Source organism: Pristis pectinata, chromosome 21, assembly GCF_009764475.1.
Source record: "Pristis pectinata isolate sPriPec2 chromosome 21, sPriPec2.1.pri, whole genome shotgun sequence".
Lineage (NCBI taxonomy): Eukaryota > Metazoa > Chordata > Chondrichthyes > Rhinopristiformes > Pristidae > Pristis > Pristis pectinata.
The window spans coordinates 12,592,638-12,661,529 of NC_067425.1; the positions used below are offsets into that span (position 1 = coordinate 12,592,638).

Genomic DNA, 68,892 nt, shown 5'->3' on the forward strand with positions numbered 1-68,892 from the left:
TATATATCATTACTGAGGTGCATCAATGCACACGATTCACAAGTTGTGTTCTAACCAAGGCCTTGTATTGCTGCAGCAAAATGTCTTCCTTTTCTATTCCAGCCCTCTACAAACACAGTTTAATATCCATTAACTTTTTAGTTATTTTTTATGACTGACCAGCCTCGGATCTGGATCCTTAAAATTCTTTTTCATCTGCTGTTCCTAGCACTGCAGCATTTAAATAATGCAGAGATCTGTCCGCTTTAGTCCAAAATGAATGATTTTACACTATCAGATTTTAAATACACTTAATCTACTAACTTTCTTATAACTTTATGCTTCCAATCTAAGTTCATATTGTCGTCTGCTTTAATCACTGCACCACTATTTTTTTCACTGGCAAACTCTGTTTTGATATCTAAGCCTTTAACAAGTACAATGATCCCTAGCAGAAATCATCTTGGTATTCCACGAGGCATTTTCCAACACGAGTAGCTTCTCTCAAGTCTGTCTCCTATCCAGTTCAATTTATGTTCAATTGACCTTAATTTTAACAGCTAGTTCCTATTACAAAATTCTTAAAAATGCTTTCTGAAACTTCATGTAAATTGCTCCCACAGATATTTTTGTTAGACTATTGTGTCAAATTTTCTATTATAATTCCAATGTCCACACTCATAACAGAAACTGCAGCTGTCAATCTGGCAAAGTGGTTCCAAATTTGGCTTAGTGGTCGGAGGCAGAGGGTGGTCGTGGAGGGTTGATTCCTACTGGAAGTTTGTGACTGGTGATGTACTAAAAGGGTCGGTGCTGGGTCCTTTAATGTTTGTGATATAGTAATGATTTGGACGCATATGTAGGAGGTATAATTAGTAAATTTGCAGGTGACAGGAATATTGGAGGTCGTAGGTAGCGAGGAGAGTTGTCTAAGTCTACAGCATGATATAGATCAGCTGGAAAGTTAGGCAGAGCTGTGGCAAATGGAATTTAATCCTGACAAGTGTGACGTGATGCATTTTTGGAGGGAAAAGAAGGGTAGGATATATGCAGTAAATGGTAGAGCTCTAGGGAGTGATGATGAGCAAAGTGCCCCTGGGGTACGTCCATAAATCCCTGAAAGTGGCAGCATGCTGGAGAGGGTGGTGAAGAAGGCATATGGGTGGGTTGCCTTCATTGGCCATACCCTAGAATATAAGAGCTGGGATGTTCTGTTACAACTTTATGAGACATTCATTGGGACACACTTGAAGTATTGTGTGCAGTTCTGGTAACCACGCTGTAGGAAGGACCTGCTTGCACTGGAGAGGACGCAGAGGAGATTCACCAGGATGTCACCTGGATTGGAGCATTTCAGTTGTAAGAAGAGGTCAGGTTTGTTTTCCTCGGAGCAGAGGAAGCTGAGTGGTGACCTGGTGGAGGTACACATGACCCCTGTGTTACAGGAGGGTTACATTCCTAAAATCAGCTCACATCGTAACTTTCCGTAATGCAAAGCTGCATCATCTGTGTGTACGTCAAGAAACGCAAGCAAAACTGTGTTGATTTTTTTTCATATAAATTCAGTGAGAGAAAATTTTATTTACTCAAATTGTTGGGTTGTGATTTGTGAATTCTGTAGAGTGAATTTCTTCTTCCCAAATGGCCATACGCAGGGGTCACCCATATATAAAGTTATAGGGGAGGTAGATAGGGTGGACAGCAAGACTTTTTTCCCATGCTGGGGTTGTCTAAGACAAAAGGTCACAAGTTTAAGGTAGGAGGTTTAGAGGGGAGCTGAGGGGGGAATTTTTTGACACAGTGAGTGGTTTTGGATTTTAATTTGCTTTTGGACCTATGGAAATCCACATCATTATTTCTCCTATCATTGTAGAACTCCTAAGAGTAATGTCACAGGAGATCTGCTATCTATAGGTTTTCCCCTAAAATTAGAAGGCTTAAGCTAATTTATAGACATGAGTTTGATTTCTGGAGTTCCGCAACTCTTTCAACTTTGGAACATATTTCTATTAACGCTTCTTCATAAAGTTGTTTAATGTTGATGTTGCAGATGCTAATCAATATTTAAAAAATTGAAGGTCACAGTTTATTTTATTAAAAATGTACATGATATGGATTAAAACCATCTCACAAAATGAATAAAGTTTGTTGCAGTTAGATTGAAAGTCCCCTCTGTTTGGCACTGCCAAGGATTTGAAGTTAGGATTCTTCTTACAGCAGAATCAGAGCAACCACATAATTTCTGCTGCTACACCCATTTTTAGAAGGATTTGAAGTTTTAAGAGAGGCAGACTAGAGAGGTGATGAGTATTTTCATTACAAAGCAAAACCTAAATTCAAACCAGCTGAAGGTTGTGCTTATTATGTCCCAGTTTGATATTTGCATGGAATGGACGAATCATTGGGCACTGACTGCTGATGTTTCTGATGCTTATGCTCCCAATGGGAATGCGTCAGGCCTTGAAGAAATAATGCAGGGTATGCTACACTTACACCAGAAGCCCCTGCTATTGTGTTTCAGAGGCTCATGCCAAGCAAGTTCATTATTGTCAGCACTTTGCAAACTATGCTATCCCACAGAAATGTAATTATACATAAGCAAAGGGAACATTGGAATCTTAATAACAGAGGATATTGGATTTCAGAAGTACAACTCAACTAAATATATTATAACCATTGCATACATAAATTTTATATGTAACAAACAATTCATTTTATTGAATTTCTTCATAAAGGCAGCCTGTTTAAACCTTCCCTATGTCACTAATTCTACATCTTTTGAAGTCAACATTAAAGCAAAGGTTGTCTTTACCTCAATGTCTTTCTTTTCTGTACTGAAGACCCAGTAGCGTTTGAATCACCCCATCTTTACTGAGCTCATTGGCTCCTTATTAAACAACACTTCAATGTTAAAGTTCTCATGCTTGTTTACAAATTCCCAGTTGTCTCATCTCTTCTCTTTTTGCTGTAATGTCCTCCAGAATCATAATTCTCTAAGATATCTGTGCTCCACTACTCCAGGTTTTTGTTTATCCTGAAATTAATTGCTTCACCTTGGGCCATGTCTTCAGTTGCCAAAAGACTACGTGATTTTTATGGGGCACACAGCAGTTAGTGCTGCTGCATCACAGCTCCAGGGACCTGGATTTGATCCTGATCTCCAGTGCTGCCTGTGTGGAGTTTACATGTTGTCCCTGTGACCATATGATTTTCCTTCAGGTGCACTGGTTTCCTGCCACACCCCAAACACCACATGCTAGTAGTTCAATTGACTACTATAAATTACCTTATAGTGCAGGTAAGTGGGAAAAGGATCAAAGGGGAAATTGATCCTGCATGTGAGATGCAAGATGACAGAAAAATAGGGAGGGTGGGGGGAGAAATAAACGGAGAAGGGACCGATGGATTTCTCTGTTGGGAGCTGGCATGGACCTGATGGGCTGAATGGTCTCCTTCTGTGTTGCAATAACTCATTGTTTAGGAATCCTCTCTCCAAATAGGCTTTTGGTCCTTGCATGTGCCTTGGCATCAATTTTTGTTTAAGAATGCTTTTGTGAAGTGCCTTGTGCTGCTTTTCCTCAGTCAGATAAAAGTTGTTATTGTTGTTGAAGTTTTTTTAGTTCATTCAGGCAATGTGATCACAAGCTTGTTTTTTTTTTCCTTTCCTCTATATTTTCCTAGGAGATGTTACTTTGTCTGAAGTAGCTTCCCCAGTACTTCTCCAAATGTGATTCTTCATTCATGACCTTAAATGCTACATGCAATGAGCTGTTTTATTGAGGCATCCTCACAACTAAGCCCTGTCTCCATAATTCCACCATTTTCAATATTAATCACTGGAAAGGAATTAGGAACAGGTTTACTGAAGGATTTTCTCCTTGCTCTGTGTGTGCTGAACCCAATTGTAGCAACCCGATAATCCTGTTGGGAAAATCCATTAATTCAAAAGAAATGGAGCATGAACATTCTGATAAACAAGATTCAGTCCCACAGGAGGTGGTGTGCTTAGCAACTGTGGCATCTGTGGCCAAACATGACGATGCCAAACAAATTCTTTTTAAGTTAAGCTATAGGCTAACTGAGAGTGGTTCCTCATTCTCCTCATCTACCTCTTCACTCAGAAGCTGTGGATGCTCAACTATTAAGTTTATTCAGGATTGAGGTTGAAATGTTAGGATATACGGAAAATGGGGCTTGAGCAGGAAGATAGAAGATCATCAGCAATGATCCAGTAAAATGGTGGAGTGGGTTTGAAAGGCTGCGTGACCTACCCTTGATCCCATTTCTTATGTACCTCTTCATTTTGCTGCTTAGCCAATGGGATTGCTTAAAAGCTGTCCTTCCAAAGCTGTGGTATGGTGTAAATTACAGCCTGCACTGGGCTGAGGAACAACTCAAGTGATTCAAAGCACGACTTTATCCTTCCAGCCAATTACTGGTGTATTGTAAATGTCAATGTTACAAGAAAAATTATGAAGTTCTTGAAAAAACAATTGCCATTCACATCTTTTTTACATTGAATTTACAACAAGCAAAAGCTTTAATGTGTTTGAACAACGCTGATTCATTTTCAGGGGACCTTGAGAAGCTGTTCAGGAAACACAAAAGAGCAACAGGCTATTACATATGATAATTGTTTCCTGGTCTTCTAGATCCATCATACATGTTACATGTAATAATAAGTTATCATCTGTCGCAGGATTCAGCTACATTCTGTCTGCAAGGGCGGCCTGAGGTCAATTCCCTTCCTGATATGAGAAGCAAAGAATAGGAAATGATGTAAATCTGAAATAATAACAGAAAATGAAATAAAAACTCAGCAGCTCAGGCAGCATCTGTGGTTAGAGAATTAGAGTTAATGTATCAGGCTGAAGACTGGACTTATGAAAGATCTTGCATTCGCCTTTCCTATGTTTCAGTCTTGGCCAGTGACAGAGGACCTGGCTTTCACGACAATGGTGAGTCATAATTATTTAACATCTTTAATATAGTAAAGTATGTCTTCTTTGTAGTGTAATCAAATAAAATTTAACAATGAACCATGTACATTAAAGCACACAAAACAAAGTAGGTTTAAAGTGATGTCCTAAAGATGGAAGAAAAGTTGGAGAGTTGTAATTAAGGGAATTATACATCTGAAGAGATGGCTTCTAATGGCAGAATAATTAAAATTGGGGAAGCTCAGGAGGTCAGAATTAGAGGAATGCACTTGAGGTGCAGTGTTGCAGGGCTGGGATTAAAGTGATAGAGTGGGCATGCAAAGAATGTGTGTTGGAGTAGTATTAGCATTGAGAACATGGGGGATGATCTCGGCAGCAGATAAACTGAGGCACAGGCAGAGTCAGACAAAGTTTTGGGGTGAAATGTGTGTCCTCAGGGATGGCACGGATGTGTGTTTGGCCTCTTGTTACAAGCTCAGGCCATCGGCAGGGGTAATCAAGTTGATGGCTGGGGTGCAGATCTTGTGACAGGCAGAGAAAGCAGCTGGTGGGCTGAAACCCCATTCCAGAATGCATAATCTAGTTGGGAGGTGGCAGAACTGAAACCCCCTTAGATTGATACTAAAGATCCTATGGTTTATTTGTAGAAGGGCTTGGCCAACATTTGTTCCTCAATAAGAATCATTTCCATTTTAACTGTGGCTACATGAGGAAAAGTTCTTTATTGGCTCTGTCAAACTTTAGAGCTTTTTGACTTTGGGCCAAAATAAACCAGAAAATCTTCCATGCACATAAACAACAGAAAACACTGGAAGTGCTCAGAAGGCCAGGCAGTATTCATGCAGAGAGAAACAGAATGAATGGGCAGCAGAGAGGCACAGCCAGTAGAGCTGATGCCTCACAACACCAGATACCTAGGTTCAATCCTGACCTTGGGAGCTGTCTGTGTGGAGTTCGTACATTCTCCCTATAACTGCATGGGTTTCCTCAAGTGCTTCAGTTTCCTCCCACATGCAGATTGATAGGTTAATTGATCATTGATAAGATCAGATACGATTACTTTATTAGTCACATGTACATTGAAACACACAGTGAAATGAATCTTTTGGGTAGAGTGTTCTGGGGGTAGCCCGCAAGTGTCGCCACGCTTCCAGCACCAACATAGCATGCCCACAACTTGCTAACCTGTACGTCTTTTGGAATGTGGGAGGAAACCGGAGCACCCGGAGGAAACCCACACAGACATGGAGAGAACGTACAAACTTCTTACAGATAGTGGCCGGAATTGTATGTCGTATATTGTACATTGTATATTGTCCTTGGTTTGCAGATGAGTTGTAGATCTGGGCGGAGTTGAAAATAACATGAGGAGAATAAAATGGAGATTAATGTAGGATTGGTGTAAATGCATGGTTGATGGCTGGTGTGGACTTGGTGGGCTGAAGGGCCTGTTTCTGTGCTCTATGGCTCTGTGGGGATTGTGCTGACGTTTAACCAGTGGCTCTGCAGAAAACTGATGGCTGGCTGCTTTGCATGCAGTGCATTCCACACTTCTGAACCTGCGCATTACAGGGCTGAATTACGGAATGCAGCTGGAGGTCGGATACAGGTGCAGCGGTGTTACCAGAGGTGCTCCATAACTTACTGAGTGGAGGAGCTAGAAATTCATTGGATCTGGTCCCTCAGCTTGACACCAGGCTTAGCTAGTACATCCAGCACAGCCTCATGGCCTCATTCATTTGAATAGGGTATTGTCCTTAATTAAAAGGTAAATTCAGCAAAGTTTTTTTATTGTTCATTTTTTTTCATTAATTAACGTGTTTTAAATACATTATTGCTATAATATTTAATTTTAAATGATTTTTAAAATTATTTATAAGATATCTTTATTAAAAGTCACATGTACATTGAAACACACAGTGAAATGCATCTCTTGTGTAGAGAGTTCTGGGGGCAGCCCACAAGCGTCGCCGTGCTTCCAGCGCCAACATAGCATGCCCACAACTTCCTAACCCGTACGTCTTTGGAAAATGGGAGGAAACCAGAGTACCCGGAGGAAACCCACGCAGACATGGGGAAAACGTACAAACTCCTTACAGACAGCGTCCGGAATTGAACCCAGGTCGCTGGCGCTGTAAAGCGTTATGCTAACTGCTACATTACCGTGTCTGCCCATTTATATCAACTTTAACTGTTTTTAAATGTCTCCAATTACTAGAGGTGTTTGAGATCAGTGAAACAAGCCTTGGACAGCAGAGGTCTGGTTGCCAGCTGCAGGCTGTACTCACAGTGCAGCTGTGGAGCTGATGCGCTGGGGTCATTGGGAGCCCCATGGTTGCAAAATGTTGGTGTGGCAGCAGGGCTAATGTGGTAGGGAAAATACACGGGGGTTGGATTAAGGATGGCCTAGCCCAAAGTTTCAGGCCAACTAACTTTCATCAGAACTTCATTCGGATTCTGATAAAAGTCAATGAACTCAAAAGTTAACTTTGTTTTTCTACACAGATGCTGCCTGACCAACTGAGTATTCCTTGCATTTCTTTCTGATTTCCAGCTTCCGCAATGCTTTGCTTCAATTTGCAATGTTTTAATTATCACGTGTTAAAATCAATAGATTCAGATTTCCTATGCAGTTACTGGATGACAGACAACATAAATTTGTCTTCCATCTTGCCCCATGCAACCAATCCCATCTTCCAAACCAAGTACCAACTGTTGAGCTAGGACTGGCTGAGTCCATGGTCTTGGGGTGAGATCAGGGCTATGGCTGACTCTGGGTCAGTGCTGGGCAAAGATTGGATCCTGCATGTAGAATGAAGCTGGGAGGAAAGAAATGGTGAGGTGGTCAGTGCTGGGAATGCAGAGCCAGTTCTCAAGGAGTGAAGATTGATGTATAACCTATACTTTGAGGAACACATTCCACTGAGTAATTGAATCATCGTATGAAGAACACTATGCATCACCTATAATTTTTAGTCAACCCCTAAACTGAAAATTGCCTTGTGGTAATAACATTTAGAAATAACCTCATCCAAATACTCCTCCAAACATATGCAAAGGGATCATTTTTGGTGTTCTGTGCATTAACAACATTGGTCACTTGACTTGTATCTTGAATTGGGCTCATTTGGACTAAATTGGGCCAACTGAGAACTCTTCAGATTCACTGTCTTCCACCTCTTGCTTCCCATCTTATACCTCTATCTTGTGTGACGAGCAATGATAGAATTCTGAAAGAGCAGCAAGCTCTAATTAAGTAGTGATTGCAGTAGAACTGCTAATCCGACCATTTTACTGCTCATCATCTGCAAGCAATTATTGAAGGTGCTGTTCACAAATCTTTTCCTGCAACATGATGTTGCAAATTGTGGTAAAAATGCATCCTTTCTACTGACATGTAACAAATAAATACTGCCTCTTTTCCTTCACTCAGCTCCTATTACAGTTCTATAAAGCTGCTTACTCCCTACAATAAATCATTCACCTGCCTTGTCCCAGTAGTACCTCTGACTTGGTTTTCTGGGAACTTTCAATCTATTACGGGAAATGAGATGTATAAGAAGCCTATAAAGCTTCAGTGGGTGTGCTGGGAACCAGTGGCAGACCACAAATATCGAAGTTGTAGACTGACACATTGAAGTCACTGTCCCAGCAGCTCAAGCATACAAATAGGACATACTGATCCTTACTGATCAAAACATCCTGGTCTGCAATGTGACCAGATGTAAAAAGCTCGATATGAAGTGAACAATGACTTTCCCTGACTATCATCTTCTTTTAAAAAAAACATAAGTTAAAAACCAATTTGCTAATACTGCTTCATCACAACTGCCAATGCTACAGTGGCTGAGGGAATTGCTTCTGCTACTTCGCTAAGGCTGCAAATTTCATGGAGTGGGCAGGTTGGAAGAGCAGCAGATAGATGTCCCATACCACTTGTGGCCTGACCTTGACCTGATGTGATCATTATCATGCCTGTCACTGTGATTGACAGTGTGGAGGGAGACAGGGCCAAAACACAGGGGGCTGTGCTGGTTAAAGGTAGGATACTGAGTGCATATTCAAGTTGGATTTGAACTTGCTTTTCCACATCAATTATTAAGCTGAAAAATGCAGATGTAACATATGTACTATCAGTCTATGGACAATAAGTATTGCTTTAATACCATCACCCCTTTAAGGGTTATGTCACGTGACTAACTGCACACTGTTGTAAGTTCCAAAGACAATCTGTTTATTAGAAAGCAACTTAAGAATATGGGCTGGGAATGTAAGTTCCTTTGTTCATAAATTACCTTTGTTGATATATAAAAAGAAAATGCTGGAAATACTGAGCAGGTTAGGCAGCGGCTGTTGAGAGAGACAGAGTGAATGCTTCAGGTTGGTGACCTTTCAGCAGAAGGAATTTGAAACTTTAGTATTTGACATGTCTGTGAAAGGTTGGCGACCAAAAGAGATGAATGGAGCAAAAGCTGGTGGTGACAGTTGCTTCAGGAACAGTATCCGTCTTTCATGCAGCACATTAACCCTTAACTTTGGATTCAACAACTTCAGATAACCAGCCTTTTGTGTCAGAATAGCTCTGTACATCTCCAGAGACCCAGGTTCAATTCTGCCGTTGTCTGTAAGGAATTCATACGTTCTCCCTGTGTCTGCGTCGGTTTCCTCCAGGTGCTCTGGGTTTCCTCCCACATTCTAAAGCTGTACAGGTTAGGAGCTGTGGGCATTCTATGTTGGTGACAGAAAAGTGGTGACACTTGTGGGCAGCTCCCCAGCACATTCACAGTAATGCAAAAACGCACATTTCACTGTGTGTTTCAATGTACATGTGACTAATAAATAAATATCTAACATTAACCTACTTTTTCTCCCTACACATTTTTACACCCAGTGAGTGCTTGAAATGTGGAACGCACTGCCTGAGGGAGTGGTGGAGGCAGATACTCTTACGACATATAGGAAGTATTTAGATGAGCTCTTGAAACACCATGGCATAGGAGACAAGAGCTGGAAAATGGGACCAGTATGGACAGGTGCTTGATGACTGGCACTTCTACCTCGATGACGTATGTTGCCCGACCTGCTGGCTATTTCCGGTATTTTCTTTTAATCTAGGTTTTGCAGCAGCTGCAGTATTTCATATCACACAGTTCCAGATTTGTTTTTTCATCCCCTATTCACATCTCTTTCAGACAGACCAGCAGAGTCCAAACCATCACCGCCCCTTCTCAGCTGGCACCACCACCTTTGGTGCCACTCACACACTAATATAATGTACTGTGCACTGATATAAACTACCTGGGTATGTATGCCCATGACAATAAACTTGAACAGTCTCTTGTGCCTCCACCCAATTACAGACATTCCATTTGTTCTTGCCACCCTTCTCTGCCACTCAAAACCTGTTCAATTTCCAGCGTTTCTTTGTTCTGAAAGAACAGCAAGCCTTTAATTAAGCAGAACCATCAACCTGAAGCATTCTGACTGGTTGCATCACAGCCTGATGTGGAGACTCCAATGCACGGGATCGCAAGAGGCTGCAGAGGGTTGTAGACTCAGCCAGCTCGATCATCGGCACAACCCTCCCCACCATCAAGGACATCTTCAAGAGGCGGTGCCTCAAAAAGGCAGTAACCATCATTAAGGACCCTCACCATCCGGGACATGCCCTCTTCTCGTTACTACTACCAGGGAGGAGGTACAAGAACCTGAAGACTCATACACAATGATTTAGGAACAGCTTCTTCCCCTCTGCCATCAGACTTCTGAACGGCCCATGAACCGATGAACATTACCTTGTTATTCCTTTTTTTGCACTATTTGTCTTTGTAATTTATAGTAGTTTTTATTCTTTGCACTGTACTTCTGCTACAAAACAACAAATTTCACATCATACAAGTTAGTGGTAATAAATCTGATTCTGATCACTCTATTCTCTCTCCACACATGCTGCCTGACTGAGGAGTATTTCCAGCAATTTTGTTTTAATCTCAGATTTACAGCATCTCCAGTTTTTAAAAAAATTTCAACTACTTTTGCTGATAGGTTGGATTACCAACCATTTTCAGTGTCTTCAAGACTGAATAAAGGAGATACAGAGGCATGGTTTCAGAAATGCCAGTTGGTGAAATTATGAAATCCTGAATCAGAATCCCAAACACCTGATATGATCTGTTCTGGCAAAGGATCCCCGACCTGAAACTTTAACCCTTTTTCTCTTCTCATTGATGCTGCCTGACCTGCAGTGTGTTTCTATTATACCTGACATAATCTCTCCCATTTAAAATGGCTTATGGCAGTGTGTCAAGAGGCAGTGGGTTGTGTAATTAAATTGAGTACGTCCGCAATGGAATCAGTAATGCTTCCACAGCCAATGGGTTTCCAGGGAAGTAACTCATCTGAAAAATGGTAGTGCGGAAGGAAAACTTTCTACTATATATTGTGCAAACTATAGCAAATAAACCAGAGTAGACTAAAGATGCTATAATACAGGGTGAGATTCAAAGGACCAGTTGAAAACAATGTACCTGATGCCAAATGAGATCAACAAATGAGAGGAACACTCACCAGATGTACTTATGGCAAGATGTTGCTGTCAGTGGGATTGTGATGGAGGAGACTGGCACATTATCTTTAAGGTATAACTCTTTGAGTAGAGCTATGTCAGGCTGTTGCTTGACTAGTCCATGGGACAGGTCTCTCAAATTAGGCAGCAGTCTCCAGATGTATGTGAGAGGACTTTGCAAGGTTGATTTGTTTGTGTCCTCATGTGGTGCTTAGATCAATGGCAAGGTTCATCCATTATTGGAATGGCCGTATAGAAGCTTGCTCAGAGATGAGTTTTAAAGGAACAGAGAGAGAGGAGCTTTAGTGAAGGAATTCCAAAGCTTAGGGCCCTGAAGGTGAAGATGGTGTACTTACATGTGGGGAACAATGAGACACCAGAATTGGAGGACAACAGCTATCTCATAGGGTTGCAGTGCTGGGGGAGATCCACAGAAAAGGGGTGATACCATGGAAGTATTTGAAAACAAGGATGAACATCTTAAAATCAAGGCATTGCTCAACTGAGAATCAATGCACATGTCAGCAGACACAGGATGAATGGGACTTGGCTCTAGCTGGGACACATACTTCACAATTTTAGATGACAAATTTATTGAGGGCAGACTATGGGAAGCTGGGTGAGATTGCAGTGTAACAGAAAAGCATGCTTTCGTGCTTCGTTGGCAGATTACGTGAAGCAGAGTGATCAGGCAATGTTATGGAGGTGGACATGGGGTCCTTTGTCGTGATATGAATATGTTGTCGGAAACTCGACTTAAGATCAATCATAACTTCAAACAGAGAGATGGGGTTGGTGGTTCAGGAACAGTGTTGGTGATGGGGATTGAAAATGGATTTGATCTTCCAAACATTGCTTTAATTTTGTTTGTGGCTTTAGCATCAGCTCTTTCTTTGTAAAGTTCTCAGCTCTATTTGGTTTCCCATCCCTTCCCCTTAAATGTTTAGTTCAACTCATTGATGCAGAACCACACTCTGTGACTACCTGCTAGAAATGTTAGCGTAGCGGTTAGCATAACGCTATTACAGCGCCAGCGACCCAGGTTCAATTCCAGCCACTGTCTGTAAGGAATTTGTACATTCTCCCCGTGTCTGTGTGGGTTTCCTCCGGGTGCTCCGGTTTCCTCCCACATTCCAAAGACGTACGGGTTAGGAAGTCGTGGGCACGTTATGTTGGTACTGGAAGTGTGGCGACACTTGCGGGCTTCCCCCAGAACATTCTACCCAAAAGATTCATTTCACTGTGTATTTTGATGTACATGTGACAAATAAAGATATCTTATCGCTTTACCAAAGTTGCTGCTAATCCAACAGGTGGACTGGAATGGAATGCTGTGGTTACAATCAGTTCTTATTAAATGGTGGAGCAGCTCTCAGAAGCCACTCGTACTCCTAATTCAGATGTTCTGTTGAGACACAATTATCAATGCCAAACTCCTGATTACCTTGCTCCCATTGGAATATCATCCAGACCTTCCAGTTGGAAAGATTATCCTTAATTCATCTACTGCATGCCATTCACAAGGTCAGGCAGCAATTGCATGATAACTTGTCCAGTCTTTCCTTCCTGAAGCACCGCATCTCCTTCTTCCCCTGCCGTTACTTTTGGCCAAAGCTTTGTGTCTCAGCAATAATAACCAGTTACTCACTGTCATGTTCTCAACTGACAAAAGCTAGCAAGATACCATTTCAAGAAAGGGACACAGAAATATACAGGAAATAAATTCTTTCAAAACTGATACCAGAAGAAACTGACTGTGGCTTTCTAGCATCATCATGTGACTCAGGGGTCTTGTGCCTGGAGATTTTGTTTTGGGGTTGTAAGCCAGAAGATCACATTTACAAACAATAAGCATGAGAAGATAATTTCACAACTGCATTACTGCTTTCTGACTCCTGCAGGTTCAAGCACTCAACAGTTGAGGAGAGGAGCTGTCTATTTGACTTAGTAAATCTCACTCCTTTATTGTTGGACTCTCACGCATATTGCCTTTGAGCACTTATTGGGGCTGGATTCAGAGATTTATCACTTCTGCCTTCAGCATTATGACCCTTATTTGTCCCCAGCCCACTTCACTAAACTCACAAGAATCCATTCACATTTGTTTTGTTAGCTCTGTAATTCATTTGAGTTCCTAGCGATTTAACTAGTACTCTGTGATGAGTGTATCTCTCCGGCATCAAGTGTAATCTTTCAACTCTAATCACTTCTCTTAAAAGTCAAAAGACATTTTAGTATTGACAAGAAAATGGAATTATGTGCAGTGACTCTGATTGTGTAGTTTTGTTTGAACTGGGCTATGAAAAGAGATGACATTCCAAGAAAGGATTAGTCTTCACCTTTCGTTCTACAAAATTACAGATCCAGCTAATTTTGTCTGATCTCAGACTGTGATCTGTCTAACCTCTGGAAATGCTTGTCAAAATCTGAGGAGACAAGATGTCAACTGGGTTTAATTATATACCAGACAAAAGAAGTTTGCCTCTGGTCTTGCCTCAATGTGTAGTGAATGGAAGATACACAGCATGAGAGGCCCAGACTCTCACACTCTACATGCCACTGCTTTGTGTGGTAACAATTGGCGTCACAGTGACTGACACTTACTGTTATTGTTTTAAGATCCCAGTTGGAGTATGGATCAGGAATGCCAGCAAGTGTTTTTACAAATGAACATGAACATTTTATTACTGCCATTATTTTAAGGTTCTTAATATCATGTCAAAGAGTGAAATTTATGCTTGGAACAGTAGCACTAAATGTGTGATGTAGTAGTTGAAAATCAAAAAATTGCAGATGCTGGAGTAATGCTGCTATATAGTTGTGCCTGTGCCTTATACTCTGCTTCCAAAATTTGAATATCAAGCAAACCAAGTTTCTGCAATGGAATAATGACATGCATTGGCTGTTATGTAATGGATTTAGTGCTATTAATCAGAGGATAATTTTCTCACCAAATACCAGAAACAGCTCCTTCAGGAATGGCAACTTGTCCTTAAGATGAATGTGAACCTTCTTTTGGATGAGGCATTTTCTCAAGGCTTCACATCGATGATGTAAAAGGTTCTATGGCACTACTTCTAGGAAGAGCAGGGGAGTTAACTGCAGTGACTTGGCCAGTCTGCAGCACTTCACAGCTTTGTGAAAAGCAAGGCTCTCATTCTTCCATTTCCTGCACAACTGGATGCTGTTAGGCTCCTCAGATGACTCATTTCCTGTTCTTTCCAAAGACTGGTTAAGACCACATTCACAGTGCCATATTGCTCATCTCTGCACCAGTTTCATCTACTCTGCTGCCCTGATCTCACCCATGGTTTGTTGTCTCCATCTCCCATCCTCTACTTATTTAAAACTCTACCTTCCATATACTTTTCCACACTCAACCACCAGCACCTGTATCCATGCTGATGTATGTTAGCTCCTCCAATGCCTCAAATATAAAATTATAGCTCTTGTAAATAGATCTGATCTCTGCATGAGCTTGCCTTTCTTCACTTTGCAGATCTCTTTATCATACCATTGATGACAAAACCTATGGCTGCCTGGTGATGATACTCTGAACTCCCTTGCATCTTCCTCTTTCAAAAAACAAGTAAAGTTCATCTCCACTCTTTTGTTGGATTAACATTCAGTTTGGCTTTTGCCTCTGAAATGCATAATTTCAAACTATTTCCAGGGTATTAGTCTTTGGTGCACTTGATCTTAATGATTTCTGGAACCAGCTGCCAGAGGAAGTGGTTGAGGCAGGAACAATAGCAACATTTTGGACAGGTACATGGGTAGTTTAGAGCGATATGGGTCAAATGGGATGACCTTACATTGGGCATCTTGGTCATCATGGATGAGTTGGGCTGAAGGGCCTGTTTCCATGCTGGATGAATCTGGATATTCTGGGGCTTCGAGGTGATGTTCAAGCAAACTCAGTGAGTTGTTGTAACTCACTGAGTCTGTGAGACCTGCACCCTTGGAGGGATAGAGGAAAAGATTGGGGTGGAGTGGAAACATTTCACTGAATACTTACAGAAATTCACTTATCTTTGACAAATATATAGTTTTGCCTGTTGTTGGTAAGATAGTGCTTCCAAAAGGCTCTATGCATCATGTCACACAAAACATTGGATAATAAATCAATGCTTTTACTAATCAAATAATGCTCTCGATATTCTGCAAAGAGCTCCAGTTTCTTTATGTTGCTATCATTTATAAGAGATCAAAACAACAGCTCTGGTCCAACATGACTGCATTTAGAATGCACTCATAAAAAAACACCCCAGATCAATGGCTTCATATAGTTGAGGCTGCAATATGAATTTCAAAGCTACAAACGAGAAAAATACATTATTTTTAACAATAAAATCAATGGTCGCAAGAAGGCTTCAAGCATCTAAGAGAGTTCAAGTTATTGATTTCTTAAACTGTTGGTTCTCCCTTGTGAAGGATGCAAAATCTCTTCTGCTGAAAACTGCAGCGTGGAGTCGCACACTGTGATCTAAACCACTATTTTGTGGGTTTTAAACCCACACAAGATTTTGAGTGACATTTCTAGGGAGTGCTGCACTGTCGGCAGTGTTGTTCTATTTTTAGTCATATTGAGGATGGAAAAAATTTATAGATTAGAACGCTACTCTCGCCCACCAGTGAGAATAAAGCTCAAAATAATCTTCAACCTTGCACAATCCAATTCCTGTGCACTCATCGTGCGTCACATGCTCAGAATCTAGTAACTGCCTGATCATTGTTTTGAATCCATTCATAGCTCTTCTGCTCAATAGCCCTGACAGTCTTCATTTCCTTCAATGATACATCGCCGAATCCTCATTTCCTGCTTCTTGTGGTCCTATCTCTCAATTTCGACCACATCCCTGATGCTCTTTTATCGACGGACAGATCAGGAAGCACTTCGAAAGGCAGCGGACCACTAAATTGCCACGCCCCACTCACTGCAAGACTCGGGACGCAAATGTAACGTATTTTGATGCGCTCTTGAAAATAAGTGCATCAAGGGGATATATTCAAGGGGATAGATTGCAAATCTAACCTCTGTTTGCAATCTATGCCCTTGAACCTAAAAATCTATAAGCAACATACAATCTACTGGAGAAACTTCGTGGGTCGAACAGCATCGGGGGGGGGGGGGGGGGGGGGAGAGGAATTGTCGACGTTTCGGATCGACAGTCCTGATGCAGGATTTCGACCCGAAACATGAACAATTCCTGTCCCTCCCACAGATGCTGCTCGACCCACTGAGCTCCTCCACCAGATTGATTGTTGCACAAAATCGATAAGCTCCTCCATCAACCCCTCATCTGCTTATCTGTATTTAAAATGTACAGAAAGAAGCTTTACATTAACTCTCGCCCTCTTTAAATGTTGCATTGAGAACAGTGCATTGATAACGAAGCGTGGTTACGACCCAATGATTGAGCTGCCCACTACTCCCCCCGCCCCCACCTCACCCCCAGCGCTCTGAGCTGCGGCAACGCGAAACCAGTCAGGGACGATGTTTGAGCCTCGCCGGCGCCCCTACCGGAAGTTGTTGGAGCTCCTTGGAGACGGCGATGGAGAAGTACCAGAAGATGAAGGTGGTGGGGCGGGGAGCGTTCGGGTGAGGCGGAGCCCCGTGGATCCTTGGTATTGTCCCCCATAACCCCCCCCCCCCCGCCCCCGGCGAGTCCTTGCTCTGCCTGGCCCGGGGCACCCGGCCCCTGACTCCCAGGAGCTGGGGGCTCAGTTGGCGCTGCAGGTCCATCTTCATTTCGCGCCTCAGGGGGTGCATCAGATGAGAAGGATGTTCATTCACCTTCCACCTGCCAAGCTACCCTGCAGCTGGTAAAGTTCTTTGAAGCAAGAACTGCAGCGGGCAATCTGTGCATAGGGGGATCCCACAGAGAGTCACGCGAAAGTGACCAAATGATCTGTTTTAGTGGCGTTGGCCCGAGGGGCAGGTATTGGCCAGGACACTGGCGACCACTGCCCTCTCCTACCGTCCCCATTGCTTGAAGTTGCTTCTTTATGACTCATGACTGGCCGGGTTTCATGCAGGGGTGTGTGTTGGAATTTGATTGCACTTCAATACTTTAAGGGGAAATGTGCAGAACTAAGTAATCTCGCATCCTTCACGTCACAATATGCAAAAGTTGTTGTCTACTGCTTGTTTCCCAATCATTTGTGGACATTCCTGGTTAAATGCTTAATTAGAAAGACATCACCTTTTACAATGCAATAGTCCCTTGCTCATTTTATTTATTCATATTTTGGAATGTGCACATTACTGGAAAGGCTGTCATCTCTTGCCCATCCCTAATTGCCTTTTTGAATGTGTGGTGGGCCACTTTCTTGGGCTAACACAGTCTTTTCAATACATATCTTCATGTCCGCAGTGTTGTTGAGAGGAAAGTTCCAGGGTTTAGACAGATTTTGATTGATGAAGGAATAGTGGAATATTTCTAAGTCAGAATGATGTACAGTTTGGAGGGGGACATGCAGCTGGTAGTATTTTCATGTATCTGCTGCCCTTGTCCTTCCTTGGTGATAGAGATTGTGATTTTTGGGAGGTGTTTTGGAATAGTCTAAGTGAGTAACTGCAGCACATTTTCTGAAGTGTTTGCAGTGCAGCCAAGATGGGCTGTTGTGGGGGAAGTAAATGTTCAGAGTGGTGCATGAGGTTTTAATCAAGTGGGTGCTTGGTCCTGCATTTGTCAAGCTTTTTAAGTATTGATGGGGTTGCACTCAGTGAGGCAAATGGAGAATATTCCATCATGCTCCTGACTTGCGACTTCTGCATGATGGAAGGGCTTCAGGGTGTTAGGAGGTGATTCACTTACTGCAGCATAGCAAGCCTCTGATGTGCTCTTGTAATCTCATTGTTCAGGAGGTTGGTTCATTTGAGGTCTTGGCCAATGATGACCCCAGGGTGTTGGTGGTGAGGGATTCAGCAATGTGAATGCAATTGAATATTAAATGTGGTTAGGCTCCCTCTTGTTGAATTGGTCATTCTTTGGGACTTCACTGGTGTAAATGTTACTAGCTACTTGTCATTCCCATACCTGGAAGTTGTTTAGTTATTGGGCATTTAGACATAGACTGCATATGCTAAGGAGTTTTGAATGAAACTGAACGTTGTGCAATCACCAGCGGGCATCCCCAACTCTGACCTAATAACAGTAGGTCACTGATTAATCAGCTGAAGAAGGTTTGGCCTTGAACATTGCTCTGAGGAGCTCTGCAATGATGTCTTGGGGCTGTCTTTGAACCTTCAACAACCATAACCATTTTCCTCTGTGCAAGATACAGCTCCAATGATTGAAGTGTCTTTCCTTTGACAATAGTTTTACCAGGTCCCAAATGTTGCCTTGATGTCAAGCAAGTCGCCCTCACTGAGGTCTGGAATTCAACTTTTTGTACCATGTTTGAACCAAGGCAGTGATGAGGTCAGGAGGCAAGAGGTCCTGGCAAAACTGGAACTGGTCATTGGGTTATTGGCGGGTAAGTAGTTGCTAGGTAGCAGTGTCGATGATGTTTTCCATTACTTTGCTGATGATTGAGATTGAATTTGTCCTACATTTAGTAGATAGGAAATATCTGGGCAATTTTTCCACATTATCAAGTAGCTGCCAGATTTGGAATTGTACCTGAATAGCTTGGCTGGAGGTGCAGCTACATTTGGGGTGCAGGTTGAGAAGGTAAGCATAACGGTGTCCTTGAATTTGAAGCTCCACCATTCCTCAAGGGAGATGAAAGAGCTCCATAACCACTCAAAGGCAGGTCTGACCTAAAGAACAAATGGTGGATGGAGAGAGTTTGAGAGGCTCAGCATTCGGCTGACAGCTATGATGTGTGGGTTCTTCTGCACTGTAAAAGCCATCCACAGCACAAGTACCTAAAGTTCCACCCCAATGAGAATCAAGAACGTGGTGAACTCAAGTCAGAGAGATGGTCAATGCCCGCTGGAAGAAACACTGAAGAAACACTCTGTCATTGATTACAGTGATCTATTCGGGCCAGCCTTGCTGCCACCCCTGACTGATAAGGAGCTGAAAAAGCCATATCCCAACTCAAACATAACAAGATCCTGGCATCAGACTGCAATCCCACCAAAATCTTTAAACTTGGCCGTGAAGACCTTCAGTTGTGAATTCACAATCTCATCATATACATCTGGGAAGAGGAGGATATACTTGGGGACTTCAGCAGCTTCAATAGAGGAGATGAGTCTGACTGTGGTAACTGTAGAGTGAACTCCCGGGTATCTGCTGCAGGGAAAGTCAACACCAGGGTCTGTCTGAGCCACCTCATTCTAATGGTTGAAGACTGGCTCTCCAAATCAGATTGTGGATTCCATTCATCTAGAGATAGAGTGGACGCGATCTTTGCCTTGAAGAAAAGTGCAGGGAGCAGCACCAGCTATTGAACATGGCTCTTTTTGACCTTACTAGAGCTTTGACTCCATCAGTCATGATGGACTGTGAAATACCCTCCTCAAGTTCGGTTGCCCACAGAAACTTATCTCTATTTTACATTTGCTCCACAATGATCTGCAAACCATGATACTAACCAAGAGCTCTACAACAGAGCTAATCTCAGAAATGACCAGATTCAAACAAGGCTGCATCATCACCCCTACGCTTTTTCCAAATCTTTTTCATCACTACATTGTACCTTGCCTCCAAGAAACTTGCTGTGGGAATGGACTTAATCTTAAGAACTAATGGGAAACTGTTCAACTTGTGTAGTTACTCTCCAGAACTCAAGGTCAGTACTCAAGCTGCAGTATGCAGGCCTTGCAATTCTGTTGCAAAGTTGGATATATCATAATGGAGGTGCTGGACTAGGCTTGGGTCACTGGCTTAAAATTGATAAAACTCAGTTCATGACTTCCCATCACAGCAGAAAGAGTGGTTTGGAGTAGGAACGTGACACTGGAGTGTCATGATGGGTGGCACAGCGGTGCAGCAGATAGTGTTTCTGCCTCACAGCTCCAGCGATGGGTTTGACCCTGACCTCCGATGCTGTTTGTGTGGAGTTTGCACGTTCTATTTGTGATAGCGTGGGTTTTTCTGGGTGCTTTGGTTTCCTCCCACATTCTAAATACATGCTGGTTGGTAGGTTAATTGACTGTTGTAAATATCCTCTAGCGTAGGTAGCTGGTGGAGAAATCAGAGTGGAGTTGATGGGTATGTGAGGGAGAATAGATTGTTGGGAAATAAATAGGGGAATGGGACTGATAGATGCCTCTGAGAGTGCACCTCCAACACAGCTTGACACCTGGCAGAGATACAATGGGCTGTGTGGCCTCCTTTTACATCATAAGAAAATAAAAACAAAATATGAGAGTGCCACTGGGTCATTATCAGCCCAGTCGTGCAACCTGAGGACCTATTTCCAAACTGCCAGTTTGCAACAACATTAATAGTAGAGTTTGAAGAAAAATATTCTTCAAAAATAAATTAGATCTTGCTAAACTAGAACTTGCTCCCCTAACTTAATCCCTTGAGACCGCGGCAGGGTCTCGCATGATGTAAAACTGTCGTGTGGTAGGGCCGTGAATGTTAGGTCTGCCATGCTTCCTGTTTTGGGAAAAAGTGGCATGTGTCCTACTTTATTTTTTTTATTAACTTAGCCTCAAAGAGCTTTGTAGCCAATAGAATACTTTTTAAAGAGAAAGGCAGGCTGATCATACATGGGGCAAATATATCACCACCAGTGTAAATGGAAATCAACTTGGCCTTCTTCCTGTCTTATTGATACATTGTAGCGGCTGCTACCGCGATGCGAGAATAAAGACACAAGTCTGCAAGCTGTGGAACAAGACTGATTTATTTACCCGCCTTGCACGGGCCTTTTAAGCGGCGCGGTTCCCGCCCTCCGAAAACGGAAATGATGTATGCGCTACATCATCAAAACTTTTCGCGCGCACGGGTTCTCTCCTGTCGCTTGGGGAAGATGAAGGCCCAGCGCCATCTTGGGCCTCGCCGCTCCAACAACGTGTGCCCCGACCGCCGAGCCAGTTCGCTTACGCGGACGGTGAGTTGCCACAACATGTCGATTATTCTTTTTCAGAAGATGGGGGCAAGCTGCCTGTTTCCAGTGCTTATGACCTTGTAAAAAGTTTTGGATTTTTTGGTTTTGTAATGAATACAATGAGACTTGGTTTCCAATGAATAGTCATGGAACCCACTATTTTGATTCTTGATAAATGCACTTATCCAATGTCCTTCCCACTACCTTTTCACAGTTGGAATTTTATAATGTAAGGTTGATATTTGTCAGTCCTGAAGTCTTGGTCATTCCAAATGTTAACTTTTTCCAGATGTTGTCTGATGTGCTGCTACTTCCAGAAGTTTATTTTTTTTTGATCTTTTGGTTACATATAACAATTAGTTATTAATCATGGTAATTTTTCCTTTTTAAGAAAAAAAGTCTCAAGAGTACAGGGAGCTGGTGTGGAGGTAGTGGTTAAGTGAGGTATGACTTTGCAGCTGAATATTGCTGGCTGGCCTTGGTCAATAACAATTAAGTTAGTGTTATACTTTTTTTTTGTTTAATATTTTTTATCATTTCACTGTATTTTGTATTGCATTAGAGATTAATGGGAGCAGAACTCCTGAGGTGTTAGTATGTCAAATCACTTCAGTGTAGTTTTGTAGCTATAGGCTCGTAAAAATTGGAAATGCAGTTTCTAAGAGATAATATGCCAGTAATCAACAGTATTTTGATATCTGCTTTCATGAGGTGCTTATTCATAGTGACACAGAGATTACTTCCTGGCTTGAAGGCGTGCATTTTGCATCCATAGCATCTCCCAGAACACACCATAGTCATGAATTAGTTTTAAAGTGCAGTCATTATGTGACATGGGCAGATGCAGCAGTCAATAGCAAGGTTACATAAACTGAGAGAAAGTTGATGGCAGTAGAAAATTAGAACATTCTGGAACTAATCAACAAGTTGGGCAGCATCTAATCAGCGAGGAACCAAGTTAAGGTTTCAGGTTGTTGACCTTTCATCAGAACTTGGGAAAAGTTAAAGATAAGACAAGTTTTTAGATACAGCAGAAGAGGAGAAAGAATGGAGAGAACTAAAACAGAAAGCCTGTGATGGAGTGGAGAGATTAAATGACAAACTATATGATTATGGAAGGTTAAAGAAGGACAAGTAAGGGAACAACAGATCAGCTCGCAGAGTAATTATCTGAAACTACTGAAGAGAAAAAAATCAAATATGAGAAATCTGGGAAAAGAAGTACTGCTTAACTGATTTTGTCATACTCCAATATTGAATTTGCTATAAAGTGCATGGCTGGATGATGAGGTGCTGTTCCTTGAACTTGCATTGAGGGTTGTTGGAAAGAAAGGTCAGGGCAAGAATGAGATGATGAATTAAAGTGACAGGTGACTTGAAACTCAGAGTCACATTTCCAGTCTGAACGGAGGTGTTCAGCAAAGCAGAGCTAATTTGCAGTTGGTTTTACCATTGAAAGACGTGCAAGTAAATTGCTGCTTCATGCGGAAGAAATACTTGGGACACTGAACAGTGGGAAGGGAGAAAGTAAAAGGTCAGGTGTTGCAGTTCCTGCGGATGCATGGGAAGATGCCATGGGAGAGGGTGTGAGTATTTGTGAAGTTGGAAGAGTGAACTAGGGTGAACTGGTAGGGACAAACTATTTGGAATGCTTAAAGGGAAGGGAAGGGAAGATTTATCTGATGGCAACATCACATTGAAGATATCCAAAATTATGCAGAAGGATATGTTGAATTTGAAGTTTTTTTGGGTGGAAAGTGGTGGGACAGAAGCTTTGTGGGAGCAATGGATAGGACCATTAAGATGGGCAAAGGTGTGTGGAAGACAGGCACTAAGGTTTGTACAATGAAAAAATATGAGTTTGAGTGATTCAACTGGATCTTGTGATCAAGCAGACACCAGGATGATCAACAGCAGACAAAAGGTATGAAGGAACTGTGGCAGAATGAGGTATATTAGCTTTTCTTTATTCATTCAGATGTGGGTATACCCGGCAGCATGTTATTCTAATTATCCTTTAAATGTTGGTGGAGGTTTCATTCTTGACCCAGTGCAATCCTTGTAATGAAGGTACTCTCCAGTGCTCTTGGATGGGAAGTTTCCGAATATTAATCCAGCTACAAGGAAGAAGTAAAAGTATATTGCCTAGTTAGCAGGGTGTGCAACTTGGAAGCCATTATGTGTGGTATTGTACCCTTATGATTGTTGATCTTTACCTTGTAGGCAGTCAAGGTTGCTTGTTTTGCAGGCACTGCTTAAGACAATTGGGCATTAGTGATGGTACATTGTACATCCATAATAATTGCCGTTGTAAGGTTCAGAATAATGGGTTGATAATCAATTGAGTCACGTTGTGTTGGATCGTGTCAAGCTTGTGTGGTTTTGGAGGTGCACTCACAGAGATATGTGGAGAATACCTCATTACACTTGTGCTTTAAAGACATTGGAGAGGTTTTTTGGATCTGGGGATAAATCCCAACCTCTGCTGTCCTTTTGCAGCCACAGTAGTTGTGTTCCAGCCTCAATTTGTTTTTGGACAATGGTAAAATTCTAAATATGAAATGTAGAGGAATCTGAAGGAGATAAGAATGTTCAATGTCTGGGAAAGTGGATAGAATCTGTCTTGTTTGTGATGGTCATTGGCTGCATTTGTGTGGTATGAATGTTACCTGCCACTTATCAGCCCATGTATGAACACTCTCCTGGCCTTGAGCCATAGCGCCTCTTTATGTAAACCTTGTTGATGCTGCTCAGGCTCCTTGTGCCATGAAGTTCGTTTCAATATGACCAGACGTGGCCTATGTCAGAGCCTCCTTCCTTGTTTCTCCTCCTCCTCTTCCTCCTGCTGTGCCTCATAGTCAAGAGCTGTGTCCCAGGTAGTGCATGTCACAACAAATTAACTGTGCTTCTTACTGGAGTGTATTGAAGTACACCTCCAGGTCAGTCTTGACATCTGAATTATTGTTTCAGCATCTCTGTTTTGGCTTTTACTGTATTTCTTGAGGCTGCATGGTTTCCAGCTGCCACGATATAAAAAAGTTGTGTGGACCTTCTGGGTGCCTTCCACTGATCGTGAGCATTTTTTGGTGACAGCACACTCTCTGCTTTTCTTCAGGTGGTGCCATGGCATCATTCACCTGAGCAACCTGACAGTTTTTATGAACATTTCCAAAAGGTGGTGCCTTTAAAAGCATACAGTTCCCTCAGTACTGTAACAATGTGTCAGCCTAAATTATGAGCTTGGGTCTACAGAGACATTTAAACAAATAACTTTCCGTCTTAATGGCAAGAGTGTTGCTGCTGTGCCAAGGTTACTTTTAATAAAATGTCATCCTTGAGGAATTTTAGAAGTTATGTGCTATTTCAGTCAAGTTTACCTCAATCAGCCTTTAGCTCCAGAGTAGAAGTGAGAGGGATGCCATGCTCAGCATTTCCACATTATTCCTGATCACTTTCTATGATTACTATATTTTTCCCAGAATCAGTTTGAGAAACAGCATCCCTAAGTTTTTTTTTATATTGCATTTCCCAGGTGGGCATTTAAAAAAAAAATGTTCTTGTGATCTTGGCAATATACTGACATGATCTTTGACACTACAGTAGTCCACTCACCCTGAATGTGAAATCATTGCAACTGAATCTGGAATTTGCTGCAATGGTGATATCCTATAATAGCACAGTTATTGTAGCAGATAACCTAATGATGCTATTCCATCATTACATTGGTAACACTGAAACGTGGAACTCAACAACAATAAAGTAACAGGAAATATTCTCTTTCCCTTAATTTTTATTACTATGGAATTGATTATGAAGCCATTAAATGTAAGAGCTCATTGATTGATGACTTATTGGCTGCCGAGCTGAGCAGTATGCTTTTGCAAAAAGAAATGGTAACTAATTCCATTTTTGAAAAGAAGTCTGACAATTCTTTTTGGATTGATTTCTGGTCTGTTAAGTGCATACAAATGAGCTGTCAGAAGCAAATTTGGTGCTGAAACTGGTATCTACCAGTCCATGAAACTAAAAGACCTGCCACACAAGCACTTTTTTTCCTTTTGGTGACTCTAAGTGTGGGAGATCCAAAGATGTACTGACTTATTTCTTTGCACATTGTTCATTTATATTTTCCCCCAGTATTGTTCATCTATGTCTGCGGAAAGCTGATCAAAAGCTAGTGATCCTGAAACAGATCCCTGTGGAGCAGATGACTAAAGATGAGAGGTTGGCTGCTCAGAATGAATGCCAAGTACTGAAGCTTCTCAATCACCCAAATATAATTGAGTACTATGAAAACTTCCTGGAGGACAAAGCTCTGATGATAGCGATGGAGTATGCACCCGGTATGTATAAGGATTAATTGGCTGAAGCAAAAATTTAGTGGTATTTTCAAATTGTTATACTAACATTCATTTAGATGTGATTTCTTCATGCTTTTAAATAGTTTGCTGACAATCACAGTCTCGGATTACACAGAAATAATGATAAGGGCAGGCACGGTAGTGCAGGGCAGGCACAATAGTGTAGCGGTTAGTGTAATGCTTTACAGTTGCAGTGACCCGGATCCAATTCCGGCCACTGTCTGTAAGGAGTTTGTACGTTCTCCCCGTGTCTGTGTGGGTTTCCTCTGGCTGCTCCGGTTTCCTCCCATATTCCAAAGACAAACGGGTTAGGAATTGTGGGCATGCTATGTTGGTGCCGGAAGCGTGGCGACACTTGCGGGCTGCCCCCAGAACACTCTACGCAAAGATAATAGAACAGGAACAGGCCATTTAGTCCCTTATGCTTGTTTTGCCATTCATTTCCTAACTGATCCGTAGCCGACCTCCATGTGCTTACCTTGGTTTGATCAATAACCTTGCCCAGCAAGCTGACATTTTTAACTGAACACTGCCACCGATCCTACAAACCCTTTACCTGCAGCCTCATCAGGTTAGGGGAAATTCCACTTCCCACTTTGCGTGAATGTTCCTAATGTCATTTGATGTATTATGTAGGTCTGGTTTTAGGGTTGTGTCCTCTTTGATCTGAACTCTTGCAATAAAGGAAGTAGTACAAACCTTGTCTGTGGATGGACAGAGAGCTTTGGAACTAGTTTAAATAACTCCAGCAAAGTGGGAGACTAGATTACAAAAATCTCCTGGCCATTAACAGAGGCACCAAACAGTTCTTGTTTTGAAAACAAACTGCCTTCAGTGGTCTGTTATTTTATTTCTTTTTTGTTGCTCTATTCATTGTGCAGAACCAATTCTGGTAGAATATTTTTCTCATCAATTTTCCACTCTCCCTATCTTCCGCAGAGTTCATAGCCCTCGTTCTCACACATTGACATTATTTGTGTGTGAGGCTGACATTTGGTAGGGTAGTCAACTGCGAAAGGCATCACAGCTAAGCCAGAGCCTGTCCATGCAACATGCACTTCTTGCGATGATTGCAGTACTAAGGTCAATTGCATTGTTTCAGGGCATTGATTCTGAGACTTTGTCTGGATTGGTTGACTATCCATGAGAGTTATCATGGTTCTCCTTTGCAACAGATAAGCTTTTTCAAATTTGTGAGGAGCTTTGAAGGTCTTTGTCAGCACAGAATCAAATGTTGGATTCAAGTATTCCAATTCTGGGATTCCCTGATGTTGTGGTAAAGTTTGGACAGGCTAACAATGTAAAAAAAAAAGCACGTGAAATGATTTATAGTTCAGTTTTCTTACTGAATTAGACATTGATTATAAAAATTGATTTTGAAAAGGAGGATGATTGTAGCTTTAAACCAGCAGATATTCTATCTTGGTGACCAGCTCAAGGTTACTCAGAGAGCCCTGAATTTGCTTATTAATGTACTACCAATTAAATTACAGCTAAGACTTACAATTAAATATTTTGTCTTGACCTAATTCAGGGCAAGGAAGTAAAATGACAAAGAAAAGCAGTTTAAAATTCTTGGGAAGAATACATTTCACTCCATTTCAGTCTTAAACTTTAAGTTTAAAGCCAGTATGAGGTAGTGATCAATTTTCATTCATGGTGAGATTATACTGTATGCACCACTTGAAGTGTAACTGCACCCATATTAGAGGTTTTACCATTGGCAGCCATCCTGTGATACAGGTCCCACAAAGACATTGCACAGAGGTGTTGATGAGTCCTGAGATGATACAGAATATCTGTTGCTATTACTACTCTATTCATTCACTTTTAATCTTTTTATTTCAGGAGGTACTCTGGCTGAGTATATCCAGAAGCGTAACTCTTTGTTAGACGAGGAGACCATCATGCACTTCTTTGCACAGATCCTTTTGGCCCTTCATCACGTGCATAATAAACTTATCCTGCACCGAGATCTGAAAACACAAAATATCCTGCTTGATAAATATCAAATGATAGTGAAGATTGGTGATTTTGGTATCTCGAAGATCTTGAGCAGCAAAAGTAAAGCCTATACTGTAAGATCACCTTTCTGGAAACCTTCAGTATCATTGTCAACAGCAGCTTATATTTATTTTAAGTACCTGTAACATAAGAAGTGGAGGAGGATGCTCAAAAAGAAAATAAAATAGAAATTAGGTGCAACACACAAGGTGCTGCAGGAACGCAGCGGGTCAGGGAGCATCCATGGAGGGAAATGGACAGTTGACATTTCAGGTTGAGACCCTTCATCTAGTCCATTTCCCTCCATGGATGCTGCCTGACACACTGAGTTCCTCTGGCTCTTTGTGTGTTGCTCCAGATTCCAGTGTTTCTCTCTGCTGGAAATTAATTGGTAGGGTGGGGAGGAAGCTGATCAAAGAATGAATCAAAGAGAGGATTATTGGTTAACAAGAGGAAGGAGTTTGGGCAGAAGAACCCAGAGGGTTACACTGTCAGTTTTGGAACAGAGGCTGCAGATCTAAAAGCACAGAGAGTACATCATGGCACACAGGACTGACAGAAGTTTCAGTGGAAGAGAAATTAGAAACATTGACGCTATCTGTAAATGAAGATGAGGACTTAAAAGACACTGGTGGGATACTAGCAACTGGACGGTAGGAAAAACATGAGTCAAGGTGAGTATAAGACAGAATATGTTTTCATGCTTATTAGTGGGGGGACAGAGCGCTGATTTACTGATATCTTTAGATGAACAACTCATGGAATTCTGGACCCAAGCTTACTTAATATATTTTTTAAAGATGCTGGTTTCCAAGTAACGATCTCATTGTTGAGATCAAGTCCTCAGTAAAGGTATCGTATGACTGAGAATTCTATATTCTAGTCTGTCTTTGTAAAGAATTCTTTTCAAGCCACTATACTACTGTGTAACTATTTTAGATATACAGTATGCTCTTGTTTGGCTTAAGCTTCACTGAGGTGCTTTTCTTTGTGTTTGAATTGTTGTTGGGCAGCCACTGCTGATAATTGAGTTCCTATACAGAAGCTTTCCAATCATTGTTTGGATCTATAGAGATCCTTTTCTAGGTCTGGTGTTTTGTTGGACAAGCTTTAAACATTGAACCCACTTAGATTTGTAAACTGTCTTAAGTGCAGCGTCCTTGACATTGTCTTCCAACATTTGACTCTCAGTCTCTGGACTACTTCAATCTGGGCAAATATCTTGTGTTGTAAATGTCTAAGTAAGTAACGTAACTCATTTGAAACCACTTTATTCTCAATTGAGCAGCATTTTGGAAGGTCAAGTAAAATAATTATTTTTTGTCCTGCTCAAGAAGTTTCATTCAATCGCTGTGACCATTGGCAATATAGAAGGAATAGCTGGTGAGATAGGGACCTTTTTGAACCTAACACATTTTTTTTAAAGTATGAGAAGAGCTGTGTTGGTAATTGAGAAAAATATTATCCATTTTAAGCTTTCATATCACTTTAATTGAGGTGTTGGCTGTTTGGTATTGAATTTGCATGCTCCTAGTATTGATGTTGTCAAATTCTGCTTCCTGATGTGTAGTGGCAGCTCTGGATGCAGTTTTATCCAGGTATGTGACTCTGCCACGGAAGCAGATTCAACATCATTTGGGCTGGCAGCCAGTTCTTGGAATCAGAATTAAAAGATTCTGAAACAGCTTTCCAGTGTTTCCCAGTATGTGTATTTGAATAAACATCTTCACAATTTTTGAGTAGAATTGTTTCACAAAAGGATATCATAGTTGGGGGTATTAAATTGGCACATTTTAAATTAAGGTATGAATAATACACTATCAAAATAGAGTCAGACCGGTGGATCTTATGTTAACTATATCATCAAGCTGAATTGTTCAATATGCAGTTGTAACTGCTTTGTAACCAGTCTATTGCTTTTAGCTGATGTGGTGTCCCTAGATTAAGTAAAATTTCTGTTGTTTTGTTCTAATCTACATTTCTGTTTAACTTGAATGAACCAGTTTTGTTGCTTTTATAGGTGGTGGGAACACCATGCTACATCTCTCCAGAGCTGTGTGAAGGAAAGCCATACAATCAAAAGAGTGATATCTGGGCACTGGGCTGCGTTTTATATGAACTGGCCAGTCTGAAAAGAGCTTTTGAAGCTGCTGTAAGAAACCAAAGCACTTAATAACCAGCAAAATTACTATAAATATTCTACTGTACAATTACACATTTAATTACACTGTACAATCCCTCTACTAATGAGTGTTCCATGCTTGGGATGAGAACAGATTGTGTTCATTATCATGCTGGTGGGGGATGGTGAAGATCTGGGATGATGAATTTTCTTTGGCACATAATTCCTAGCTTATCATTGACTAAAATGTCTAATTTAGTGCACAGTAGTCATGATCGATTGAATAAAATGAATATTTTAATGTGATGTCCTTATCAAGTGTTTTAGCTGTTGTAGAAGTACAAATGAATTAAGCAGAAAATAGCATAATACAGAAATAAATTCTGGTAAAGAGTTAGACGAAACAACTGATTTTTTTTAAGTAGAATCTGAAATATTGAACTGCAGTACCCTCTTTATTTGAAAGGAAATTATTATATTCCTTGTATTAGCGATTAGTCAGAGGAGGGATTAAATGCTCTTGTCCTGACTGTTCTTTTAATATGATATATATTTTTATTATCTTCTGACTTGCAAAAGAAAAGATGAATAATTAGTGTTAGGATGATTTTAAATCAAGATGTGGAGGCTGGAAACATCACAATGTTTACCAGCTTTGAATTACAAGTTGATTATCAATATTTAACTGAGATTCTAGTCACATTCCCTAAAGAATCAGTGTAGTAAATCCAGCCATTCTAAGATGCTGGATATAAATGTGTGCTTTTTGCTAAACAATGGCAGAAGTAATTAAATTCGCAGTAACTCTTTAGAGGGACACCACTATTGATAGGCATGATAGAGGAGAGTGTCTTGGTGGAAAATATAAATTGGCAGACAGTTGAAATTTGATCTTGTATTATTCTAGCCACTGGAGTAAAAAGAAACTGTATTTACTTAAGTTACAGTCGAAATAACAGAAGAGCTGTGTGATGAGTTGATTCTCATGCAAGGTACCCTGTGAAATCGTTGGCAACTGATTGGGTTGTCAGGTATCAGGATAATAGTAGATGAAGGTTCCTCTATTTTTGAAAATGCATTGTTGTTGTGAAGAAGGTGAAGCATAAGGTGTATAACACCTGCTGTGTTAGAGCTAGTGCTGGTTTAGGAATTTTTTTGAGAAAGCTTTAATAGAATGCTTTTAACGTGTCAAGAACATTGAAAAGGCCTGGCAAGTGATAAAGATTTTGTATTAAAACGTTTGAGCGGTGATTCTGAAAAGAATTTTTATGCTATAAGACTGATTAATAAATGTCTTGTTAATGCCAATTGAGGTGTGAAAGACATCTGCACGATGAGGTTGACCAGAAAATGGCTGAGAGCATGTTGGTTACTGTGTTTGTGTTGAATTCATATTACTGTTGGTTATGACATTGTATTTATAAGACTAGTATTTTAACAGAAGAAAATGGAGAATAGTTGTATCCCTGGAAAAATCAGATAAAAGGTCTTTTAACATTGCTGTGATGAAGTACTGGTGAAATGTAATTTTTATTCTAAGGATTTTTTTCCATGTAAAGGTCTTTTAACTTATCACTATGATGAAGTATCTGTGAAATGTAATTTTTAATTCCAAGGTATTTCTTCATGGGAAAGTGATAAGCTGAAAAGACAAGAACCACAGACTGCCACTTTGCCATCTTCATCATATTACTTAACAAGAGCAGTTGTGATTGCTTGAATCTAACAGTTAGCTGGTACTTCATTCTGTACTGAAAGTATCATTAACTTAAAGAGCTTCTGCAAAGTGGACCAATCCAAATACCCTTTCCGGTTAGTAAATTTTGATTGTCTTTTTAGAACCTTCCAGCCCTTGTGCTGAAGATTATGAGTGGTACATTTGCACCCATATCTGACCAGTACAGCCCTGAGCTGCGCCAGTTGATTTTAAGCATGTTGAGCCTTGACCCTTCTAAACGACCTCAGCTCAATGAGATAATGGCTCAGTCAATTTGCATCCGGGCTCTTCTGAATCTTTACACTGATATTGGCAGTGTCAAAATGAGGAGGTAAGCGGCATGGACTAATTGACATCCTGAACATGCATATATTTATTATTTCATTTGACAGCACTTTCCAAATTAAAATTTTAAATAGTTTTAATTGAATTTTGAAAATGTAAACTTAAAATGTGATTTTGTTTCTCAGGAGGACTAAATGTTTACATGGAAATTAACACAGGCTCCAATTTGCTTTTACAGAATTGAAAAGCCATTATCGGCAGTAGCACCTGCTTCTGGCAGGCGGACAGGTGGAAGGGTTAACAGTGCTAGGTCAAGAGGTAAGGAGAAACCTAGAGCTGGTGATGAGACTTCTACTTGAAGTTAGTGATGGGTAAATACACTTGTATCAAGGCAATTTATTTAACTAGACCTTTTATTTCTTCTTGGGTTGTGGGGATTTATTGGTCATCCTTACTCGCCGTTGAGGTGGTGGGCTGCTAATAGTGAAACATTTTCAACTGAATAGCTTGCTAAACCACCTGAGAAATTTGAGCCAGAACCACAGCAGTTAAGGGCCATTAGTGAACAACTTGGGTTCCTATGATGACCTAAAAGTTTCCATGGGTTCTAGCTAATAAATTTATCAGATTTATTGAATTTACTTCCATAATTTACCATGGATTTGAATGCAATCTCAGGTTATCCGGTGCTTCCAGCTCTTTTTCTTGTTCTACACAACCCACTGTCCTCAGTTTTGCATATACTTATGTCTAACTTCTTACATTTGCAGAGGACTTCTTACTGAGTTGGGTAGTGGCAGTTTGCCATTTATTCTTGGGTGAAAATCAACTGATACCTGGCACTGCAAATTACACATATGGTTGGCAGTAATGATAGGTTTACTAATAAGGAAGGTTGTAATCAATGAACATATTACTGCTGCTCTTTCTCCCTTTGCATTGTTGAGGATTGGCGTTGAGAGAACTAGAAGACTTGGGTGTCAGAAATTCTGGAATTTCATTCTAACACAATACTAAGACCATGATGTCAGCTACTGAGTATGGACCAGAAAAAGACATGTTGCAGTGTCACAGAAAAAAGCACACTGTCTATTAACTTAGAAAACAAGAGTCTTGTATATAAAAAACGTGTTTAGTCCGGCTTCACCAAACTGAATTTATAACTGAAACTCCTGTAGTCTTCCCATAAAAGGATTATTTCTTAAGCAAAAGTGTAGCAATTGCAGAGACTTATGTTATGCAAATTATTCACATAATTATGTAAAATGTACCTAGATTATCAGTGATTGACATGGTAATTACCCAATTGTCTCCATTCTGACAGCAAATAATAGGGTCAATATTTATTGAAGCAAAATTCTGATGAAGGGTCGTTCTGATTATATATTTAAATAGCCTTATTTTAATTCTACAATTGTATACCACCTGTATGTGGTCACATGGGGGGGGCGCAATATTGGCTGCAGCCATAAAGAAGTTTGGACATATCCCCAGGCTTAAAAGTGATTTTTATCCTTAAAGGGAATGAAGCTTTGTTCAAAGTGAACATGGAAAAATCTATCTGTTCCTGTATTCTAAAAGACTGTACCATTCAGTCCATTATTCTTAATCCTAAAATATATCATTCCATATTTTGATGCATGAAAATTTATCTGCCAATTTATCTGTTTTCCTAAAATGGAATAAATGTTGAACTCTTTAACTGGGGCAGTAGAATACAAATAAGAGAAAGTCATGGTTAAACTGTACAGTACTTGAGTACTGACTTTAAAAGGTGGTCATTAAAGCTCCAGAGCCTGAATTTGAAGAAAGGTTAAAAGAAACAGACATTTTAGTCTGGGAAATGACTCTGTAACTCTATAAGTGGCCATCGGTGAGGTGACGTTGTGGAGTTATCTCAGTCAACAGAATGGAATATTACTTAAAATTAAACATGAGAGTACAATAAGGTAGGATGGGGACTAATATCAGGAATTTATTCTTCAGACAAACAGTGGGCAACACTTGGAATTCCTGCCAGATGTAATTGGGAAGTGAAAACATTGGAATTATTTAAGAAACAATTACATAGAGTAGTTAGGTGACTATAGTATCGTTCTGAGTGGATGAATTCAAGTAAGGGTTTCACCATCCGTGATTACGTTGTGAAGTTGTTTACAGTACCACGTTACATAGTATATTTGGTGACGCTCTCTCTGAAAAAGCAAAATTTTTACTGCTGAAAATGTCCATTTCTCAAAGATTGGTCAACAAGTTTCCCTCATGTTTTATTGTTATCTATACCTATTAATTGGATAACTGTTTTGTGAACCTTTATGTAAAATGTTCCCTGATAAGATGAGATATTTTAAGTACAATGTTAAGTTAGAATTATAATTGTCCTTGTATATCTGTGACGATAGGTGGGCTGCTGGCAAACTCTAGTAAGACAGAAATACCTCCTCCCCTTTCCATTGTCTACACTTGGGGAAGTGGAATTGCCTCTCCTCTCCGGCTCCCAATGCTCAATACTGAAGTAGTACAGGTCTCTGCTGGGAGAACTCAAAAGGCAGGGGTGACCAGATCGGGGCGACTTATCATGTGGGAGGTAAGCTTTAGAAAATCTTAAGAGATCCTAAAAGATATAGCTATTTCATTGTCCCAAAATAGCTGGCTGTCTTCCTTTATGCCAAATTGCTTGTTCCAGTGTGCCCTCCAAAGTAGCCTTCTGCTGCAAGCCCATTTCCCACTACTTTGGCATGCCCCAGAGCATAGAGGCCATCTCAGTTCAGGCAGCTTCTTTGACAGCTGATGAGGCTTGAGTGCCCAGATTCATGGGCTGTCAAACTGTCAGTGTGATTGAGCCATTGAATGATTTTGAAAGTCTTTGAACATTCCCAAGTGATAGCAAATATTTGTAACAAATTTAAAATAAAAAAATTGTTTCAAAGCATGAAACAAAATTATTTTTTTGCACTTTGAAGTTGAAAAGCACACCAACACACACAAGTCAATTAAAATCAACTTAAATATTAAGACATTTTCTACCTAGAATTGTTGTCTCCCATTTGCTTGAATAAGGACTGCTATGCATATACTGTCATAGGCTTGGGAAATCTGTGGAAGTCCACTGGGACCGTTAGCATAGGTGACCAGCTGGAAGGTGTCTCCACTGACTTAGTCCAACGTCCTTGTTGGAAACTGGGACTTCTATGGGGACAAGTGGTTAAGTCCTGCCATTAACCCTGATGTTGGGGCAGATGATAAAGGTAAATTACAGTTAATATCTGGTATTAACTTTGCAATTTAGTGGGTTCAAACCACTTCCAGAAAGTATAATTTGGGCTGATACTCCTATCGTACTGAAGGCGTTTAATCTTTTCAGCAGTAATGCCTTCCAGATGAAAGATTAAAATGCCTGACAGTTGCTTTTTTTTTAATCTCTCTCATTTTCAGGCTTTTCCCGGAGGTGCTGGAGATGCATCCCTCCCTGGTTGCATAGAACAGGTCCAGCCACAATTTATCTCTAGGTTTCTGGAAGGTCAGTCTGGAGTGGCAATCAAGCATGTTTCTTGTGGAGACCTCTTTACAGTGTGCCTTACAGGTAGGGTGATTTAGGTGCCTCAGAAAGTTTGGGCACAATGCATGATTTGTAATTATCTGGACTCGACACATTTGTAGTTGCAAAAGTTATTCTAATTTGTTCCTTTCACTTCTTTTAATGGACAGATTTTTTTTGTTTGCTAAAACATATTAAAAGTGATAAGGCCCACTTGTTAATCTTGATGATAAACTGATTCAGCAAGGTGCATCCACAACTCGTTAATGCAGAAATCACTTAGCAATTTGTACAAGTTTCACTTGACTAGAATCTGTTTTGAAACTGTGAAAATATTGAACGCTAAACTGGAGAAAATTCGGTCTATTTAATCAATATTAAACTCTCTAGAGCTCATAATGACACAACTGTAGCTGCTTTTTGTACCTAGGTCTGTGTTTGAGTTTCTTTTTATCCTTGGCTAGGACATCATTTCAGGATGTGGCAATAGGCCAAAGTGACTTGTACAATCTGATCTAATAATGTGCCTATACATTTTTGGGATCAGTTGCATGCTGTGATGTGGAGAGGAACTTTGAGTGGTGGATGTGAAGTTGATTGTCAGCGACACCACAGATTTGTATTTGGGAATGCTATAGCTGATTTCAATGTTAATGGGGGATAAAAAGGGTGTGGTATAACCAACTTCTCATTGTTCCAATCCAATGATCAATAACCAATTTCATTTTCCAAAGTTGATGACCTAAAATGGACTGAATGGCCATTCTCATTTACATTAATCAAGTTCTTTTATGATCTTAGTGAATGAAATTGAACAATGAAATGTTTTGCCGAAAGCATTATTTGCAGTGCTTTTTGTTTATATTTGTCAAACCCTTTTACTTTTTGGGGTTTGGAATGTTGAGTGAAGTCCAACTAGCTGTAAGCTGGGGGAAAAGGCGCATATGGGTCACTGAAAAGTTAGGTATATCTTTCCCAATGTGGGACCATGAAACTTTAAGATCTATTTGAAGAGATTTCATTTAATGTCCTATGTCCTATGAAATCTTAGTCTTGTCGTTTGCTCACCTGAAATTGCAGCCTGACACCCCAAAAAAATGAACAAACCAATGGAAGAGCTTTGTGGTGATATATTTTGGACCATTTCCCCTGTGCTCTGGATAATAGCTTGGTGCTGTACCAATTAAATATGAACATATAATTTAACATTTTGAGTTGGGACTTTTCTTTCCCTTTTGAAATTATTATTCCTGTGTACTAACCAAATGTTCAGCATGGAGCAAACATATGATCAGATAAAAGGTATAGAATTATGTCAAGCAGAGAGAGCAAATTACTGCTTTGAACTAAAGGCTGCAATGAAATATGCTGAAGAGGGCCTAACTGCTCAGAACATTTCTGACACACTTTTCAATCAACATTTTCCTTTTAAACTATTTTAGACAGAGGGATAATAATGTCCTTTGGAAACGGTAGCAATGGCTGTCTGGGTCACGGTACTTATAATGATGTCACACAGGTAAGCGCAATTTTCTTCCAAGCCTCATTTTATTAAGACTTTTGTTTTTTGTCTAGTATTTTTCCCATTCCTTCTGAATATTTAGGATTTCGCAGTCCGGTTGTTCTCTGGCATTTTGAACTAAACAATAATGTTCCCACTACCAACATTTGTCATCGCAGCACCAGCTACAGGCATACCTTCAACTGACTGAACCCCAAGCTCCAGAATTCTTTCCTTAAGCCTGCCTCTTTGACCAATGTTTTGCCACCTATCCAAATGTTTTTTTGCTTGGTTCCTGTGAAATGCCACTGAAGATGCTGTGTAAATATAACTGGTTGCTGTTGTTATGACACAAAAATAGGTAGGTAAGTAAGTTGTGAAGAGGACATAAGAAGGCTACAAAAGGACTTAGATGGGTTGAGTAGGCAAAGATTTGGCAAATGGGTGGGAAATTGTAAAGCTGTCCATTCGGACAGGAAAGATAGTAAACAAGCATATCAGCCAAATGTCGAGTGATTGCAGAGCTCCGAGATACAGAGAGATCTGGGTATCCTCATGCATCATTTGCAAAAGGTTAGGGTGCAGGTACAGTAAGTAATTAGGAAAGCCAACGGTATGTTCATGTTTATTGCTGGGGAAATTGAAATCAAAAGTTGGGAAGTTATGCTTTAGTTATAAAGTGTATTGATCTGACCACATCTGTGTATATTATTGGCCACCTTATAAAAGGAAGGGTGTAAATGCATTGTAAGTAGTTCAGAAGATGTTCACTAGACTAGTACTTGGAATAGAGGGGTTGTCTTTTGAGGAAAGAATGGATAGACTAAGCTTGTACCCACCAGACTTTAGAAAAGTAAGAGGGGGTTTAATTGAAATATACAAGATCCTGAGGGGTCTTGACAGGATGGATGTAGTGAGGATGTTACTTGTGGGAAAATTCAAAACTAGAGTAAAGGGTTGTCCATTTAAGGCAGCGATGAGCTGATATTATTTATTTCAGAGTCCTAAATCTTTGGAACTCTCCTCCTCAAAGGACATTGGAAGCAGAGTCTGAATATTTTTAAGGCAGTGGTAGACTGTTTCTTGATAAGCAAGGAGGGCGAACTGTTACCGTGGGTAGACTGGATTGCAGAGCTGAGGTTACAATCACATCAGCCGTGACCTTATTAAACTGTGAAGCAGGCTCGAGGGGCTGAGTGGCCTACTCCTGCTCCTAATTCTTATGTTTGTATGTAAAATGTTTGCACCTGAATGAGGTATTAGAAGGTCACAAGCATTTAATCATCCTCCATAGACGATGGGGTAGGAAGTGAAAATTAGAAATGAATGGAATTATAATTTTGTTTAAAAGAAAATACTTTTTCTGGCACCATACCTAAAGCAGTGCCCTCTAACTAAGCCTTCCAAAAAGTATTTTTCCCAGGAAGGGGTATGGAACCACAACTGAACTTTGTATTAATGTCAATGAAATCACATTTTGCAGCCAATGTATGTAACCACTATATTTCCACGTATCTCTCAACCTCCATCCCACAGCCAAAAATCGTTGAGGCACTGCTTGGCTTTGAGATTGCCCAGGTTTCATGTGGTGCATCGCATGTTTTGGCAGCAACCAATGACCGAGAAGTGTTTTCATGGGGGCGAGGAGACAATGGTGAGAAATCCTTTTGTTTGAAATACAGAGTTTCTGTTTAAAATGGTGAACAGCTTGCCCTTTCCTTCAGGTTTTCTAAAAACAATTGTATTAAATGGAATGCATTTCGTCAGTAATCTAAAAACACTAGTTCCCCTCGCTAAGTTACTCCTCTGCATGAAGCCATTCCAGATGCCCAGTTCTTAACCTTAACAAATGCAGGCAGTATTGTCAGTTAATGGTTGCAGACCTAGCCTGGTCTCAACTTGATTATACCTTAACATTTCCTGTTTCATGTTGTTTGCTCTTGCTTGGTGACCACTGTTTCCAACATCTTTCTCTGCTGAGGAGAACTGCAGAGATGCAAGTTCTTCTTGATGGGATTTTTTCTGGAATAGCAATGGGAAATGTGAAGCCTGTTAGCATAAGATTGTAAAGGCAAATGCACTATTAAAATTCAAGGTCACACAAGTTTTCTAGTGGATAGGAACTTCAGTGCTGGTGCTTGTTTAATCTGGATTGATAGAGAGAAGTATTCCTACACAGCCTTCCTCTATTTACACAGCTAATACTCTCCCTTGATCCCACTGGCACTATTGAGAGACAGTTTTTCCTGAGTGAATATTTCTGCTTCCAGATTAAGCAAACAAGTTTCAGCAGAGTGAACACAGGGAGCCAGAGCATGATTGCTCAAGCCCTATGAGCCAAGCTGAACATGCAGCAGTGCAAAGGTCTGGAATAGTAAATGGCAGGCAAAAGCATTCTGTCAGACTTGCATTTGCTGTGCTAATGAAGGTATCAGCTGGGTGCCAAGAGCAATGTTTATCATCCCTGTTGCCGTCTTTCCATCTGTCATTAAGGACAGATTTATCTGTACTTGTACACTCTGCTATCAGCAGGTTACAGTGCCCTGTTGTGATTGCAGCAGCAATGAATAAGGCTCCAGATTTATTTGGTGGTCAATATCTTAGTCACATGAAGTAAATAGCATTGATGCAACTTAAGATAATGTGTTTTTATAAGTAGCCATTGCAGCTCTGTTTATTAATGAACAAAGATTTTGTCCCAGGACAGAGACATTCAAGGAACCTCCTGAAGCATATGTCTTTAATGAATTTTGCAGTTTTCTCCATTTCTCATTGTAGGTCAAATCGTAAAATAGAAATCCATTATTTGATGTTACAGTGCATTGCTTCAGCTTGCACTTAAACTGGAGTCTACCTGAAAAATTAATCAGATTACAAATGGAATCATAGAACTTCAAAGTATTGGAGACAGCCTTTTGGGCAATGATGCTTATGTCAGCTATTTGAAAGAGCTATCCAATTAGTTCCACTCCTTTCTCTTTCCCCTTAGTCTTCCAGATGTTTACTTCACATACATGCACTGCACTTTCCTTTTGCAAGTCATTATTGTATCTAAATTTATCACCATTAGGCAGTGCTTTCTGGATATTAAAAACTTGTCTGTAAAAACAAAACAAAACAAAACAAAAATCTCTTCTCTAGTTTTCTGTCAGTTAAATTTGTCCTCTGGTTACTGACCCTTCCTTTATTGGAAGCATTTATATATAAAAAAACATAGAAGTCTGGAGGGAGGAATACTTTTCTGTTATATTTACTTGCCATTTTTTCAGATTAAAGGTGTCAGCAAACTCCCAGTACCATTTCATATTGCTGAAAACATGAATTATATTTTTAACATTTTCATTTGCATCTTTGCAGGACCACTCTGATACCTCAGTTGGTAAAAAGCATTACTTGTTGTGTCACTGTACCGATGTAACAGGAGGGTCTCTGCCTCACTCCCTGTTGGGACTGCTTTTGAGGCACTACCTTTTGAATTCAGGGCAAAAAAATGTCGGGCTCCCACTGTTGCTTGCAAGCTAGTGCTTCTGAGTGAAAAGTGTGTGTATGTGATTATTGGGTGAAGAATAGTGACACTCCCCAAAAGCAGATATATTCATCCAGATTCTCGTACCAAAATGGCCATTTGGATGATATGTATACAAAGGCAACTAATGCCTACAGAGTTCTAGCATAATATCCTTGAAAGGAGAAACTGGTTGCAAATAGAGTTGTCAAGGTCGTCATTATTGAATTACAATTTAATTACTTGAATTTAAATTCCCAGGTGGTGGGATTCATACTCCTGCCTCCAGCTCAGTTGTCCAGACCTGTGGATAGTATTCCAGTAACTTAATCACTCCCTGAGTCACATTGATATGGTTGATACTTGACTAAAACACAGGCAGTGTAGGTTGCCAAACATTGATAAGTAAATCTAACATAAAAGTGAATGCAGTCTGAGTTGTGGTAATATTAATATTTTGGTCTTATTTTACAAATTAAAGACATGCATTGATGGTTTTTACTTTTATCTCCAAAAATGTTTTAAATTTAATCTGGTTTGGAGTGACATGCTGTATTGGAGGTCTTGTTTTTATTGCTCATTTGCTGTGAGATCTACATAAATGATACCTTTTTGCTGAGACCTGAAGCCGTAATCCAGGTTTACTCTGGGAATTTATCGTTCGTTATTCCATGACACATTCTTGTTTTTATATTGCAAGTGGTCTTGTGATAGAACCGAGAAAATCTAAGCTAGTTGGTCAACAATTCTTCCTCAACTAACTTAAAAGCAGATTATTCATATCATTGTTGTTAATGAGGTCGTACTATGCTTAAAATAATGGCTTGCATAATTGCATTCATTCTACTATAATATTAATTGTACAGAAACACTTCCAAATATTAGATAGATGTGATGAGCCAGTATGTGTAATGTAATTATCTATTAACAGATTATTTAGAAATTTCTCTAGTGTTTGTATTTTTATGCTTCTTTACAAAGCACTTTGTGTCATCTTAGCAAAGTATACAAAACATTATATATCTATATCCTGGTAATTTAAACATGCATCCAAAAAAGTGATTAAAAACAAAGGCCATAAATGTGTCAAAAAGTGCCCACTCTAAAAAGCAATGTTCTTAGATTTAAGAGCACAGAATGTGCATTTCATGAGAACATTTAAAAGTGGGGGTGGATCATTCAGCTGCTTGTGCCTGCTCTGCTATTGAACAAGCTAATGGCAGATCCTTTATCTCAGTGCCACTTACCTGCACTAACACCATATTCCTTAATTCCCTTAATGGGTGGCACAGTGGTGTCTAGGCAGCACTAGTTCGATCCTGAGATTGGGAGCCGTCTGCAAGCAATTCACACATTTTCTCTGTGACCTTGTGAGTTTCCCCCAGGTGTTCTGGTTTACTTCCCCCATCCTAAAGAAGGGCTGGTTGAAGGTTAATTGGCTTCTGTAAATTACCCCTAGTGTGGGTGACTGACTTCAACATCAGGGCATATGAGAGACAATAGTTTGCAGGGAAGTAAATGGGGGAATGGGACTAATGGGAATCCTCGGAGCCAGCAGCAGCTTGATGGGCCAAATGGAAATGTGAGAAATAAATCAGTATTTCATATTGACAAGATAAGTAGTTCTGTTTTCACCCTATACTATTCATGCTCCCTTGAAACTCCTTTCTCTTCATGTGCATGTAGCAGAATGTTCAAATATTCCCTTGTCATTGTGTATTCCAGATATCACAGGTCTTTTGTTCATTGCCAGCTGTCAGTTCTGTTAGGTAGGTTTTTTTGTTCCAGAAGGCCAAATTAATCTATACATTACATCAAAAAACAGATGGTCAGGGTGAGTTACAGATATGCATCAAATCCCTCGCTGGTTAAATGGCTGGACTACTTCTGAATGCACAGTCTTCAACAAACTCAAAACCATAGTCAAAAATCTGTCAAATCACCCACCCATCTATTATTTTGCTTATAGTAGCTTTTTGTTTTTTTTAATGTTTCATAATGTACCTTTTAAAGGATGACGTGTGTGAGACAAGTTAATACAAAAGGGTTGGGTATCCAATTCCATTCTAATTGTATAACAGTTGTTGTCATAATACAGGATTGCTGAAGGCTTTTGTACTGCTTTGTAAAGTGGATGATTATAATATGTGAGAAATCTACATGTAATTATTTTTTCCATTTCTAAAACAGGTCGGCTTGGCTTGGAAACTCAGGAGTCGCACAATTCCCCTCAGCAAGTGAACATTCCACCAGAGCATGAAGCACAGAAAGTACTGTGTGGAATTGATTCTTCAATGATTCTCACAACACAGAATCACATTTTGGCGTGTGGGAGTAACAGGTAATGAACAAGTATTCCCTGACTGGATATTGAAAGGATCTCATGATCTCCTGAGTGATGTCTGTCACTCAATCTGTATTTAGTCAATTGTGCTATGTTTTATGGTCAGTGCTTTTCTGAACTTTTTTGTTCATTCTGAGCTTGGATTTGAATATCCTATGTACTTTTTCCTCCATCCTCGATCTATTGAGTACAGATATACATCTCTTGTCTTTTTAGCTTTTGTCATCTTAAAATCTAACCTTATTCCTGATACTTCTCAGCTGATGAGAGTAAGAGGACCGGTACTAAATTTCATCCAGAAGATTTGCTCCACCTCTTTAAAAACTATGTAAGAGTAAAGAAAAGTCCTATTGAATATCTGTTTTGAAAAAGGGTTGAAGGTAGATTGTTAACCATCATGGTACTATTTGGACGTTCATCAGAGGTATGCTAGGTGGTTTTGCACAGATGGTCTTTGCTATCTGTTGTAACCATTTCTTAAGATGCTATAGAGCAACTTCAAATGAATAATATTGTATTCATGGCAGCCATTCTGCCGAAAGTACAGTATTCCAATCTTCTTCAACCTGAGGGAGTAGGGTTTTGGGTGTGTCCAAGGATCATGGCCTGGTCAAGATAAATATAAACCTCAAAAGTTTGGATTGGAATGTAAGTTTTCTCTGTCTAAACTCTGGATTTGCATCTTTGTAGCTATCAAATTCAATCTCTTGCATTAGGCCGAGAAGGAACAAAGACTGCTTTTCTTTCCTCAATGCCAGAAAAATACTACTGGGTTAAATGCAATGCTGAAATTAGGTCCAAATTGGTTCTTCTCATGATCAGCAATTCTTAGAAACTTCTTCGCTGCATTTTTTTAAATCCATATTGTACAAGGAGTATGAACTACAATGATCTCTCACTTAATATCATGGAGATGTAATCACCTGTACAATCATAGCTTTCTTTGCCAGGCCCCTTGCATGAAGGTTGGGATTAACAGCAATGAATAAATCTGGGGATTGCACTGAATATCCAGAATGACAGGGTTGGTGACAGGATACTGCTGTTCCATGTATGAACGTATATCCTACTGAAGGCAGAAGTCCAGTACATAATTGGTATTGGTTTATTATTGTCACTTGTACCGAGGTACAGTGAAAAACTTGTATGATTGGTATGCAAGACAGGTCACTTCATTACATAGTGCGGTTACTTTGAGTTAGTATGGAGTGCATTGAGTTAGAACAGGTAAAAACAGTAACAGAACAGAGTAAAGTGTCACACCTACAGAGTAAAGTGTCACACCTACAGAGGAAGTGCAGTGCAGGTAGACAGTAAGGTGCAAGGTCACAACAAGGTAGACCATGAGGTCAGAGTCCATCTCATCGTATAAAGGAACCGTTCAATAGTCTTATCACAGTGGGGTAGAAGCTGTCCTTGAGCCTGGTGGTATGTGCCCTCAGGCCTGGTGGTATCTTCTACCTGATGGGAGAGGAGAGAAGAGAGAATGACCTGGGTGGGTAGGGTCTTCGATTATGCTGGTTGCTTCCCCAAGGCAGCAAGAGATAAAGACAGAGTCCATGGTAGGGAGGCTGGTTTCCATGACGCATTGGGCTGTGTCCACAACTCTCTGCAGTTTCTTGTGGTCCTGGGCAGAGCAGTTGCCATAATGGAACAACCAGCTGCTGGAAGGCTGAACTGGAGCATGTGAACAAACGATAACATGTCTTGGGTTTGACAGCCATCATCAGTGAAATGGCAGAGAAATAAGGAAACTGGTGCTGAAGCTGATGATACCTGATTTGTCTTTGATATGATAGTGAAGATGGTGGCAAAGCTTTTGTCCACCTCATGGGACCACTCAGAATTGGCTTTTCAACTCAAGTCTAAGCTGTAGATTGGGGCAAGTGGATGGCATTTATTTTAGAAGGGAAAGTCGAGTCCATACTGAGGAAACAAAAATGCTGCAGCCGGGTGTATGTTCCTCAGGAGCTTGATTCGGAGACTTAAATCCATTGTAATCAGGTTTCATGAACACCAGGTGGATTGGGGGATAAAAAGGGATCCTTCACTATCAGCCCTGACTTGTCACCTTTCTTTGCGAGCACCTATCAGCTGAATAAACTCTCTTACATGGACTATACCTGTACAAGAGTACAGGTACAAGAATGGGTGACATTGTTAGATATTAAAGCATTTGTTTTGCTTGGGTTTAATTTTGTAATTGAACTTAAACTAAATGGCTATTTTTTGCTTCCCAGATTTAATAAGCTGGGTCTGGATAAAATAACTGCAGAAGAGGATCCTCATCCCTCTAATCAAGTTGAAGAGGTTCATGCTTTCACTCCTGTGCAGTCATATCCCCTTAATGAAGGAAATATTGTGCATGCAGATGTTGGGACTGCTCACTCTGCAGCCATCACAGGTGAGAAATCCCATTTCAAAGACAATTTTCGCTGCTCAGTTGTTGAGTTCATAGATTAAGACTTTGCAGAGCAGAAGGCAATGTTTGGCCCTTGGTCTGGGCGGAGTTTCTAATTCATGATTGAAGAAACAGCTGATATGTTCAATTGCCCGTGGTCCTATGAAAGAATAGAGGGAATAAAAACAAGGGTCATGATTACTGACTCAAGAGGACAGCACAATTGTTGGACACATCTGTATGTGGATATTTTCAGTAAAACTCTAATAATCCACAATCTGACCATCTAGCTCACCAGGTAATGTTTCCCACCTTCCTCCAAAGCTCACTTGTCCCCACCCTCCCCAGAACTCGCCAGGGCCTGTGCTTGCCCAAGACTCACTGGTCCTTGCACACTACCCTGAGATGCACCAGGTCCCCCGTTCCAGTCCTTTCCTGAAACTTACCCAGTTCACTGGAGAACTATAATACTGTGTAACATCTTAAAACTAATTATGTAGGGGAATTAATAGAATAACATCCTCTAGTCTGGAAAATATGCCTGAGTGACACCATCAAAGCCCTGAGCATGCTGGATTATCATAGTTTTACTATATTATCATGATCCAACTGTGACTTTCAGTCACATGTTCCAGTACTGAAGGGCTGATAATGTGTATCTTGGCAAGAATTGGTATTAGTAAAAGGGGAAACATTTGTAGGGAAGGCAAAGATAAGTTTTCCAAGATCCTGTGGCATTGGATGCAACATCCTAATATGTGCTTGCTACATATAAGGCGTTATTGCCATATGGGTTTTGTGACACTCACAGTACCTTGTAGTCTCTCCTGTTTGGTTTCTAAGCACAAAAATACTTAAAATTATGTGGAAATGTTCACCTACTAAAATTCCTTTCAAATTTTGCACACACTATCTTTAATGTCCAAGTGCATTTTTTTTAAACATTTACATTATTTGCTGATATTGCACAAGTACCTTTCCCCATTCCATATTCCCCAGCAGATCATTTGGTTAGGACCATTAATCCCTGCACAAACAGCGACTAAATCAGATCTCTACCTGGCCCTGTAAGAATGTTCGATTCTAATTTTCTCCTGACTAGCTATGTTCCAGTTTGAATCCAATACAAACTGATCGAAATATTGAGGTGAGCAAGTCTCACGACTTTGGAACTCAACACTTAAGTCTTCATTTCTCTGTAGAATTGGATAATCAACAACTTAAAGACTTTTTTTCCCTTTAATTTCTAATGCTGGCGCCTCAGGCTATTAAGCTGCTCCTAGACTTCCGATGACACTATTTTTCAATCAGATGGAGAGATCACTGAATGATGCTGCATCCTATCACTCATGTTACTGCCCTATAAAGTGCTGACTCATCAGGCATGCAATTTCAGTGGGAGAAGTGGAACACAGGAAGTGTTTGATATTCTAGTTACATTTTAGAGCAGTAGAAGTAATTTTGTGCCATCCTCCTCAGTGAGGACAGTATAATTGCCTTCTATACTTCCAAATAATGGATATTAGTGAAGGGAATGACAGGCATCCTTCACCCACTACTCCATGTACTCCAGCAGGAATCAGTGCCATTGAGTGGTCTGAAGTCAGTCATTCCTGTGAAAGTCATTTGAAAAATAGAAATAATTTCACCAAGCATAACTTATCCACCAGTATTTTATCCCATCAAATCCTGTTTACCCATCACTGACTAAAGTAATTCCAAGTTCCCCAGTGCCTTCTTGTCCTTACTTAAATTTCTTCTTGGCTTTGTCCCTTTCATCCCCTGTAATGCCCTTTAGTCCTATAACCACCAACCCCTTCCCCCACCCCATCTGCCTGAGACCTTTTGTATATTCTTCCTCCTTTGCACCATGTTTGACTGAACATTCCACTGTCCAGGTCCCACATTCTTGAATTCCCTTCCTAAATTTCTGCCTCTCCTCCTTTCAGACTCTCCTTAAAACCCATATGCTTATCCAGTCTTGCCTAATACCTTCTACTTTGCCTTGGCAGGTGCCATTTTCACCATGAATTAATTCTGACTACCTCATGCACAAAGGTCAGTTTAACACTTGACCTACTGCAGGCATTGCTAAATTCTGGGGAGATCAAGGAACTTGGGAAGATGACTTGCCTCTACTCCTTTTTTCTGGTGGCTGATGATGCCTACATCGTATCCTGCAGAAGGTGCTTGATGGGCTAGGTGGGTATGCAGTTAGTTTGGAAGGTACACTGCTCCTTCTGCCTTTTACACATGGCCTCTTGTGCTCCCATCAAGGAGATTTGAAGTTATCAGTGCCTGCCAGATGCTCCTTCACAATTCTGAGTGGTCATAGACCATTGATTTCCATGAGTCGGTGAGGAAGTTGCATTTTTTTCAACGAGACTTTGAGATCAATATTAAGCATTTTCCATGTTCTCCTGGAGATCTCTTGTCATAAAGGAGAAGAATAGGGTGCCTATTTCGTGGCCCCTGTGTCAGGCATGCAGATTCTGTGGCCTGTCTGTCAGAACTTGTTGAATATGATCAGAGCCAAGCTGCAGGAGATGTTGGTTTGCTATCCTGCCAGTGGATTTGGAGGATTTTGCAATGTTTGGTGGTACCTCTCTAGTGCTTTGAGGTAGTCCGTATTCTGAAGCATACAGGAGGGCAGGATCACTGTTGCCTGGTAGATCATGATATTAATGCTGTGTGTGTGTGTCTTGATCTTCTAACACTCTTCAGATGGCCAAAAACTGTGTTGGCTAACTGGAGGCAGTGGTGAATTGCATCCTTAATATCTACATTTGTTGAGAAGTGGTTGCCAATATCTAGAAAGTGATCCACATTTTCCGGGTCATGTCATTGATCTGTATTGTTGGGTGGCAATATTGTGGAGTGTATGAGAGAATGAACCTTGTTATTCTCAAGGTTCATTCTTTCATATGCCAGTGAATGAGTCAGTGATATGTTGGAGTTGGACCTATGAGCATGCATATACGCAAGGGTTATCTACGTACTTCAGCTTGGTTAATACCAGCTAAGCTATTGGATACAATATGCATCAGTGATTCATTTCTAGATGTACTTCACCGAGGCAAATTTTGCTTTCTCTTCTCTTTTGTACCCATTTCCTCACAATCCAACTACACGTATCATAATATTCACAGAAAAGAGTTGTACAAGATAGATAAAAAAAATTTCCATCATTTGTCCACTCAAAATTCATAAATTTCATCCCATACTTTATCTGCAACACCCTTCAAGAGCCTTGTCTGAAAGAAAAAATCCATCACCAGCTAGAAATTGATAACATCCTCTGCGTTCACTACTCCCCTGAGGTAGTTTATTTCAGACGTTATCCACTAAAGCTGGGCACCTTCCTTAAAAGAAGATTGCAGAATTGTAATTCTAAGTCAATATTTCATATTATGCAATATGTGGAGGAGCTGAATGAGATGGAATACAAATGATTTTTGGTGATTCTGAACTGGAAGCAGGTTGGTAAATCTGCATTGTGATATCGTGATTATGCACAACTTTGTGTTCTAATTGAAAGGAGTTTTTGTTTGAAAAGGAAGTATAATAATCCTGATATAGCATTTCGCATAATTGCTTAGCACCACCATAATCAGCTTATAAATCCTAATGATATTCCATGCTGAATCTATTAACCACTGTGTATTCTAAAACCTCTGTTCTTAAGGTATCCTTTTCTGCAGCAAAAATCAATAACACTTTCAATTTTGACACTGTGAGACATGCTTCTCCTATAAGCCAAACCATCAAGTAACATTTAATTCTGCTGTTTAAATTAGTGGAGCATTGATCTCACTCTGGGAATTAGTTAAAGAAGTGTAATTGACTTTGGAGATCTTGTGCAAGATAAACCAGAGTTCCTGTTCCTGATTCCTGTCTGGTCTTTTTTTTATTAGAAATTATTCATATGTGGACATTGATGGCATCCAGTAAAACTGGTCAGGCAATACTTCATGCAGCTCACTGGCATTCACTACTTTGATTGAATAATAATCATTTGGGTGAGAGTTTGGAAGACTGCACCTAGAATGAGTCAGGAAATAAAGGAGTAGAGCAGGGTACTTGAGAGAGGAGAAGAGGGTTGGGTGGGTGGAAGGATGAGTAATTCTTAAAAAATATGAAGCATATAACAATGATTCTGATTTCAAAATTATATTTTGCAAAAACAGTGGAGAGGTTCTCCTATTTCTCTTGACTATGTTCCTTCTATTGTAACTGTAACGTTGCTGCAAGAAACTCGGAGGCTTATGTACTTTGAGTCAATGGAGATTGCTACAAAGGGGCTCACAGCTGTCTGCCACAGGGCAAGTCATTACCAGGCTCCTCCTCGGTGGTCTCCCCCAAGTGGCTGAGGAGCTGATCCCCAAATTGTCATCTGGATTCCGTTCACCTAGAGGCACAGTGGACAGGATCTTCACCATACAACTTCAAAAGAAATGTAAGGAGCAGCATCAATCATACATGGCCTTTTTGAACATCACTAAAGCCTTTGACTCCTTCAATTGGAAGGGATAGTGGAACACCCTTCTCAAATTAGACTCCCCAAAGAAATGTGTTTCCCTCTCATGTTTACTTCATGATGGCATGCAGGCTGTGGTGCTAACCAATGAGCCTACAACAGAGCCAGTCTTGGAAGATTAGTCCACATCGAGGCTGCATCATTGCTCCTTCACTTTTCTCAAGTCGTTCTTGTTACAATGCTGCATCTCACCTTCAGCAAACATCCTGTGGGAGTGGAGATAATGAATAGGACTCATGAAAAACTGTTCTGTCTTTTGGCATCTACACTCCAGAACCAAGTAATAAGAACATAACATAAGAAATAGGAGCAGGAGTGGGCCATCTGGCCCGTCGAGCCTGCTTTGCCATTCGATAAGATCATGGCTGATCTGGCCGTGGCCTCAGATCAACCTACCTGCCTTTTCCCCATAACCCTTAATTCCCCTACTATGCCAAAATCTATCTAACTGTGTCTTAAATATACTTGATATATTAAATAGATCAAGATCATCCCGGACTTGGTCAAGGAGCAGTGTGCAGGTGATTCTTGTGTCAGTGCATGTTTGAGGGCTAAGTTCCTAGTCATCATTTACTGATTCATTCAAATGTATGAGAGATTGGAGTTTAGATAAAGGTTCATGACGGGTCCCTGGAAGGCATGGACCTCTTCCCATATCTCAGGACCCATCTGTCAGCAAGACACATCGAGGATGATATTCACCATTATCTGTAGTACCACTTCGGCCAACTGAGGAAAAAGTGTTTACAGTTCAAGATCTCAAACCTGGCACAAAAATCACTGTTTACTGAGCAGCTGTGATCTCTATCTTCTGTGTTCTTACAAACATACAAATATGGAACAGGAGTAAGCTACTCGACACTCATAGTCTGCTCTACTATTTAATAAGATTAAGGCTGATCTGATTGAAGATGAGAACATAAACAGCTTTGATTGAAGCTGTTCATACTCTCATCTATCCAGTTAACCTTTCACCCTCCCCGCTTATATTGTGTCTCTTGATCGCTGCCTTAGAAATGTTCAAAGACTCTACTTCCATTGCCCATTGAAGAAGAGAATTCCAAAGAATCATGATGCTCAGAGGAGAAAAAAAATCATCTTAAATTGCTGACTCCTTGTTTTTAAACAGTGACCCCTAGTTCGAGATTCTCAAACAAGAGGAAATGTCCTCTCCACAACTGCTCAGGACCTTGGATGTTTCAATCAAGTTGCTTCTCATTCTAGGCTTGTACCTCCAGGAGATACAAACCTAACCTGTCTAACCTTTCTTCAAAAGACAACCTGCCCCTTCACATATTAGTCTAGTAAATCTTCTCTGAAGTGTTATCAGTGTATTAACATTCCTCCTCAAATAAGGAGATGGATACCACATACAATATTCCAGATGTGTTCTGACCAAGGCCCTATATAACTGAAGCATAACCTCTCTACTTTTGTATTTCTTTCCCCTAACAATAAACAAGAACATTCTGAGACTACTTACAGTGGGCTCTTCAAGGCAATGCAAAAATACCACCAATGCTTTCTCTGCAACGTCTTCCAAATTCACTGGAAGGATGAGTGAACCCACACCAACATCCTCTTCCAGGTCAACAGGTCACTGGAGGAGATCACCAGATGGACAGAGGAAAAGATTCAAGGATGTTCTCAAAACCTCATTGGGAAAAATGCAACAGCCCCACTAACTCCTGAGAATCCCTGGCCCACGACGACTCAAAGTGGAGAAGGAGTATTCAGTATGGTATTAAGAACCTCGAGTCGAGATGATGGGAACATGCAGAAGTCCAGCATAATTGGCAGATGGAGCACACCGTCTCACAAACTTTCCACTACCTGAGTAGTCAGGTACCTCCTGTCCCATCTGTGACAGAGTTAGTGGTTTCCCCCTCGGCCACAGAATCCACCAAACTGGAATGGAAACAAGTTATTGTCGATCCTGAGGGACTGCTTAAGAAGAAGAAATATGATTTTCTGAACCACAATGTTCAGAGAAAATCTAGTTTCTCTTTTATCCCATGGCATTCTCTAAATCTTTCTAAGCTCTTGGGGTCAATATTGTTTTGTTGCAGCCATTAAGTGGCCATGTCCTGTTGTGCAACCAACTACATGTAACAGGAATAATCATTCATGAGGATTTTGTGTTCTGTTATCTATAATTGCCCACCTCTCTCTGTTACACTGCCTGGTGACAAATTCTGTTTTCACAATTAAAAATTATGAAGGATAATATTTGTAATGTATATAAAAAAAAAGTTAACAGATGCACCAAAGCTGTAAAGTCTGCAGGATTTTAATTAATATTCCTGCAATCAAAGCCAGTGCTCTGATCTCTAGCAATTAACCTTTGAATGAGTACATATCCATATTTATTTAACATCAATTACATTTTGCAGCCGTAAAACCAGACAGCTTTTTTTTAAGCATACAGTAAGAATGATACACTGCATTTTGCACAGAACATGTCCCTCTGATTTACCATGACTGGAGACGCAGAAGATTCATTACGTTAAAAACAGAATGGCCATTTGCTCAGATGATGTAGTTTGTCAAAAAAAAGGGAGAGCGTGCAATATGAGAGTGCCGAGGCAAAACACTAGGTGCTGGAAATCTGAAAATACAAAGAGAAAATGCTGAAGATGTAATACAGGACAGGCAGCATTTCCTAACTTGAAATGGTAGCCTAGCAAATATGCTGCAGGTCTCACAGCCTGGAGACCAGGAGTTAAAATTGACTTTTAGTTGAAAATGAATTAAACTTGTGGGCAGAGATCATTAAATTGACCATGAAAGCAGATGATTGATGCAATTACTCACCTAGCTTGCGAACATCTCTCAAGAAAGAAGTTGCCAGGGCATTGGCAACTTGGGGTGGGCAGTACATGCCAAGAACAAAAAGAAACAATGCATGTGTCAGCTTCACATTTTGCGCAGGAAATTGGCAAGTACCTTTTATTAGCCAAATTCCTTGATTAAACAACAATTGCATTTCCATTCAGCTCCACTTTTGTCTACTACGCAATTGGATGTTGTTGCCACAATCACTTGTAAAAGAATCAAACCACTCTGCCCTGTACTGACCTTGGTGTTGATTTCAAGAATGCAGGATAACTAAAGATGAAAGCATTCCATTAATATAATGCATTTTAGGTCTTTTCATTGGTTCTTTTGGACAATGCAATGATGACTGCAGTAATGTAGAAAACAGATTTCCAATGAAGCAAGGTCTGATTATCAACAAAGGGATAATGACCAGTTAATTTATCTTAGCTAAATTGGTTTTGGGATCACTGTTGACTAGAGCACCAGAGTGACCTTCCTACTGTTCTTCCGAATAGTTTCATTGCATCTTGTGTGTCCAGCTAAGAGGTTCTCACTCAAAAGATGACGTATCTGATAACGCAGCACTTCTTCAGTACTGCGTCAGATTAGATTTTATGCTTGACTCCTTTGAGTGGAACTTGAACCCATGGCCTTCGGACTTGGATGTGAGAGTGCTATCATTCAGCTATGACTAATTACATATAGAAAGGACTGCACTGCAGCATTTTACCTTGCAGGTTAAATGATCTACCGACTGGCGTATAGCAGTGCCGGATCTGCCAAATATTGAGCTATGACACAAGCGATTTAACTAATAACACACCTAATCATCATATTCCATTTATCAACCTTTGTGACAGATCACAAGCATTCAGAAAATATTGGCTGCTTTTTGGTTTTAGTCTGAAACTAATGAGGATGTTCCATCTGCAAACTTCCTTGGCCAAACAACAATTCAGTTCTGTCTTTAATTATATTTGTGAAAGCATCTTGCATTTTTTTTAAACCTAAAAGATGTTACGTAAATAAGTAGCAATTCATTACCTTCCACAAGGTCATGTTATTCCTCAACTGAGAACCAGGGCTTGTACCGATGCTGCTTTTGAGCTATTTGTGAAGAGGTGTGCAAATTGCTCATTGGTACCTCTCAGGTTTCTGGTGCCAATTCACCCCTCCATTTTCTCCTCTTGCCCCTTTTACCTCAACAGAAACTCTACCTTGGATGGTCGATTCTGTTGTCAAATTCATATCCTGAGAACCTTATCTGTTGGTTTGCCACTGGCTCTCAATGAACAGTTCAGCCTTTTGTCCAAGGAATCTAAAAGGTGACTATCTTTTTTGTTCCTTTCAGAAACTGGGGAATGTTATACATTTGGCAGTAACCAACATGGACAGCTGGGCACAAACACCCGCCGCAATAACCGTTTGCCGTACTTGGTCTCCGACCTGCGTGGGGTGAAGGTTACCATGGTAGCTTGTGGAGATGCTTTCACGGTAGCAATTGGAGCAGGTACGTTGAAACAAGGAAACCTGGAGTGAGAAGTGGCACATTTCTTAAAACCCTGACATACTGTATGCTGAAGTACAAATCTAATAATGTTAATTAAATTAATATTTAGTGAAATGAACAGTTAATCATGCTCTTGGAGTTCTCTATCATTGTATTGTGATTGGAAACCAAACACCTGCTCATAAAATTACACTAGTTTTGATAAAGTTATTCCTTTAAATATCTGAAAGTAGCCTTGTGATTATTAGAATCATTGCATGGCTCAGTGGAGGTTATAAACCACTTGCTAGTCAAACTTCTGTTGTTAATATTATGATCGAGCTGAATATCGTACTTTTATTTGCAAAAATGCAAATTATTTACATTAAAAAATCACTTTTTACTTCGCTGCCTGCAGTTAAAGAAAACACCAATAACCAAATAGTCTTGGTCAAAGGTTATAACCATTGCTCTAATATTGAATTCCTAGGATTAGTTATTATTTTATATGTTTGTTACAGGAAACATGAATTTTCATTGATTTGGAACCTCCTTTTCTTCAACCATTTCTCCATAGCATGTTACTCTTCATTGAAATACGCAGGGAAGCCGAAAATGCCAGTAGAAAAGTTCATTTAAATTGGGAGATATTTGCAAATCACTGAAAGAAAAATACTATTTCTTGCCTGGAATCTAGAGCTCCTCTGGCTGGTGGGAGGGCCATTACATCTCTGTGAACTCCTTGAAATTGATCGCAGTGACTGATTACTTTGACCATGGCAATGCTTCCAAAAAAACATGCTGTTTCTACTTTACTGGACAGCGTAACAACTTCAGCTTGCGTATGATCTATGCCCCCTTCCCAAGTTCCCCAGAACCTCTCAAACCCCATATTCCTTCAGTCAAACACACTGGTTCAGTGAGTGAACGTCCACAGGAGTTGACATTAAATGTTCCCAGGATCTCAGGTGTTGACTTGCTGTTCTCAGTTGAAATTGCAGCACGATCACTTATTCTTCCTGCTGCTGATTACAATCAAGCAGTTGCTGCATGAAAGCCTGTTGGCACTCATTGCCATGATTGTGTCATTTTTGCAGAAGAGTGTCATTGACCCCTGATGACTTTCTAGTCTAGGGTCTATTAGTAACTTTTAGTAAGTCTGCCTCAAGAGATGTAGAGGTGTTCTAAGTACAGCTCTTGGCTGGTGAGGAACTTGGAATGGGAGGGGAAAGATCCGGTTCAAAAACAGAAAATGCTGGAAAAACTCAGCACATCGGACAGCATCTGTAGAAAGAGAAATAGTTTATGTTTTGTGTCTGTGACCCTCTGTCAGAACTGGAAAGATCCCATTTTTGTGGTCCATATAGGAACCCATGATGTAGGACAAAGGACGTTGTTCTGAAGGATTATGATAAGCTAGGGTATAAATTAAAAAGCAGAACTACAAAGATAATAATTTCTGGACCTGAGCTAGTTGCAAATTGGCATAGGTTAAATAGGATCAGAGAACTGAATGTGTAGCTCAAAGATTGGTGAGGGAGAAATGGATTTACACTCAAGAGACATTGGTACAAGTATTGGGGAAGAGTAATGAGCTTTGCTTGAGTTATAGACTAATAGGGCTATAAAGAGATACAAGACAGAAACAGATCTTTTTGCCCATCAATCACCCATTTATACTCTCCTGCACTGGGCAGCAACCAGTGTCCTACCAAATCAAATAACTAGGCCTTTAAACTAAATCTTGGGGAGGGAAGTGAAAGAGTGGCTTCAGGCAAGGGGAAATTTAAAATGTTTAAGGGAAAGAGTAGAGTGATATTGCAAAGCAGCAGAAGGGGTAATGATAACTCGTTTGTCAGGAAGGGACAAACATAACAGCACACCTCCAATTAGAGTCGAAGCGGAAGAATGATTAAAAAGACAAAAGTGAAGACTCTTTATCTGAGTGCACACAGCCATTATAATAAAGTGGGTGAGTTAATGACATAAAAGTAAATGGAAATGATCCAATAGCCAAGACAGAAATGTAGTTGAAAATTGACCAAGATTGTGAATTAAATAATCCAGAGTGCTTTTAGAATGTCGTAAATCTGAATAAAGAAAACTATCAAGGCAAGAGCTGTGAGTTGGCTATAGTAGATTGGGAAACAACACTGAAAGATAGAGCTTTAAACAAGCAATGGCTAACATTTAAAGAATTAATGCATAGTTTACAAGTTATATACATCTCTTTAAGGCAAAAAAGCCGAAAAGGAACACTGGTCGAGGCTATCTTAAAGTATTACATCAAAAGAAGCAGTTTATAAGGTCATTTAAACTAAAAACAGTAAGCTTGAGGATTGGGAAAATATCAGAATTCAGCAAAGGAGGACCAAGACATTGACAAGGAAAGGGAAAACTGCATACAACAGCAATCTAATGAGAAACATAAAAGCAGACTGTAAATGCTATGCAGATATCTAAAAAGGTAAAGATCAGCAAGAGTTAATGTGGGTCCCTTACATACTGAGGACGGAGAAACTAAATTGGGAAATAAGGAAATGGCAGAAAATTAAACAAACATGTATACTGTATCTGTTATCATGGGTGAAGTCACAGAAAACCTCTCAAAGTGGAGAACCACAGGTCTAGTATGAATAAGGATCTCAAAGAAATTAGCATTAGAGAAAAATAAGTCAGAATCAGGTTTATTATCATTGATTTATATGACGTGAAATTTGTTGTTTTGCAGCAGGAGTTCAGTGCAAAGACATAAAAATTACTATAGATTACAAACATAAATAGTGCAAAAAAAAGGAATAATGAAGTAGTGTTCATGGACCATTCAGAAATCTGATGGTGGAGGGGAAGAAACTGTTGGAGAAATTAATGAGACTAAAAAGCAATAAATCCTCGGGACCTAAATCTGAGGATTTTGAAGGAGGTGACTGTGGAGATGGTTGATGCATTGATTGTCATCTTCTGAAATCCCATGGATTCTAGAGTGCTCCCACACACTGGAAGGTAGTAAATATAACCTCACAATTTAAGAAATGAGTGAGTGAGTGAGAGAGAGAAAGCAGAAAGCTAGAGATAGTTAGCCTGACATAGTAGTAGAGAAAATGCTGGAATCTAATCTTATGTTGTACAGGGTACTTGGAAAATAATGGTGGGACTGGGCAGAGTTGATATGGATTTATAAAAGAGAAATCAAGTTGAGATTGTACCCAGCAGGATAGAAAAGGCAAAACAGCTGATAAGATGTATTTGGACTTCCAAGAAGTTCTTAGATAAAGTGTCAAATAATAGATTATTAGAGTATGTGGTATTGGGGGGCAGGACTAATAAACCACAGGTATGGATTGAAAACCACAACAGAAAGAAAATAAAGTAGGAATAAATGGGTGATAGGAACATGAGATAGATGCCGACCTCTGTTTCCTTGCTCCCTTTTCTTCATTAGCAGTGTTACACTGGTCACCTACTGATCCAACGAGATTATTCCAGAATCTAGGGAATTTTGGAAGATCATCAGTAATGTTTGCACTATCTCTGCAGCAGCCTTTTAGAAGCCTGGGGTGTAGATCATGAGCCCAAGGGACTTTTTCCATTTTTGCTTCAACTTAATAGCTCATCCTTGGTGGACCTTTTGGGTTCCCATTATTCTTGGTACACCATTGTGCCCTCTACCATGAAGTCAGGTGCCGATTACTTGGCTAATGCCTCTGCCATTTTACCTTTTCTCCTACCTCTGTCCTTGAGGGAGCCACATTTATTTTTACTACACTTGCCCTTTTTGTACAAGCTCTTCCATTTCTTTTAAATACTTTTTGCGAGATTATTCGCATATTTTATCTTCTCTCTACTAAAATGTTTGTTCATCCTTTGCTATTTCTAGACCTTGTCCAACTCAAACTTGTGACTATTTTGCAATGTTGTAAGTCCCTTTTAATCTGATTCTTTTCTAAGTTAGCCATGGATGGATGAATTTTCTCTGGAGTTTGTATTTCTCAGTGGATATTTAAATAGTTGACATTGCATATCTACTGGCAAACATTTTAATGTAATTTTTCAATCATCTTCAGTCTACAGATACCCACATAATTGGTCTTTAGTTCAAGACTCTGCTTTTCAACTTAATATGTCATTCTCAAATTCAATGTAAAATTCTGGTGTAGTGATCAGTTTTGCCTAAAGGAAGACTTGCAGGTAGATTGCTGATTAACTCTCCTTTACGCAAAATAAAATGTAAACGAGCCTGTTGTCAGTTACACAACTGCAGGGTGCCAATGGAATTTCCTTTTACTTTATCAGAAGGTGAGGTGTATACATGGGGAAAGGGGGCCAGAGGACGCCTGGGAAGAAAAGAAGACGAAACTGGAATACCCAAGCAAACACATTTGGATGAAACAAACCCGTACTTTATTACATCCGTTGCGTGCTGTCATGGAAACACGTTGCTGGCAATAAAACGTAAGAAATGTACTTTGTTCAATTTTTAATGTGCTACATTGGTATATTTCTCAATTAAATGTTCCTTTAAAAATTTTGTTAATAATCTACAAGTAGATTTATCACATAATTTATTCTAAGGGTGTTCTTGAATTTGGCTGAAGCCACATTTCTAGTTTGAAGTGCATAAGACTCTGGCCTTTTTGGAGATGAAGTTTATCTCAAAGATATCTCCATTGTATTTGTTTTGAGGGTGATATGTGATGTAATTAGTCCATTGTTTGATTTGGATTACTACATTCACAGGCAGAGGAAGGTTTGATTTGCCACTTAAGCATTGTGACCACATTTCCGTTGTCCTCTTTGAATCCTATTTAGCACACCCACGGCCTTAGAGGCTGGTGAAATCGGTGGAGCCTTGTTGAATGTATTGTTAGTTCATGTTTTAGGCAGTGTTTTCAGTCCAGGCTTTATTCCATTTGTCATTACTGTTGAAATTGGTGAGGTGAGGGGGAAAAGATTCCTGGAAACCATGCTGCACATTGAGGGTTCAGAGAGGTCTGAATTGGTTAGTTGAATGTCAGTTACTACTGATTCACAGAACCTCTCTGAAGGATGTGAGAAGCAGGAATTCCTCTAACCAGGAGCTATTGAGCTAGAGTTGACTTTAAGGTTCTGAGGTCTGTTTAAAAGTTCACCTGCATATCAATGAGTTTTGTATGGTGGCTCACCAACCAAGCAGGAGGACTGCACTCTGTGATAGTGCAAGGAGAGTCTATAACACCTCCATGCCAGCACCCCTGATTGTGTCTGTGAGTTTGCAGCTTGCTTTAAACATTGTTTTGGTCTGGGTCACAAACTTCTGCAGATGGTTGTGAAAGGTCAGCGACCCGTCAAGAATGGCCCCGGGACTTGGATCTGTCATCTAACATTGAAGAGTTATCAAGAACTAAGTAGGGTCTGAGCAAGATGCTCGCAAATCTTGCAAATCAGAGCTGCCAGAAATTCATGCCTCCAAAGGTGATCAACTCTCAATGGTGCAAGATTCCAAGAGTATACATTGAAAGTGTAATAAATAATATGTAAATACATGCTGTTTTATTAGAATATAGTGGAAAATGTTGTTTATAAATAGTGACATTTGACTAAGTCTGTCTACTATCTTGTATCTTATAATTGTAGCTTTGGGAGACGAATCCATTCCAAGATGACCTGAAACATTTAATTTGAAAGTGCTGTCTTTTCTCTCGTTTGGAGGATGCCTGGTGCTGGAGAAGGCCAGAAAAGTGACCAGCCTGAAGGAATTACATATTTGCTTTCTCAGCAGTGTTGTTGATAACTTTTTGTATAAATATTGCAGAATATCTAGTACTGTTGGCATTTGGGAATAGATACTAACAAAATGTTCCCACATCTTCACATTCTGTTCTGATTACAAAAGGTTCTACTATAATTATGCATAATTTCCTGATACTTTGACTATATCTTGCTGAATGTTTCTTAATGAGACAGTTAAGACGATAAATGCCTTTGGTTCTTGTACACTGCTCTTTACCAATAATACACATGTATTTTCAAGTGTTAGAAAACATTTCTGCAAATTGGCCCTCCTATAAATCCCTTTGGCATTAGCATGAAATCAAGAGGGAGTGTTAAATGCAACCAGATTTTGTTGTTAGTTGTGCCAGGTATTCAGTTCAGTAACGAGCCTGGTGACATGTAATGTGGGACCAGAGGAAGTAGCTGCAAATTAAATCTTGTGCGGACATTTATAATGTTCTGCACTTTTATTATGACATTTTCTGGGACTTGGTCCAAGCTTTTTTTTGAGGGGTACTAATTTGAGTAGAAAATCAAATGGCTTTCACAGCTGCCACCAAAGACACCAATAAGTTACCTACTTTAAATGATTCACATCAGCCTTCACAGCTTGAGTCCAAAAAGTATTCTGGAATAGAATCAGAATCAGGTTTATTATCACTGATATATGTCATGAAATTTGTTTTGTGGCAGCAGTACAGTGTAAGACATAGATATTACTATAAGTTACAAAAATAAATAAATAGTGCAAAAGAGGAATAACGAGGTAGTGTTCATAGATTCGTGGACCGTTCAGAAATCTGATGACGGAGGGGAAGAAGCTGTTCCTAAAACAGTGTGGGTCTTCAGGCGCCTGTACTTTCTCCCTGATGGTAGTAACGCGAAGAGGGCATGTCCCGATGGTGAAGGTCCTTGATGATGGATGCCACCTTCTTGAGGCACTGCCTCTTAAAGATGTCCTCAATGGTGGGGAGGGTTGTGCCTGTGACAGAGCAGCAAAATGGTCCCCACCAATTGTATTAAACACACACTCCAGCAGTTCAATGTCTTGAACAATTTAATGGACAGAACTTATTTGGATTTAAATGGTTACAAGTTTAATCAAGGAGATCAAAGCATGAAGAATACTGAATAAAATGCTGCTTCACTTGCTGCTGGGGATACAGAGAAGTCCAAGACTGCATCCACTTGTTTTTGTGCCTATTTTCTGCTTGTAAATTAATTGAAGACATAGGCCTCTATTAATACCAATTCCACAGATGCAACAGTGGCTATTTTATCATGTATGAGCACAGGCAGTGAGACTATCAAGCTCTTTGATTTCGGTGAATATTAATGCTTTATCCACTGTCTGATAGTGTGTGTCCCATCAAACATTGTGGATGATGACCAGAAGCATGAGGTCTTGTCTACTTTTCTGCTTGCATCTTCAATGATACACAGCCTACCGAGGCATTGTCTGTATTAAATTAACCACAGGAAAATCGTGCACTTTTCCTTTGAGTATACGATGTAATCTGGATTTGCTAATGTGCCCTGCTGCCAAATTATCAATGAGCACAACCTATTTAGTCATTTTGCACGGATAGCAGAATTATTATAAATCATCATGTTTACACCATTTAGTGACTCATATCCCCAATTAAAACTTTATGCATTGTATCTGTAACAGAAGGTTCAGCCAGATTACCACATTTGAAATCTTGGATGCCCATGTACTGTAGCACATTTGCTTGTTAAAATTCTAACCTTGTTGTATTTTCCACAAAAGGCCTTTAGTGCACAAGAACATCAATCTATCTATAGTCCATTTTAAACTGACAGGAAATTACATCTAGAATAATGGATGCCCATGAGTGAGTTACAAAACCATAACCCAATCACGAGAAGTGATAAACATCTCTGAACACTTAGCTTTAGATTACTGTTTTCTAATTCAGTCCCTGGTGTCTGCACTTTTGCATAAAATACATATTGAGGATGGAATTTAAGTATTAAATGTTTCATTGTGCTGTGCCTCTGTAATCAATACCCATTTGCAGTTACTTTCATATTCTTTTATGTTCTATGACACTAGATGATGAGTCTGCTGTTTAGCTATGGAAAATGTACTTAACCAGTTTAATGCTGGGAGGCAGCTCTTGGATGCTGGAATCTAGTCAAAACATACCTGTATATTGCTTTCATGTGTGACTATTCCTTTGTTTTGACATATTGCAGTTCATGGGAAGGTATAAATTGCAGGATAATTCAGAACACACTGGCATAGAAATTGGGCCATTTGGAGCTTTCTCTCCCCATACAACTCCTATGTAACTGAAAATATTGCCAAGTTCTTCATAAACTGCTGGTGAGGGTATTATTTATATTATGGGGAATTGGCTAATCTCCTGAAACTCAAGACTGCACTGTAGCATAGTGCTTTCCTTTGACCCTTTTCATCTTTGCAATCTCCAAATTCTTTCTTATTTCCTCAGGAGGAGGGGTACAGGATATTGATGTAGGTACATTAAGAGTTTCCATGCAAAGCTAATAAAACTTGACTGTACAAGTTTCCCATTCAGCCTTTGGTACATGCACACTGTCTTGTGAGGACATCTCTCATTTACCCGAGTTGAGATAGCTTGTGCATAGCTTGGCAACTTAAAGGCTCCATTGTAATGGCATTTCTAAAGCCTTGCTGCATTCCTGCACTGACAACTGCTGGCGCAGTATGGAAGTGGTGAGCTGACAAGGAAAATAATTAGTAAAAATGCTGTTCATTTTCATGTATGAACCATAAATTGTCCAGGTTGTAGGCAGAGAAATAGATGCTGGAAGATAACTTAGTGAACAGCTGACTGATGATTCTATTAGGGCAGGGTTTCCCAAATTACTTAACATGTCAAAATATGACCAGCATGTCTCCTGTCCCACCAGGAGCCCAAACATCCTTGACCATTGCTAGACAACCATCAAAGGTGCCTACCGGGCCACCCCCTGTCCACACTTTGGTTTATCGGACCACCAGGCTGTGCTTCTTCTCCCTGCATACAAACAGAAGTTGAAATGGGAGGATACAGTACAGAAAGTTGTACAGTGCAGGTCTGAGAAAATAGATGAGCTTCTACGCAGCTGCTTTGAGTCAGTGGACTGGTCCATGTTCAAAGACTCAGCTGCCAGCCTAGATGAGTATGTCACCGCCATCACGGACTTTATCAGCAAGTATGTTGAGGACTGTATATCCAAGGGGACAATACGGGTGTTCCCAAACTGGAAACCATAGATGAACCAGGAGATCCTAGGGACCAGAGCAGGGGGCTGAGAACACAGCCTTGTGGGGCACCAGTGTTGAAAATAATCATGGCAGAGATGTTACTGCCTATCCTTACCGATTGTGGTTTGTTGGTCTGGAAGTCAAGGATCTAGTTGCAAAGGGAGTTGTTGATTCCCAGGTCTAAGAGTTTGGAGATGAGTTTGCTTGGAATTATAGTATTGAAGGCGGAGCTGTAGTCAATAATCAATTGTCTGACATAAGTTTCTTTACTGTCCAGATGCTCCAGAGATGAGTTAGGGCCAGGGAGATGGTGCTCGCCATAGACCTGTTTCGGCAGTAGGCGAACTGCAGTGGGTCGAGGTTGTCTGGGAGGCTGGAGTTAATGCGTGCCCTGACCAGCCTCTCGAAGCACTTCATAATGGTGGATGTCAGAGCCACCGGCCACTAGTCATTAAGGCATGTTACCATGTTTTTCTTGGGTACTGGGTTGATAGTGGTCTTCCTAAAGCAGGTGGAAACCTCAGCAGGAAGAGGTTAAAAATGTCTGCAAGTCCCACTAGCTGATCTGTGCAGGATCCAAGGACAGTGCCAGGGACGCCATCAGTGCCAGATGCTTCCTGCAGGTTCACTCTCCGGAAGATTAACCTTATGTCTGCAACAGTGACTATGGGTTCAGGTGCATTGGAGGCTGTCGGGGTAGGTGGTGACATTCCCATCCCCTTCTGTTCAAAACATGCATAGAATGCGTTAAGCTCATCGGGAAGGGATGTGCTGTTGTCGGCGATGCTGCCTGACTTTGTTATAGCCCGTTATAGCATGTAAGCCCTGCCACAACTGATGGCTGGTCTGGGACTCGATTTTGGACTGGTATCGTCTCTTGGCATCTCTGATAGCTTTACAGAGGTTGCATCTGATTTTTTTTTTGTAAAGATCAGGGTCACCTGATTTGAACGCTGCAGTCCTGGATTTCAGTAGGGAGTGGATCTCCCAGTTCATCCATGGTTTCCGGTTTGGGAACACCCGGATTGTCCTCTTTGGTACACAGTCCTCAACACACTTTGACAGCCTTATTGAATTTCGTTACAGCAAACTCATTCATAGATATTGTGACCCTATTTGAGGTCAAGGTCGACAGATCTTTTTTACCTTCCACAGTAATAGCTCACAAAGGAGGAAGTGTATCATTATAGCATCTTTTATGTTTTCAGGATATCCCAAATTTCTTAACATACATGATTTATAAACTATTGTCATTGTTATAATAGTAGGAACACATCTACCATTTTTGTCAGTATGGTGTCAGAAATAATAAGGAGAAACGGGGCCTCGATTTGTCTCGTTCAAATTTCATTGTCATAGATATTGCAGCTCTTTCTTGGTACTGCAGTGGAGTGTTGACCTAGATTTTGCTCATAAATCCTTGATTAGCACCTATAAACTTTTCCAGGCAAAAGGACATAATCTGCAGAAATTGCATACAATTTTTTTATAAATGTTAGCACAATATAAAATTGAATTTTCCAATTTAAGTTCACTGTCAGCTACTTGTTAAGTTATTATATGTGGTAAATGATATTTCAACTTTTCTTATTAAACAATTGTCAGGATGTGATATAGGTAAAGGAATGATCAATAGTGGCGAAAGAACTAGGCACTTAAAATTGAACACATAATTTTTAGTGGAATGCTGGCAAACAAGGCAAATTGACACGTATTGTAGTTATGCCATGATTAACATTGTGAAATAGAATTTCTGCTTCAGTACTTATTGGGATGTGTAACAACTCCTCTGAAAACAAATACACTTTTCAAAGTAGAACTGAGGCTTGTGACTTATGGACTGAAGATCTTGGGTTTGATTCAGGGCCTGTACTGAGTTAGCCACTGTCGATTAAAGTAGCAGTAGCTTACAATCACTCTCATTCCTCCTGGATCAATGTTTTCAGCTCCTGATTGCTTTACGATGAACCCTGTGCAGAAGTGTGCTTACGTGAACACGACACACCAGGCTGTGATGCCGGCTGCGTGATTGACTTCACTTTTGACATTCACTAGCTCAGGTTACACGGGAAGAAAGGACAAAGAACTAGAGAAGTGCTGGTGCATTTGGGAATATTTCCCGGCACTTTGTTGCCATCAGGAAATTGTGCAAGTAAATGGGAGGTGGAAAGTTAATGGAAAAAGGAGAAAAAGAGTGTGATACAACTCCCCCTCCCCAAAGCTGATTGATTGGCTATTAAAAAGAAAGCTGGAAAATCTCTCAGGGTGATGATAATGGAAGATATGGAGATAGCCCATTATTTAAGAATGGGCCCTTTTTTAAAACGGCAAGAGAGTCATTTTTTTCCACAGCAGAGAACCCAATACTTATGATTTTCATTTTTGAAAACAGATGCTTTATGTAACCATATCAACTTTTGGCATATCTTGAGAGGATTCCCAGCCAAACTAAACAACCAGGCTTGCCTCTGCCATTTTTAGCATGTTCCTTTATTTAGGAAAGCAAGCTAATCATCTTAAACTGCCAAACTCCTTTGTTTTTCTACATGTAAATTTGGCAGGAGTGAATATCAACAGAAGATGTTCTTACAGTATGAATTGAAATTGATTTGGCAAGTATCTTAGAAGGAAAATATATCTTTTTTTTCCCCATTTTGACATAAATTAGAGGTGGCAGATAAATTATGCTGACTTATCTACTATTAAAACTTTGGGTTGCCAGAAGTTCAAGAGCCGAAGTAATTTGTGAGATTAAACAAGAAACTGCTTTTGGATTTGTGCTCCTGCACACTGTATTGCTGCTTGAAGAAAATATAAAAAGCTACAAGATGGCAGTGTGACAGAAGTACTGTACTGAACACATCTTTACCTCTCAATGTTGCAAAAATCCTGGGTGCTTCACTGGACAGCCATGTAACCAAGAAGCATTAGGAGACAATGAGATTAGTGACTCAAACCTTGATCAAATAAAGGTTTTAAGATTAGAGAAGTGAAAAAGAAAGAGTTAGAGAGAGCTTTGTACTCAGGTAGCCAAAGGCATGCCACCCAATGGTGGAGTGATGAAAATCCAGGGCCATCTCTGTCTTTGGCCTGCTACAGATTTCACTGAGCTCAACATAAACTCATCTTCCAATTACGCACCTCACAGGTCAATGAATTTGATACATTAGGATAATTGTTCACATCATCCCAAGGCCTAGAAGGCTACAGACCCAATTCTGGTAAATGGGATTAGTGTAGTGGGTACAACTGGTGGCATGGCTATGGTGGGACAAGTGACCTGTTTCTGTGCTGTAGGACTCCATGACTGACTCTTCGCAGCTCACATTTAGAGCACAGGTTGTTTTCTCCAAGCTCTTCTGATAATTGCCGAATTTGTTTGTCTTCTCCTCTTTACAACTCCCTGGATACTTTTTTTGCAATTTACTAGCCTGGACCACTGCCTGTCATTGAATCTGTCCTGGCGTACACTTTCCTTTTGCTCCGTCCTTTTTCTGCAAGTTAAAATTTTATCTCTTAATTTTTCCCAGTCCTGTTGAAAACTCATCAACCTAAAATGTTAACTCTGTTCCTCTCTCTACAGATGCTTCCTGATCTGCTGAGTATTTCCAGCATTTTCTGTTTTCATAATAAACTGACAGCTGGACAGGTACATGGATAGGTGAGGCGGTGGAAGGCTGGGTTAGTAAGTTTGCGGATGACACTAAGATCGGTGGTGTGGATAGTGTGGAGGGCTGTCGGAACTTACAGAGGGATATTGATAGGATGCAGAACTGGGCTGACAAGTGGCAGATGGAGTTCAATCCGGAGAAGTGTGAGGTGGTACACTTTGGAAGGACAAACTCCAGGGCAGAGTACAGGGTAAACGGTAAGGTACTTGGCAGTGTGGAGGAGCAGAGGGATCTGGGGGTTCATATTCACAGTTCGTTGAAAGTTGCCTCACAGGTGGAAAGAGCAGTTAAGAAGGCCAATGGGATGTTAGCTTTCATAAATCGCGGGATTGAGTTTAAGAGCCGCGAGGTTATGATGCAGCTTTACAAAACTCTAGTTAGGCCACACTTAGAGTACTGTGTTCAGTTCTGGTCGCCTCATTATAGGAAGGATGTGGAGGCGTTGGAGAGGGTGCAGAGGAGATTTACCAGGATGCTGCCTGGATTGGAGAGTATTGAATATGAGGAGAGGCTTAAGGTGCTAGGGCTTTATTCACTGGAAAGGAGGAGGATGAGAGGAGACATGATAGAGGTACATAAAATGTTGAGAGGAATAGATAGAGTAGACAGTCAGCGCCTCCTTCCCAGGGCACCAATGCTCAAGACGAGAGGTCATGGCTTTAAGGTTATGGGTGGGAGGTTCAGGGGAGATGTCAGAGGGAGGTTTTTCACCCAAAGAGTGGTTGGTGCATGGAATGCACTGCCTGGGGTGGTGGTGGAGGCAGATACATTGAACAGGTTCAAGAGCTTGTTGGATAGGCATATGGAGGAACGTGAGATAGAGGGATATGCGGGAGGAAGGGGTTAGGTAGTGTGAGGGTGGTCTGATGGATGGCACGACACGGTGGGCCGAAGGGCCTTTTTTGTGCTGTATGGTTCTATGGTTCTATAAAGGTTTAGAAGGATATGGGCCAAACACAGGTAAATGGGACTAGCTTGGATGGGCATCTTGGCCGGCATGAACCAGTTGGGCTGAAGGGCCTATTTCCATGCTGCATGACTCTATAATAACAACTTGCTACCGTGGTCAGTGATTGACCAACACCCCGTTATTATCAATAAAATAGGATATAGAAACAACTATTAGAATGTTTAAATCTTTTTTGCTTAGTTGAGTTTGTGAATAAGTAAGAATGCAGCTAATTGGGAGATTACAGCCACAGAGGATGCGAATGACCAAATATTGACATGCAACACTAAATGCAATTATTTTCTTATGGATGGAGGGGGAGTTTAAGTACCAATGAGTCCCCTTTCCCAGGTGATATTAGTTCATAAGTGTGGGATCTTTTTGTTTCTTTGCTGATGAAATAAGTTTTGCTTTTCAGCCATCCTCGATGCACTGATTTTGCACCAGTCTGGACAAACGCTCTTCATCAGTGAGTGCGAACTTTTACAACTTCTCATCGGAATTTCAGTTTGAACCTCATTCCTCTTCTGAATCCATATTAAAATTCAGTCTGTTAGATGGTGATAGGGGATCTGATTGAAATCAAACTTAACTTCGGTCTCTGAAATATTACTGGTGTCTATGCCTTCCATTTGCTGAAACTCTTATCCATAGAACTGTTGGGAAAGGAAACAATAGCTATGAATGTGCTGATGAAAGGCCATTGATTTGAAAGTGCTCGTTTTTTCTCTTCCCCATATGCTGCCTGACATCCTAAGTACCACCAGCACTTATTGCTTGCACTACTAATGGCCAGCAATGCACAGCAGATGGTGGGTGGGGTGAAATAAATTGCGTAAACAAAGGTTGGTTTATTGCCAGTGATCAGAACAACACTAAAAAAAAGACACCTTTTGTGAACTGTGCTTTAAATTTCTTTTTAGTAACTATGATCTACTTTAATCTTCAGTTTAAACTCCGCCAGCTATTCAGCTTCCAAAAGCCTAACAGCAAACTGTATATCTCATCAGCACTCTTACAATAATTTTCTTATTTTATAACCCATGCTGTGGACTGTCCAAGCTGATTCATTTTTGCTTGGATGAAGTTGGAAGAGTTGAGCTGCCACTTCACAAAATTTACTTCTTTGGATTGACTGAT

The 68,892-nt window shown here is 40.3% G+C and overlaps 1 protein-coding gene across 1 annotated transcript; it reads left to right on the top strand.

Moving 5' to 3' along the window:
• The first annotated feature begins 17,006 nt into the window (after positions 1-17,006).
• On the top strand, positions 17,007-60,635 carry nek8 (NIMA-related kinase 8). The gene is made up of 15 exons (XM_052035651.1): positions 17,007-17,086; positions 25,639-25,844; positions 27,711-27,940; positions 29,887-30,018; positions 31,828-32,036; positions 32,229-32,308; positions 34,393-34,577; positions 35,426-35,573; positions 36,971-37,047; positions 38,566-38,683; positions 42,725-42,875; positions 45,119-45,282; positions 53,988-54,146; positions 58,419-58,577; positions 59,739-60,635. The coding sequence occupies exons 1-15, from the start codon at positions 17,040-17,042 to the stop codon at positions 59,765-59,767; spliced, it is 2,094 nt and encodes a 697-aa protein (XP_051891611.1). The 5' UTR covers positions 17,007-17,039; the 3' UTR covers positions 59,768-60,635.
• Positions 60,636-68,892: the final 8,257 nt, after the last annotated feature.

Excerpts from the sequence above, each read along its gene's own strand:
- nek8 (XM_052035651.1), top strand. The coding sequence starts at position 17,040 with ATGGAGAAGTACCAGAAGATGAAGGTGGTGGGGCGGGGAGCGTTCGG. Across the intron at positions 32,309-34,392 it reads TAACAGTGCTAGGTCAAGAG|GTGGGCTGCTGGCAAACTCT; the intron begins GTAAGGAGAAAC and ends CTGTGACGATAG. Across the intron at positions 42,876-45,118 it reads TTGGCGTGTGGGAGTAACAG|ATTTAATAAGCTGGGTCTGG; the intron begins GTAATGAACAAG and ends TTTGCTTCCCAG.